Source organism: Humulus lupulus, chromosome 3 (genome assembly GCF_963169125.1).
Source record: "Humulus lupulus chromosome 3, drHumLupu1.1, whole genome shotgun sequence".
NCBI lineage: Eukaryota > Viridiplantae > Streptophyta > Magnoliopsida > Rosales > Cannabaceae > Humulus > Humulus lupulus.
In genome coordinates this window covers 240,427,447-240,499,535 of record NC_084795.1, presented here as the reverse complement: position 1 = coordinate 240,499,535, position 72,089 = coordinate 240,427,447, and the positions used below count along the sequence as shown (strand labels likewise).

At 40.5% G+C, this 72,089-nt stretch overlaps 1 protein-coding gene and 1 non-coding gene across 2 annotated transcripts; one reads left to right on the top strand and one right to left on the bottom strand.

Moving 5' to 3' along the window:
* Positions 1-17,255: 17,255 nt before the first annotated feature.
* On the top strand, positions 17,256-21,377 carry LOC133823517 (amino acid transporter ANT1-like). The gene is made up of 3 exons (XM_062256330.1): positions 17,256-17,865; positions 18,041-18,709; positions 20,526-21,377. Exons 1-3 carry the CDS (start codon positions 17,632-17,634, stop codon positions 20,931-20,933), a joined length of 1,311 nt encoding a protein of 436 aa, XP_062112314.1. The 5' UTR covers positions 17,256-17,631; the 3' UTR covers positions 20,934-21,377.
* A 28,447-nt stretch (positions 21,378-49,824) lies between these two features.
* On the bottom strand, positions 49,825-49,931 carry LOC133827899 (small nucleolar RNA R71). The gene has a single exon (XR_009890548.1). It is a non-coding gene; the product is annotated as a small nucleolar RNA R71 (small nucleolar RNA).
* Between the last annotated feature and the right edge of the window lie 22,158 nt (positions 49,932-72,089).

Below are 72,089 nucleotides of genomic sequence, written 5' to 3'. Positions count from 1 at the left end.
TTGAAGACTTAGGAAACTTTGGAAAATTCTGGTGTTGAGGCTTTGAGTATGAAGCTGGAAACTTGGGAGAACAAGTTGAGGGTGTGGGACATCTAGATTAAGCTTGAAATTCCAACTGTGGTAAGATTCAAGTAAGTGTGGTTACTGAAATCCTTAGTTTGTCTTAGGTATTTTGAGGTTCTGAATTTAGATTTTTGAGTAATAACGGATTGTTAATTTTGGATGGTAATTTAGTAAGATTTTAAGTGTTTTTATGCCTAAGCTATGTGGTTAAGAGTCCTAGTGTAACGACCCAAAAATTGCTAATAAGGCTTAAGGGCCTTGATTAGTGTGCCGGGAGGGCATAATTGGTATTTATGTGAATTAATGATAAAATGCATGATTATGTGGCATGCCTAATTTTATGATTATGTGAAAATGATTAAATGCATGTTTATAAGTATTAAATATGCATGTGGGCCCTGTGTAGCTTTTAAGGGCATATTTGTAATTTTGGCTCGTTGAGGGCATAAATTTAATTATGTGTGATAAATTGTTGAGACCACATTATTATGTGGATATATTTGCAGCATATGACTCGAGACGGTCCTGGCGAGCAGATTGGTGAAATAGTCACGGCAGAGATTTATACCTGGCTTAGGGGAGCCTGGGGGTATTTTCGGGATTTTAGAAAATATATCGGGGATTATTAGACATTAGATGAATAATTGGAAATTAATTGGATGACGAGATTAATTGGTAGTGTTTACCGAGTTTTTCGGAAACGAATACGAACGGAATAATGAAAAGATAAGAACTGTAGAAGTGCAGGAATGTAAATAAACAAACAATGTTTTTACGTGGTTCAGGCGTTAACGAGCCCTAGTCCACGAGTCGATGTTATTATACTTGTAGAGAATTACAGTTAAACAGCTGGTGTACAAGAAACTCACAAACTCACAGTGTTTCTCTCTGGTTCTCTTGAAGAAGATGAAGCTAGAGAGATTTTAGCAGAGTTCTTGCTATGTAATATGTTGGCCGTCCCCTCTATCGTAAAATGAGGGGGTCTTTATAGCTAGGGTTTTTTTATTAGGGTTTTACTCTCTCCCCTTAGTCTTAATTACACCAGCCATAAATAGGGGATACAATTACTGTAGTAGCATGGCTACAAGACTCTACGCAGGTACAATTACATGAAAGTATGGGAAATAGAAAAAGGCAGCCGTCACTTCCAGGCAGTCAGCGGAACAGTAGGCGAAAAGGTACCCTTAGGCGTGCTGGGATGTGTGCGTCCTTGACCTGTCGGGCGTGTCAGGCGGGATCTTGTGTCAGGTGGATATCATTCCAAATATGCCTCCTCCATGACGTGACCGCTTGGTCTTGTTCCGTGCGTGGCACGGAACTGTTTCCGCGAAGGCAACCTGAAGAGCTCCTCCTGGAAGGAGCTTCCCCGAAGGATATCCCTTCGGGAGTCCGGGAGAGTTGACGAGCTTCCATGTCGCGTTTGCTTGAAAGAGTAAGCCGGACACTAAACGGGAGAGGCGAAGCCTTTCTGTCCATCCGCGAGCTCTGGTCACCTTCCATGAAAGACTTTGATAATTCTGCTTCCCCGAGGATATCCATCTAAACGCTATCCGGAAATCTGGATAACAGGTAGATATTAGGAACAATTGAGGAATAAGTGTGAACCGGGGACAAAATGACTAAAATAACCTTTTAAGCACCTTTGAATGGTTGATAGGTTGGAGGGGCAAATAGGTCTTTAAGCTATTGGAGATATACTCAAAATTTCTTAGGAATAAACCAGAAAAAAAAAGAGAGAGAGAGAGAGAGAGATAGAAGCCTCCTGATCTTTCCCTTTTTCTTATACGGTTTACTTTCTCTCTCACTCAACTTGATCATTGAAGCCAAGGAACTAAGGGGTACAAGCTTAGTTTGGGCTGAAGTGCTTCGAAGGAGGAAATTGAAGGAAGGTTGAGTTGAGGCTTGGAGGTTAGAAATTCAACTTAGAAGCTTGGGGATTCAAGCTGGAGATTTGAGTTATTAATTGATGTAAGTTTTGGTCTCTTTATTTGCTGAAGATTGTAGCTTAAATTGGGTAGATTAGACTGAATTGTTTGAAGTTTAGAACATGGAATATTCTTGGATTTGAGTAGAATTAGTCTAGATTTTGGAGTGTTGGATTCTGGTGGAATTAGGATAATTATACTGGCATAATTTTTTAGGATATTAATGTTTAAAGTATGTGAATTTAGTCTTGAATTTGTGGTTGGGTTAGTGTTGAATTGAGGAGAGTTGATAGGGAAAATTTTGTGTAGAATCATGGTGTTCTTGGCTAGGAGAAGGAGGAGGAAAACCCATAATTTTCTGGGTCGAAGGGGGCATGCCGCGACCTAGCCAGGGGGCGTCGCGGCGTGTGTGGCCCTTCTAGCCGAGGATGCTCTCTGACTTGGGGGTGCACGGTGACTTTCTTGGCCAAGTCATAACCCGCATCCCCTTTGACTTGGGAGCTTGCTCTCTGACTTGGGGAAAGTCGCGACTTCCTTAGCCAAGTCGCGACCTGCCTGGGAAGTTTAGTCTTGGAAGTGTTTTAAGAATTGTTAGGGCTCGGGGGTTCGAATCTAGATGCTCGGGACAATTTCTGCTACCCGGTTTAGTTGAAATTGAGGTCCCAGAGGCTAATTTCTGTTCCCTATGTATTTTATTTCTGATTGGAAGTTGGTATGACTAGGTTTATCGCCAAGGCTCGAGGCTAAGGACCGTGCTCGGAACCAGTTCACCTTCTCCGCTTGGAATCAAAGGTAAGAAAACTGCACCCGGTTATGTGGCTATGTTGGGACTAAGAGTTCCCTATACTTGTATGCAATGTTGTATGATGGTATTATGCCATGTGAGCATGAAATAATGGCCTAAGAGTGCCAGAATTAATATTTGCGCACAGGACGTGGCTAGGCCACTGGTAGCTAAGGTGAATTAAATAATCACTGAACTTGGCCTAAGCGAGTCAGAGTCAGTGGGTTAACCGCTAGGCTCAGCCTAAGTGAGCCGGAGATAGTGGGTTAAACAGAGGGTGCGGCCTAAGGGTGTCGACCCTGAATATTGTATGATATGCTTACTATTGTTAATCTGATGATTATGGCATGTTAATACCTGAATGATAGATTATTGATTTGTCAAATTTTTATCACTGATTATGTGAATGCTATGGACTGCTGAATATCTGGTTAATGTTTTATGAATCATTTGGTTAATGATATTGATTATGCTATGTTGTTATGGTTTTCTTGTTGGGCCTCGGCTCACGGGTGCTACATGGTGCAAGTAAGGCAAGGGTAAGATGAATCAACCATGGGTTGGAGAACTCTGGGGCCGAGGTGTACATTGTCAGCTGCTCGGCCACCACGGTCGAGGGATTGTACAGAGACGGAAACCTAAAATGTGTATTTTTCCATTAGAGTGGCCTTGATTATTTATAACTTTTGGAAATTTTGTAAATATGTCCTTTACACCCTGTATTGGGATCCCATGTACAAAACATTCATTTTAATGAAAATGACTTGTTTATGGCCAAAATCTTTTAATCCTAACCTGTTTATGACTTTAGATTCACATTTTTATTTAAATGACTTGATTAGCAAGTCTTGCACTATATTAAACACATAGTGTAACGGTCTTGGTTATCCAAGGCATTACACCTAGACTTGTTTCTGGACTTGGTTTGGATTTGGGAGTATAATTGAGGTTGAATTTTGAGGATTTGGCTGGGGAAAAAAATGTTGGAAAACCCAGGGGATTTTGGGTTCACGAGGGCGCGCCACGACCCAATTCATGGGCGCCGCGACCTGCGTGCCCTAGTGGGGCAAGTCGCGGCCTGCCTCCCCCCCGGATGCAGAGGTTGCACCTCTGACTTGAGGCGCGCCGCGACCCTTATGGTCAGGTCGCCACCCACCTAGGCAGCCCTTACTAGAATTTGTCTTAGGGCTCAGGGAGGCTCGGGAATTAAAACTTAAGCGCTCTGAACAATATCTACTACCCGGTTTAGTAGAAATTGAGGTCTCGGAGGCCAGTATTTGAATCCAAAGTTTTTAAACGGCTTAGGATCTTATGGTTATCCATCATCGCATTGTGACTAGGTTATGCCGCAAGGGCTTAGGACTAGGTATCATGCTCAAGATTGCTGTATATTGGCTACTCGAGACCTGAGGTAAGAAAACTGCACCCATGTGGTTGTCATTGGGACTGAGATTCCCTATAATTGAATATATGCATTCTATGAGTTATATATCAGTAATGTGGGATAAGAAAGTACGGCCTAAGGGTGTCGGGGCTAATAATAAGCGTATTGGACGCAGCTCGGCCTAAACGAGTTGGGGTCAACTAAATAATCAGGGGACTTGGCCTAAGTGAGCCAGGGTCAGCTAAGTAATCAAAGGTCTCTGCCTATGCGAGTCAGGGCCAGCTAAATAAACAGAGGGCTCGGCCTAAGGGTGCTGACACCTAAGAATTCGTATTATAGTTTGAATTATATGTGAAAGTATATGAAAAATCGTTGCCTAGCTCGATACTTATATTCTATTGATTAATTGAATTAATTGGTTTGAAGTTTATTAATCGATCTTGTGTTATATACGTTTGTTGTTTTTAAGTTTTCTTGCTAGGCCTTAGCTCACGGGTACTACGTGGTGCATGTAAGGGAGTTGATAGCTGGACCAGCCATGAGTTGGAGAGCTTCAAGGGCGGTGTGTACATATGTAGCCTGCTTGACCACCACAGTCGGGATAGCTTAGGAGGAATTATGGTTAAACCCTGTTTTTGCTGCTTAGGATGGCTAAATTGTATATGTTTATCTTTTACAAGTATGTAACTAGTTTTTGGGATCCCATGTACAAACTTAATAGTTTAATGAAAAATAGTCATTTTTTTGACCAAATCTTTTATTACTTGACCTTAACTTAGTTTTTAAGTACACATTTAAGTTCAAACGACTTGCTTAGCAAGTCAAGCACTATTTTAAACACACAGTGTAACGGTCTTGGTTATCCAGGGCGTTACAATTTGGATTAGAGCCGTCTAGGTTTAAGGGTTCCTGAAGATTGGCTGGGTGTGTACACTCGCCGCTAAAGATAAGCTTGACTCATGGTTAGGTATCTAATGATATGATTGTGTGGTTGATTATTTAAATTGAACCTATATGCCTTATCTGCGTGTTAGTATAGAGAAAGCATGATGTGTATGAGTATATTTGGTAGTAATGGAATTTGATCATTAATGCATGAGTGCTATAGATTGGTGTTTAGATATGTATATTGTGCGTGTGATTATTGTGATTTTTTGGGCCTACCCGTGGGATGATTCTAGATATGAATATCAGGGCTGAGGGGTTAAGTCGGTGATTACGAGCTGATTCAAAATGTATGTACTCAAGATAGTTATTGGACCTGGTATTGCTAGAATGGGGGTTGTAGATGATAGTTAGGGTTGGGACCCTCCATCTGCCCCTGGAATTCATAGCAGGTGTTTGCTGATATGTGAGTAAGGCTACTAGATCCGGATAAGAGAATTAGATGGTTAAGATAGCGGGTTCCGTTGGGAAAACGCTGCTTCGTATGTCTTGACAATAAGGGCACCAGTGTTGGTTCAACATGAGGATGGAAACATATAAGAGTTATCGTATGAACGACGTTAGCAACATTATCCTCTTGTTTGCAAGGAAGCTTTAGGGTTTGCTCAGGAACTGATCAGTGGGTGGGTGTGATTACCTCCGTCCTTGATGATATGAGAATGGTAGGCCATGATAGAGTAGTTGCACCATGCGTATGTGGTAGGAGGATGCCCTAATGTGGAGGGAAGTAGTACCCCAGACCTGGAATGTTGTCATGATGGGTTGGGAGGAATTCAGACAATGATTTGATAAAAGAGACTGTTGTGATGTAGTTTGAAATGTGAAGACTAATGAGTTTATGAACTCAATTCATAATATGATGAGGATTTGGTGTATGCCAATGAATTTGGTGGGTTGGCTAGATCCGCTTCTAGTATGATGAGGATTGAACTCTGGGATGGCCCAGAGCGTTAGGGTCGCTTCAGTTCATGAGACTTCTATCTATGCTCGGGCAATATGGAGGGCCTTGTTATTAAAGATATAAGAGATGAGATATGAAATGAAAGGGTCGTGGCACAAGAAGCTCAGGCAATGGTATTCCCATTTGCGAGTTTAAGTAAGGGCAGATTCCTAGAAACCAGAAAAGAAAGACCCCTGATAGTTCTACTACTCCTGGTTTTGACAGGAATGGTTATAGTTTACAAGTTAGCCGCCAGGGCGGCGATGAGGCCTGGTAAAGTTATTTAGTATGCGTCAAATGCGAAATACGTCATCGGAGAGGATGTCAAGTAAAGGCATGTTTTCTACATGGAATAGTTACGCACGTTAGGGTGGATTGCCCGAGATTAGAGAAAGGAGGACCGGTCTGCCTCGTTACAATCAGAACTCGAGGATAGTTCCTCAGAGGCGACCGATTGACTAGTTAGTCCTCATTCTTTGTTATATAATAAGATGGAAGAATTCGGTGCTGCGTATCTCCCAGAAAAGATTCAGATATGAAGTACATGCCTCAAGGTTTATATACAATGGGGCTTGATATATTAGTGCCTGTTGGAAAAGAGTTGGTGACTTTCAAGGGAAGAATTGGAATACAAGTGGTAAAAGGTTTATAGTAAAAGTGATTGAGCTCGTCATATGAGAGTTTTGATACGATCCCGAGTAGGAGCTAATTTCTTAAATAAGGGACAACCATGGATTGCAGGAGATGGTAATGATGTCTGGATTTGGAAGGGAAGGACTCGGTTGCATCTACGGGATGCCTAGACATTGGGGTAGATATCACCTGGAATATATCAGTTAGACTAAATGGAAACCGGTTTAGCCAGTAAGGTTTCAGATGGGTGCAAAGAGAATTGTTGGGTACCCTACAGGCTTTGGGTATGGATAGACTCAGTATCAAGGACATCATGAAGAATGGTTTTAGCTTAACAAAAAGAATTAATGGTTCAGTTAAAGAAGTATTTGATTTGAGGATGGATCAGACGGAGCACCGCATCGTGGGACACGTCGACATCATCCGTTAAGGATGAAGGATTCAATTACCCAGTTGCAATTTAGGATAATGTTCTTAGGAATTGATCTTCGATCTGGTTAATACCAGCTGAGGATCAAGGAAATAGACATTCTAGGAATCACTTCTTGCACCAAGTAGGATGTAATGGGTTATTAGTGAAGGTTCTTAATTGACCAATGCTTCAACGACACATGTAAGTTTGATAGGCAAAGAGTACAGGAACGACATGCATGAGTCATATTCAAACTAGCTAGGAATGTGTTGGTCTACTCCCAGTTAGAAGCAGAACGTAAATGACCACTACGTTGATAATACTAAGAATGATGAAGTAGAGTTTCAAGTAAGGCTCCAGAAAGTGTAAGCTTCGATTTCTCCAAAGGTATTCAAGGTCACGTTATAGGAAGTAATGGGATCATGTATGAAGGAATTCAGTCAGAAACCACAAAGAAATACTTGAAGAACTCCTGAGGGGTGAGAAGTACAATGAGACCGGTAAGACACATCAGTTACTACTCGAAGCATCTTCGAAGACGGCTACACCAAAGATTGGGATGACATAAGAACATAAAGTTGGACTGAATGGATGGTTTTGTATCAAATTTTCAAAAGATAGAATAAGGATTGGTTAGCACTGTATGTCGCAGAATTTTACTTATTTAGATAGTAGTAGTAGTTAGTAGTATGTTAATTTTTGTGGATTTTGGTTCAAGCCGGGACTTAGTTGGAAACTCATAGCAACAGTTATGTATTTTATAAGTTTAACCTATAGTTTAGAAATATTAATTATAACATAAGAATTGATTAATATTGCTGGTCCTAGAAATATTGTTCATTATAACCCAAGGTTTAGATAGAATTAATAAGAGTGTGACACTTGTCATAATCATGGTTATTAAGGATTTAAGTATTGTTGATGAATAGTTTAATTAAAAGAAAGATATAGAAGCTCTAGGACCTTCCAGCAGCTGTTAGAATCACGTTTTGACTCAGTCAAAGCTGTTTAATCAATTCAAAATATGTTGAAAAGGTGAAAATACGTGTTTGATATATCAATGTATGCCAATATATCGCAGCTATAGGGGTCGATATATCGCCTACAAGAGGTACGGAAAACACGTCGACTTCGCACGAACGAACGGGGCTCGGGAAAATGGTCTAGGCAATATATCACCCAGGGTAGGCGATATATAGCCCCTAGCACATATTTTTTTGAAAGTTTGTGGTTTAAAATTTAAAAATAGCCTTAACCACTTAGACCTGCCTTTGAATGATTTTGACCAAGTTCTGGGCATCTGTTGAACGAAAATTCAAATCTTTTTCATTTTATATTCATTTATTTATTCAAATTAAAAGAGGTTAGTTTCACTCCTTGAACTCTATAAATAGGACCTAGTACTCAGCCATTTTCTTCATTCTTCAAGCATTGTACAGAGCCTCCAAGTTGCTTAGATTACTATAGAGAGAAACACTTGGGTTTTGGGAAAAAAGCTTTTCCAATCTAAGCTTTTCTAAACACTTGGGAAGTAAGATATAGTGTTATTTTGGTATCGAGGTGTAGATCAAGTCATAGTTCATCCAAGGTATTCCTATCCTTAAGTTCATATCTTTATGTTTCTTTAGTTTTCTTTTATTTTCTTTCAGTTCCTAACTCTTTTTTATGATTCTTGGTTAGGTGTTTAAGTTTCTTGAAACTTAAGGTTTCGGGTAAGTTTCTTCTTTGATGGTTTAGTTCTCTTTTCATCTCTTTTTCTTTAGAAACTTATGGTTTTACTGTTGGTTTTAGGAGTATTCCAAATCTCATTCTTGTCTCCATATCCCGGTTTTTGGTAAGGAAAATAGGTTAGAATAAATGTGTTTATATGTTTATGTTATGATATGTTTTATGCTATGGTATGTATATGTATAAATATGTTTTGTAGTCCTTGGGCATATGACTTGCTGAGATAGCAAGCCCCAAGAATTTATGTTGTGGTGGCTTGGGCATATGACTTGCTTAAATAGCAAGCCCCAAGAATTTTGATCATTTTCATGGTTTAGAGTTATGATTTACCCTACCTCGATTAGTAGACAGGGGACCTAGATGGGTTATCATATACTATAGTGTGATCTAACCTACCTCAATTAGTAGACAGAGGACTTAGATGGTCTTATCACATACCATGTTAATGAGTTAATGGCCATTAATATTGTAGTTCTATACGATATATGTTTTTATAGTCATATGTTTTATAGTATATGTGTATGATATAGTCTTATGTTTATGATTTATGATATATGTTGTTAGTAGATTTTCCTTACTGGGCATTAGGCTCTTTTTTTTTTTTTAGCTTGATGCAAGATAATGAATATGGAAGGCGGGTAGGATTCATGGCAACTTGGCATGCGTGTTGAGCATGAATGGATTGAATAAACTGCGTGGAACGATCGAGGATGACGTTGTTTTTAAGTCTTTTTACGTATTTCCGCACTTAGTTTTTAAACAAATGATTTAATTTTATGTTTTATGTTTTTATGTATTAAACAATGGGTACCCATACCGTATTTTATATTTCATATTTTATTTTGTATGTTGCACATTATTTTGGGTTTTAATAAAGTTATGTTATTTCTTATGTATGTTTCCTAGAATAATAGCTATGTCTAGTAGTTTTTAATGGTCTGAGGTCTTAGAAATAGTCGGGGCATTACAAGCACCCTATGGTATTAGAATCCATAAGTAATGGACGAATGCGGAAGGACAACATGATGGATATTGTCTTGGCTTGAGACATGAAATTAAAAGGTGGTGTATCAAAGACTAAGACGCACCCAGGTATAGACTGAAAGGATGGTTGTTCGTGCTTCATGGTAGATGAAAGAATAAGAACACGAATGTTATACATGGAGCATTATGTTGACGGAATGCTAGATAACCATGGTTAAGATGCAGTGCTGGCACCCACGGAATAGAAGTGAATGTATTAACGCAAAGGATTTGAGTGTTTGGTCATTTGTAGAAGAATAACCTTGAGACCAGGACCTAGTGGAAATTAATGGGTGATTAATATTGGAAACCCTTGATTGCATAAGGGAAAATTAGTATGGAAGTTGACCTCCTATGTTGGAAAGGTTTGTGCCAGTTGGATAAGACACTATGGATTGCAGTAAAGTCAGACAAAGTAACGATCAAGATTGATATAGTATCTGCAGTTGATAGTGGATAGATATTTCTCTATGGACAATGAAATTCAGAAAGAAGATCTTATAGGAATGGTTCAAGATCCTACCATTGTAGTATGAATAAATTAAGATATGAAGAACGGATGAGTGATCCGATGGAACCTGGTGTTAAGGTGGAGATTCTAGATGAATATTGTACTACCTCCTTATGGATATTGTAACCAGGAAGTTTAAATGGATGATAAGATCTAAAATTTGTATATTAGAAGGTAAAAAGGTATAGTAATGGACAGTAAGAGTGGACCACATTAGACAGCAAGTAAGAAGGTTGGACATGAAAGGTTGCGACTCAACAAATTGCGTTTACACACTTTGGTTCGTGTGAACAGGTGACACAATAAGGCATTTGGGCGATAGGAGATTGTATATCTCCATGGAACACCGAAGTTGATAGTGTCGGGTTGAGACCCTTTATTTTCCAAGTTCTGGAAAAGGATGTAGAAAATAAAGAGTATAAGAGTGAAACCTAGAATTATTGATTACCTTCGGATAGACTAGCAATCTGAAGAAGTGACTCAGATTTTGAAGAATTATACCTCGAATGTGCAAGTGTTTGGGGCATTGAGATAAGTACAGTCCCTTGATTGAATCATCACAGTGGATGTGCACGTCAACGGCTAGGGTGACTCGGCATAAGATATAGTAGGGTAGAGAGCAAGAAGTACTTGTTCCAAGTAATGAAATGAAAGATGAAGAATATTGTGGTTCAGTATTTGTTCGGGGAAACCAATGAAGTCATTAGGATTATTAGGGCAGAACTGTCTACCTATCTGAAAGGACATAAGAGTTCGCAAATTTCAAATATGGGAACACGAAGTCCCAGGATGAGAGACATTGTATTTCTCCGAATATGGTAGACAAGGAAAGGATAAGATATTTTGGGAAAGAAAGAGGATTTTTGACTCCCGATTCAATAAGACTTCTAAGATCTTACCAAGGACTAGGCCAGGGGCCTACAAATTAGCCTTACCCTAGTGTGGGTGGTGACTTTTGAATGTTACTGGTGCCAATGTCAAGGAAAGAAATGTATGATATCACCACTGATGAGGCGAGGAGACACAAGGATTTCAGCGGGAGATGTTGTGCAATGAAAAGCTAATGGAATTATGATAAAAAGATAAGGTCTTATGGAATAAGATTATCACTCTTATGGGAGTGTTACTGAAGGATAAAAGGGAAAGGACTGGACTCTATAATTACAGCTAGATTCACGGAATTTGTATCCCAAAGTGTTTGAAAAAATTTAGAGGACGAAATTTCAATAAGGAGGGGATAATTGTAACGTCCCAAAAAAACTAATAGGGTTTAGCGCCTTGATTAGCGTGTCGGGAGGACATAATTGGATATATGTGTGATTAATTGATTAAGTGCGTGACTATGTGGCATGCATGACATATATGAAGCTATGAATATATTTAGATGCATGTTTATGAGTATTAAATATGCATGTGGGCCCATTCTTGATAATAAGGGCATACTTGTAATATTGGCCCATTACGGGCATAAATGTGATTATATGTGAGTAAATGATTGAGACCACATTATTATGTGGATGTATTTGCAGTATACGGCTCGAGGCAATCCTAGTGAGCGGATTAGCGGAATAGTCACAGCAGGAATTAATACCCGGCTCGGGGCGAGCCTAGTGGTATTTTGGGAAGTTAATGTATATTTGGGATTTATTGAGTAATGGGTAAGTATTTGTCGATTAAATGGGGATGTCGGGATTAATTGGGAATTTATTGGACGACTCGAGGAGTTAGCGGGAATTGGAGGAAATGACCATATTGCCCTTATGGGAAAAAGGATAGGTTGTGTTAATTAAGGGTATTTTGGTCTCTTGAGGTTCAGGGTTGACTTAGTCAGCTGGATGGTTTAAGAAAAAACTAGAAACTAAGGAAAGAACTCTCTCAAAGCTCTGAACATTCTCTCTCACAGTTCCCTCTCCTCTTTCTTGAAGACTTAGGCAAGTTTTGAAAATTCTGGTGTTGAGGCTTTGAGTTTGAAGTTGGAAACTTGGGAGAACAAGCTGAGGGTGTGGGACATCTAGATTAAGCTCGAAATTCCCACTGAGGTAAGATTCAAGTAAGTGTGGTTACTGAAATCCTTAGTTTGTCTTAAGTATTTTGAGGTTATGAATTTAGGTTTTTGAGTGATGATGGATTGTTGATTTGGGATGGTAATTCAGTAAGATTTTAAGTGTTTTTATGCCTAACCTATGTGGTTAAGAGTCCTAAACTTGTTTCTGGACTTGGTTTGGGTTTGGGAGTATAATTGAGGTTGAATTTTGAGGATTTGGCTGGAAAAATAATGCTGGAAAACCAGGAGGATTCTAGGTTCACGGGGGCGCACCACAACCCAATTCATGGGCGTCGCGACCCGCGTGCCCTAGATGCCCTGGGAGGGTTCACTGATTGATAGGCGTGCCACGACCCTAGGGGCGGCAAGTCGCAGCCCTCCCCCCCCAAGATGCAGAGGTTGCACCTCTGACTTGAGGCGCGCCGTGACCCTCAGCCCTTACTAAAATTTGTCTTAGGGCTCAGGGAGGCTCGGGAATTAAAACTTAAATGCTCGGAATGATTTCTACTACTCGGTTTAGTAGAAATAGAGGTTCCGGAGGCTAGCATTTGTATCCAAAGTATTTAAATGGTTTAGGATCTTATGGTTATCCATTATCGCATTGTGACTAGGTTATGCCGCAAGGGCTCAAGACTAGGGATCGTGCTCGGGATTGCTGTATGCTGGCTGCTCGGGACCTGAGGTAAGAAAAATGCACCCATGTGGTTGTCATTGGGACTGAGATTCCCTATAACTGAATATATGAGTTCTGTGAGTTATATATCTGTGTATGTGGGATATGAAAGTTCGGCATAAGGGTGTCGAGGCTGATGATAAGCGTACTGGACACAGCTCGGCCTAAGCAAGCCGGGGTCAGCTAAATAATTAGGGGACTCGGCCTAAGCGAGTCGATGTCAACTAAGTAATCAGAGGACTCGACCTAAGCGAGCCGAGGTCAGCTAAATAAACAGAGGGCTCGGCCTAAGGGTGCTGACACCTAAGTATTCGTATTATAGTTTGAATTATATGTGAAAGTATATGTTAATCGTTGCCTAGCTCAATACTTGTATTCTATTGATTAATTGAATTAATTGGTTTGAAGTTTATTAATCTCTCTTGTGTTATATATGTTTGTTGTTTTTAAGTTTTCTTGTTGGGGCTTGGCTCACGGTTGCTACGTAAGGGAGTTGATAGCTGGACTAGCCATGAGTTGGAGAGCTTCAGGAGCAGTGTGTACATATGCTGCTTGCTCGACCGCCACGGTCGAGATAACTTAGGAGGAACTAGGTTAAACCTTGTTTTTGCCGCTTAGGACGGCTAAATTGTGTTTGTTTATCTTTTACAAGTATGTAAACTGAGTTTTGGGATCCTGTGTACAAACTTAATATTTTAATGAAAAATAATCATTTTTTTGACCAAATCTTTTATTACTTGACCTTGAATTAGTTTTTAATTACACATTTAAGTTCAAAACGACTTGCTTAGCAGGTTAAGCACTATTTTAAATACACAGTGTAACAGTCTTGGTTGTCCAGGGCGTTATAAGCTATATGTAGATGGATCGTCGAATGAAAATGGTGTCGAGGCAGGCCTCATTTTAGTATCCCCCAAGGGGCACAGGGTTCACAGTGCCCTGAGATTTGGATTTGATGCCTCAAACAACGAAGCAGAGTATGAAGTGCTCATTGCTGGGTTGGAGTAGCACTTGAGCTCAAGGCCGAGAGCCTCAATATTTTTAGTGACTCGCAACTTGTAGTTAATCAGGTACTTGGGGAATACCAGGCCCGGGGGACAAGAATGGCCACTTACTTAGCGAAGTCCCAAGAAATGCTGCACAACTTCAAAAAATTCACCATTCGACAAGTGCCATGGGAATAGAACTCTAACGCTGATGCCCTGGCCAAGCTTGCAACCACCAAGGATGGTGAACTAATCAATGTGGTCCCCATTGACCACTTAGCTTCTCTGAGCATCACAACCCCTGAGGAAGTGGAAGCAGTCCAGCCCCAAGACGATTGGATGGAGTCGATAGTGAAATATCTTGTCTCCGGGGAATTACCACAGGATAAGAAAGCTTCTCGGAAGCTGCTTTATAAGGCGCCACGATATGTTGTCATGGACAACAAGATGTACAGGCGAGGATATTCGTTGCCCTTGCTCTAATGTGTGTCCAGGCAAGAGGCCAAGCTGATTCTCCAAGAATTGCATGAGGGCTTTTGCGGGGACCATGCCAGGAGGCAGAGCCTCGCCAAGAAGATCTTGAGACGAGGATACTTTTGGCCCACCATTAACGGAGATGCTATGAACTATGTCAAGAAGTGTGACAAGTGCCAATGCTTCGCCAATATACCTCGAGCTCCTCCAAATGAGCTCACCCTGATGACAATCCCTTGGCCCTTTGCTATCTGGGGGATTGACCTTATCGTGTCATTGCCCACGGGAAAAGGAGGAGTGAAGTATGCAATAGTGGCAATCGACTACTTCACGAAGTGGGTCGAGACCAAGCCACTCGCTACAATCACTTCTAAGAAGGCTTTGGATTTCATCATCAAGAATATTGTTTGCTGCTATGAGCTCCCGAGGAAAATAGTCTCCGACAACGGCTTGCAGTTTGACAGCGAGGTGTTCACAGACTTCTATCAGCGGCATGGGGTTGTGAAGAGCTTTTCCTCTGTGGCCCACCCGAGTGAAAAATTATGTCTATTGCAATAATAGCATGTAGCCCATTGAGCTGATATCGAGCACCATTGAGCAAAAAAAAAAAATTCATGAAAATCTTGATTTTGAAGGCTCCATCGAGCACCATCAAACCACTATCGAGCAAGGTCGATTTTTCACAAATTTCATAATTTTAGATCTGAAAAAAAATCACAAAAAAAAAAACCTAAAAATCATGTTCGGATCTGTTCGAAATGCAGTATTTAGTATGATGGTGGTGTTGGTGGTGCCACGATGTGAGCAAGAGTGAACCGAGAGAGGGAGGGAAGAGAGAAGAGAGGAGGGTATTTTTTGTAGAATACCAAAAAGTAGCACTATTTTGAAATCTTTAATATGACTAGCATAAATTTTAATTAGCACCCAAAGTGAAATTTCCCTTTCTAAATTTAATTTTACTAGTTTGTTATTTCACATGACAGATTTTAATTTTAAAAACAAAAAAAAAATGTTTTTAGTTATAATGTGAAATAGCCTTTGTAGTCCTGTTTGTAGTCTTGTCATTGTTTACAGAGAAATTAATGTAACATTATATAAATCATTTCCCCAAAATACTTCTCAAACTCACCACTATCACACACGTGTAGATCAATCGAGTCAATTTACTTTGAATTTTTCCCACAACACATGAAATTGGCATTTAATTATAAAGCTGTCATCTTAACAGCTTCTTAATTACTCAAAAATAGCACTCAACAATAATTCTCGAAAGTATAAATATAATTTTTATATTGAATTTTTCACACTATCAAATTGTACCCTCTAAAATATTTCATGAATTAAAATTTTTCTTTAATTATTGATATTATCATATCGTTCATGCCCCATGTTACCATTTACATAAAACAATTCACATTTTTGTCTTGCAAACTTTGACAACTATCAAATTGTGTCTTCTTTAATTATAAAAATTCAAAAATCTATTTCTCTATTAGTTCTTAAAAAAATTAAAGACAAGTTATTAAAAAAAATTCAATAAAAGACTAAAATTATTTAAAAATCATTTTAAATACATTTAAGTCTGAAAATATTTTTTAAAAGAAAAACTAAATTGTTACAAATGAAAAAAAAAACATACTCTTTTCTTCTTCTTTATTCTTTTTTAATATATTTTTCTAATTACTTTCTATTCTTTAATTTTTGCCCAATATTTAATTAATTAAGTTTTATATACTTCTTTTAAAGTTAGTACATTTTAGATTTATAATACTTTATATATATTTAATTTTTAAAATGATTTTAGGGAGAAAAAAAAAAGAGAATAGAAAGTAATCAAAAAAATTAATAAAAAAAATTAATAAGAAGGGTATATGTTCTTTTTTATAATTGTAACAATTTAGATTTCTTTAAAAATATTTTTAAACTTAATTCTATTTAAAAGGAATTTTAAATAATTTTACCCTTTTATTAAATTTTTTTAATAATTTTTAAGAAAGAATATAAAAATATATTTTAAAATTTTTATAACTAAAGGATGCACAATTGGGTAGTTGTCAAAATTTGGGGTACGAAAATACTAATTTTTTTAATGCAAATCGTAACAGGGGTACAATCTGACTTCAGAAAAAAATTTTAATGTACTGTATATTTTAGGAGAGCAAAAATATTATTATTATTATTATTTAAATAATTCTCCTTTCTAATCTCAAAATGAACCCTATTAATGTCTTAGTTGAAATTCAACCCTGTAACCCAAAGTCTCCAATACTAGATCGAATCCTATGACCACAAACTTTTTACCACCTCTCATCTAATTCATTTTCATTTATTTTGAACCACAAGCTAAATCTAATTTGTATGCAAGGTGGTATTCATCGTTCTATGTTTGTGTAAAGTCTATATTTCATATATTTTATTGAGTAAGATTCATCTGTCGCTAGATTGTTGTTTTTATTTAGAAGATTATTCGTATTACTTATAGATTCTAAGTGGGATATATTATTATTTAGAAAAGTATATTAACTTATATTCTTATTGTTATTAAGTTGAGATATTTTTGCAAGTTTATTCTGCCCCTAAAATTTTTTGTGATGTGATAGATATATTTCAATAAGAGAATTTCTGCCTACTTTACGATCAACGAAATTCTAAATGTAAATGCATAGAGTTTTTCCAACATTGCATTAATTATTTTTTTAAATCTACCAATCCTTTTGCTTTAAAAAGAAAAGAAAAGAAAAACTACCAATCTTTCAATTTAGGAACTTCGGTTAAGGCAAGAAACATATTATTCGTCATTATCATGTGCGATGTGACTCGTTTTCGTCACTATAGTTATCAGATAGCGGCGTAAACCGAATCCCAAGACAACTCATTCACAATTCAACTCGATACTCACCCATTCCCTCACACGACCCTTGTTATAGAGAATCATAAGGACATGTAATTTATGTACTTTTTGTAGTATAGATACATATCGAAAAAGAAGAAGAAGAAACAATTCTGCTCCATTTTAGCTTTGTCGTGGACACAGAGCTTCCGTAACAGAGGGCAAGAGAAAAGGGTTTGAGGAGACGAAGATTCCGCGGAAGCTCGGGAATAAACAATGGAAGATTATGGAGGCAAAACGACATCAATTTCATTGCTGGAGGAGTCGCCAGCTTCGGTTGGAACGGGAGGAAGAGCTTCGACTGTTCAAACGCTAGCCAACATCGTCGTTTCGATTGTGGGCACCGGCGTTTTGGGTCTCCCTTTTGCTTTCCGAATAGCCGGTTGGCTTGCTGGCTCGATTGGTGTCATGGTTGCTGGACTCGCCTCCTACTATTGCATGCTCCTCCTGGTTAGTATTATTATAAATTTATGCTCTTCTGTTTGTTTCCCGAGAAAATTTAATTATTTGGGTATTTTATATTTGTTCGAAATATGAAAGAGAGAATCTTACTTTTTGAATATTCTTAACGAGTAAGTTGATTCCTCTTTCTGTTCGACCTTTTTCCGACTGCCGACTGGTTCAGGTCAAGTGTAGGGAGAAGTTGGCATCGGATGAAGAAGAGGATGGTGATTCAGACACAGATTTCCCAAACACAAAAACGTATGGAGATTTGGGTTACGAAAGCATGGGAACGACAGGTCGTTTTATAGCTGAATCCCTTATTTTCATTGCCCAGTGTGGAGGTTCGGTGGCTTACCTTGTATTCATTGGACAAAACCTTCAATCAGTTTCCAAAGGCCATCTTACTTTCTCTTATTACATACTTTTGTTGGTCCCAATTGAAATTGGATTGTCATGGATTAGGAGTTTGTCTTCTTTAGCACCTTTCAGTATATTTGCTGACGTTTGTAATGTGTTGGCTATGGGGATTGTGGTTAAGGAAGATATACAACAAGCTTTGAAGGGTGAGTTTTCCTTTAAAGATAGAAAAGCCATAACATCTAATATAAGTGGGTTGCCTTTTGCTGCCGGCATGGCAGTTTTTTGCTTTGAGGGATTTGGGATGACGTTGGCATTGGAGGGCTCAATGAGAGACAAAACTACATTCCCAAAATTGCTTGCTCGGGCGTTTGCTGCGATAACCCTTTTGTATGTTTTATTTGGATTCTTTGGTTACATGGCGTATGGTGATGAAACAAAAGACATTGTAACTCTTAACCTTCCTAGAAATTGGTGGGCACTAGCGGTTCAGGTACTGTTTTCCAACTTTAATGCTTTGTGCGTTTTAGTTTCACATTTTGTTTGTAATTGCCATTTTCTTCCTGTTTATTGCTTACCCTTCTCTGTTTTCTGGGCTAGTTACAAGCTTCATCTAAGATCCACAAATGGGTAGCTTCTACTTTGCATTATGGTTTGCTTATTCGCTTTTTGTTTTATTAGGAAGGAGGATTGACTTTTCTTGTCTCATATAGTCATAATAGGTGTTCAATAGATGGGATCAATTGCTTTCATACTATATACCTTATGTGCCAAGCTGTGTCCTTTTGTCCGTCTATTCTCATCTTCATGTAATAATTAATTGCTGTAACTCTTAGGTTTAAATAGTAGTTCTAGATAGATGCACGTACTTTGTTTATAAAGATACTTTATTAGTTTATTTGATTCAATTAGCTGGCTACTGGAAAATCTGTGCCCTCATGTGACAGATCTTTACCTTAAAAAATGGCATATAGACGTACATGTTTGTCTTTTACTTAATGAGCAATGCTAGGTCGTAACCTTCATCAGAGATGCATTAGTACTTGATTTAGCCATTAATTTTTTGGTTTATGGCGTGAAGTCGCTCTTTGATAGTGGACATATATCATATTTTAGTATAATTGAATTTAATAATATTGTATTGTCGTCAATGGTAGTATACTTGTATATAAATATTAATTTTATAAAGTTAGCCTTAAAGAATTAGTTGAGTAATTCAAGCTTGTGTTAGCGCTCATTTTTTTTAGTTCAGTTCCTCTTGGTCATATACTTGGTATAAATAAACAGTGTTTCACGCTGCTCAACATTATAGGAATTTTGGTAGGGACTCCAATTTTCAAGCTGGAGCTGGGTTTGAGGGACTTCTGAGATAAAATACAAAATGGAGTTTTCAAAAGTCGAGTTTGTGAATTAGCCATTTAAAAATATTGATTTTGAGATTTTGCTTAAAGGTACACAATAGTCGTAACTCGTGATTAAGTGTGATATTAATGCAATATGGTTCTTTAGTTAAGCTTCATTAAAAGGCAGAAACAGTATGCTCGCAACTTTTTTTTTTATTGGCGCTGGAAGTGATTATAGGTTGGAATCTATTTTTTTTATTTGTTCATATACATAAATTGCATATCATTTGTACCAAGCTCTTTGTTTTTTTTTTGGTCCTTGTTTCATACTATACTCTACTGGGTAAAGATAGAGCATTATCTGCATTGATGTAATTCTTGAGTTTATTTATTCTAAAACAAGATAGATGCATGTGCCTTCCGTTGTTTATGGAGACAATGGATTAGTTTATTTCATTTAACTAACCAGAGATGCATTAGTAGATGATGTGGCAATAAGTTATTGGTCCATGATGTAATTCACTTTTTTATCCCTCAGTAAAATTGAATCTCATTTTTGTGACAGAGATTTTAAAGCTAACCCAGGGCGGCTAGCTGATCGATCAGGTTGTGGTTTGCTCCAGCATATGTTTTGGGGTTCAGTGGTTTAGGATTACTTTAGTGATTAATCACAAGTTTTATACTTCCTAAAGTTCATAGAACTAGGCAGGGAGGGGGGGGGCTTTGAAACTTGAGCCCATTAAACAGGTTTGAGGGATTTATTGGATATAAAATCACAGTATGATTTTTCAATCATTGAATTTGTGACTTTGCTATGCAACTATGATTTTAAGGTCAAGCTTGACCTTGTGTACACCAACGTTTATCACAGTATTACATGCTTTGTCAGTTACTTTTTTTTAGTGAAGTCTTTAAGCATGATGGTCTTTCCATTTTTCTTGACCTTTTTTCGATATATGGCAACAGATTGGCATGTGTTTGGGGCTTATATTCACATTTCCAATCATGGTCCATCCCATTAACGAGATCATAGAGGGAAGGTTGAAAAATAACAAATGGTTTCAAAAGGCTGACAACAACAACGATAGTTATTCAACTACAAGAATAGGAAAGTTTGGAAAGTATGTGAGCCGTGCAATTTTGGTTATTGGGTTGGCAATGTTGGCCTCATTTGTGCCGGCCTTCAGTGTTTTTGCCTCATTTGTTGGGAGTACAGTATGTGCACTTATTTCATTTGTTTTGCCGTCTATATTTCACCTGAAATTGTTGGGATCTTCTCTAAATTTCTGGCAGAGAGCATTGGATTGGTTTATCTTATCATGTGGGGTGCTTTTTGCTGCATATGGTACTTACAATACCATAGTTGGTGTGTGATTGGTTTCCCGAAAATTTGGTCCAAAACATACCTTATTGAAGTGAAGCTTCTGAAAAAAAATGAGTAAATCACTGGTTTTACATAAAAGGGGCACGCATGGATGATTGCAGCCTACTCAAACTGTCATACAAGCATGTAATTTTTCTTTCATGATGAGTTATGGTAGGGACAGTCACAACAACAGTATTTCAAGATGTCTGGGAATCCAACAGTGGGTTTTTTTTTATATGAAATGCTTTTGTATGAAACTCAAATTCTCACTAACTAGCACAGGGATTTGAAGTTGCAAACTTTGGTATTGCTAGCATCAGATCTCTTGTACCAAATTTCCTCAAGCCCCTCCCCAAAACTCATATTTACTCGATGATCAAGCTCTTGTATTTTTTTTTTTTAAAATACTATTTCACATATTTAATCAGAGCTTGTTCACTTTGGTTGAGAAATGACTAGTCTAAAGGTAATGAAAATACCTTACATAGTTTTCAGTTTGTTTCATCTGTCTTTCAATTTCGCTTCAGTTGCCATGTACCTTTTTACAAAAATGCTTCTTTCATTATTGGTTTTTGAATAGTGGACACCTAGGTTTAGTCACACCATGTCTACCTCTTTTTACATGAAATACCAAATATAAAAAGTGAATATGCAGAAAAGAGATGTGCTTGTTCCATTATTGTCATGCCTATCCATTAAGTAGGAAAATGTTTAGTGCAACTTCAACTTTCACATTTCTTTTTATAAACTAAATTGAAAACTTAGCCCACTTGAGCAAAACTTCTATATGCTAACATAATTTCAAAATAACAAAAGGGTGTTTGATGTAGTAGCCATTAGTATTTGTGATTCTTTCTTCTTTAGAAGGCATATGTATTCACTCTGTTATCAAGCGTGTGAGGAAAGTAGAGAACCCAATAACAGAACAAGAAGTTAGAACACAAAGAAAATGAAGAATGATATTCTCTTTGTATTAACCAAGATCAATAGTACAAAGTATTTATATGTATACAGAGTTATGGAGACAGTTACAAATGTAACAGAAGTTGTTAACAACAACTGAATGTTTAACAAAACTAACTGACTCTATCATCTATATGTCCTAACAGCCCCCCTCAAACTGAGCATGGATAAGGGAACAACTCTGTTTGTCACGAAGGAGAAGGAACCTTGTGCTAGACAAAGCTTTAGTAAAAGTACCGACTACTTGATCTTGAGCTGGAACATGTTTGACAAGCAGTTGTTTATTGAGAACTTTTTCCCTGACAAAGTAGAGATCAAGCTCAATATGCTTAGTTCTAGAGTGAAGCACAGGGTTAGCTCACATGAGAACTATACTTTGGTTATCACACCAAAGAACAGGTATAGCTGAAGAAGAGGCACCAATTTCATGAAGTAGAGACTGTATCCAAGTAATCTCAGCAGAAGCATTTGCTACACTTTGATACTCTGCCTCAGTGCTTGATCGTGAAATTGTTTGTTGCTTCTTTGAAGACCACGAAACTAAGTTGCCCCCAACATAAACACAGAACCCCGAAGTCGACCTCCTATCATCTGGATCCGAGGCCCAATCAGCATCTGAAAATGCTGTTATGTTGAAATCAGTGGCTCTATCAAAATTGATACCATAGTCTAGTGTCCCCTTCAAGTATCTCAACATTTTCTTGACAACCTTCCAATGTGAATCCAAAGGTTTATGCATCTACTGAGAAACTTTGTTGACAGAATAGGAAATTTCAGGCCTAGTAATAGTGATATATTGTAGAGCACCAACAATGCTTCGATAAAAGGTTGGATCAAGAACTAGATCACCTTCAGAAGTAGATAATTTTTGTCCTCCAGTCATAGGAGTAGGAAGAGAATTTGCAAATTCCATCTTGGCAGCATGTAACAAGTCAACAAGTACTTTCTTTGACTGAGATGTAGGCCCGAAATGCTGTGAGAAATCTGAACGCCAAGAAAATAGTCAATCTGTCCAAGATCTTTCAAAGCAAACTTGTCATTAAGTTGAGTTATGAGGTCTGCGATGGCTTCATTGGAGTTGCAAGTGAGAAGTATGTCATCAACATACACTAATAGAAAAGTAGTGTGAGCTGAAATGTGTCTTATGAAAAGAGACTGATTTGATCTTGTTGATTGGAAACCAAAAGACATCAAAGCTTGCCAGAGTTTAGAAAATCAAGCCCAAGGAGCTTACCTTAAGCCGTAGATGGCTTTATGCAGCTTGCATGCCAAAGGAGGGGACTATTTTACTTCAAACCCAGGAGGTTGATGCATAAAAACTTCTTCTTGAAGTTCTCCATTCAAGAAGGCATTGTTGACATCTAACTACCTTAGCATCCAACCTCTAGATAAGGCAACAATTAACACAATGCATATAGTGGTAGGCTTCACAACTGGACTGTAAGTATCAGTAAAATCAAAACCAAATTGCTGCAAGAAGCCTTTCCCAACCAACCTAGCTTTGTGTTTGGCCACTTCACCATTTGCATCTTGTTTCAACTTGAACACCCACTTACAACCAACAGCTCGTTTTCCAGGAGGCAGAGGCACAAGAGTCCAAGTTTTGTTACTTTGTAAGGCCTCAAACTCAGACTGCATAGCCGTTTTCCACTGAGATTCTTGCAATGCTTGCCTCACAGTCACCGGTTCACTTGAGGCAATAAGAAATTTAGGCTTATATACACCAGCCTTAGCTCTAGTGGTCATAGGATGCACATTATGAGGCCCTGCAATGTTAGTAGATGGATCAATGGGAAGGTTGGTAACAACAGTTGGGGATGACATAGTGTTTGAGGGAGACGGATGTGGAGAACTAAAAGACTCGGATTGACCTTGAGTTGAGGTGGAAGCACTATGAGAAGGTGAAACTGACATATTTTGTGGGATGGAAGATGTGGTAACATGAGGATATAAGGTTGAAGAAGGAGAAGGGACCATGGGAATGAGGGAAGACAAAGGAGAACCTGACTCACCATTGACAATAGCAGAATCATTTGTAGAAGTTTTGGCATATGGAAAACAAATTTCATTGAACACAACATCTCTTGAGATGTAGATTCTACTAGTAGAATCGAGGCATTTATAGCCTTTGTGCTTAAGACTATAGCCTAAGAAAGTGCACTCTAAGGCCCGAAACTCCAGCTTATGTTTATTGTAAGGCCTTGTATTTGGAAAGCATTGACACCCAAACACACGTAACATGCTATAATCTGGAGTTTTATTGAAAAGTAACTCAAAAGGAGTAATATTGTTGATAACTGGAGATGGAAGTCTATTGATCAAATAGACAAAAGCTCTCACAGGTTCATCCCAAAATGAAAGGGGCATACAAGCATGAGCAAGAAGAGTTAAGGCTGTCTCCATTATGTGTCTATGTTTCCTCTCCGCAACACCATTTTGTTGGTGTGTGGTTGGACAAGATAGTCTATGTTGAATGCCATTGGCCAGAAAATAAGACTAAAAGGGTCAGAATTCCCCTCCCCAATCAGATTGGACAGCCTTGATACTACACTCAAACTCTTTTTCCACTTGGTTTTTGAAATTGATAAATGTGTTTAGAGCCTCAAACTTTGTATGTACCAAGAAAACCCAAGTGTAACGGGTGTAAGCATCAATAAAGTGCACATAGTATCTATAACCACTTCTAGACAAACAAGGTGAGGGACCCCAAAAGATCTGTATGAATAAGTTGCAGAGGTTTAGTATAGACAATAGTAGATCTAGAGAATGGAAACTAATGTATTTTGCCTTTGCGACAGGCAGTGCAAGAATCGTGTAAAGTTTTATTAGAAACTGTCAGATTACATTTGGAAAGAACATTGGTTACAACTTTAGCAGATGGGTGGCCCAACCTGCTGTGCCAAAGAGAAAAAGAACTACAACATGACAAATTACTACAAGAAACAGACGAAACAAAGACGGAACAAGCCTGTTTTGGGAGTGGAGACGGGCGAGAATAGTTATGAAAAAACTTCATGGAGGAAGGATCAATGACATAGAGGCCATCACTAAGGGTTCCTTGCATTAGAATCTCCTTGGACCCCTGATCCTTAACAAGACAATAATGAGGATAAAATTAAAAAAAAATCATTATTATCTAGAGTAAACTGAGAGACACTGATGAGATTTTTTTGTTATGTGAGGAACATGGAGAACACGATTTAGAGTGAGAACTTTAGAGGACTGAGGGGTTTGAAAGAGAGACATACCAATGTTCTGAATGGGTATACCTGCTCCATCTCCCATATGCACCTTTTGAGAACCACTGTAAGCTTCTTTTTGCGTGAAGTTAGATGAGGTGATAGTACAATGGCTCGTGGCTCCAGAATCTGGGTACCACGAGGGGTCTGAAACAGTATCCGAAGTGGCTAAGGAAACAAATTTCCTATCAATAAAGGCAGCTCCTACTCCTGGAAAGTTTGGGTTGAACTGTTGGTAACATCGAGAGGCGATATGACTAGGTCTAGAGCATAGCTGGCATACAAGTCTTCCAATGTTGAGGGGTTGTGTAGCTGGTCTATTTCCATGGTGAGATATAGGGTTGGGACCATTATGAGGGGGAAGTGCCCTTTTTAGACCTGAGTAGGGATTCCACATGTTATTCCCATGCCCATTTCCAGAAAAAGAGGCTTGATTATTAGATCTTGGGTCCCGATTCTGCTGAGGCAATGGGGCAGAGGTCACGCGCGATCTATTTGAGCGAAAGGAAGCAAGATTGGCATATTCGAGCTCCATTCGATGGTACTCAATGTGGTGTTCTTGGGAGAGCAGCAACGATTCAATTTCTGCCAAGGTGTATGGTTGATTGCAGGAGTTGATGGAAATGATGAAAATATCATACTCTGGTGGAAGACCTTTGAAGATGGCAGAAATGTGTTCTTTGGCAGTAAGAACGTGACCAACCGAGCCCAGTTTGTCCACCATTGATTTGATGCGCAAAAGGTAATTGTGTTACTGTTAGTGATCCTTTCTTTATTTGTTGTAATTTAGTAGTAAAATGATCAATCTTTGCAGGGGTTTGGGTGGTGAAATATACCTCTAGTGTAGACCACACTTATGTCGAGGTAGTTGTAACGCCTAAATCTCCAAGGACCGTTACGGTGTGCATTTTGAATAGTGATAAACTCGCTAACCGAGTCATTTGGCCATAATCGTGTAACTAAGTATGATTAACGATTTAAGGTTAAAATTTTTTGTTAAGAAAGAACGTTTCACTAAAACATTTACCATATACATTGGGATCCCAAAAATATAATTTAAAGGTTAATTACAACAAAATATTTACAACCAGCCGACCTAAGCGGCAAAATAGGGTTTAACCCTAGTTGCTCTTTAAACCCTCGACCGTGGCGGTCGAACAGCCGCATATGTACACATCATCACCTAAGCTCTCCAACTCAAGGATGATTCAGCTTTCTTTTGCCTTTACCTGCACCACCAAGCACCTGTGAGCCGAAGCCCAACAAGAAAACTCAATATGCTCATGAACAAGTAATATGTAATGACCCAACTATTTCTAAGACCTTGGACCATTGAAAACTACTAGACATGGCTACTATTATTTTGATACAAACATAGGAAATAACATAACTTTATTGAAAACCCAAAATAAATATTGTATCAATAACATAAAAGTATAAAATAAAATGTGATATGGTATGTGATCCCATTGTTTATAAAACATAAAACATAAACTTTAATTCAATTGTTTAAGTACTATTTGCGGAATTACAAAAGAAACATAATTCAAAAGACTAAATGACGTCATCCTCGATCGATACGCATTCCATCATCCTCAACACACAAGCCAAGCTGCCAAGAATCCTTCTGCCTTCCATAATCATTTTCCTGCATCACACTAAAAATAAAGGAGTGAGCCTAATGCCTAGTAAGGAAAAATCTACTAACAACATATAACATAAATCATAAGCATAAGACTATATCATGAACCTACACTATAAAACATATGACTATAAAAAAAAACATATATCATATAGGACTACAATGGCCATCATACTTCTTGGGGCTTATTAGCTAAGCAAGTCATATGCCCATAAATTCTTGGGGCTTGCTAGCTAAGCAAGTCATATGCCCATAAATTCTTGGGGCTTGCTAGCTAAACAAGTCATATGCCCAAGGACTACAAGACATATTATACATATACATATCATAACATAAATATATTATATAAGCACATAAAATCTATCATATTTTCCTTACCAAAAACCAGGAGATTTGGGAACAAGAACGGGATTAGAACACTCCTATAAACCAATAGTAAAAATGGTGAGAATCTAAAGAAAAAGAGATGAAAAGAACACTAAACCATCCAAGAAGAAACTTACCAAGAAGAACCTTATGTTTTAAGAACTTAAATACCTAATCAAGAATCATAAACAAGAGTTAGGTTTTGAATAAAAGAAAACTATAGAATCATGAAGAACTAAACTTAGGAATAAGAATACCTTGAATGATCTTATGGATTGATCTAAACCTCAATATCGAAATCACATTAAATCTCATTTCCCACGTGTTTAGAAAAGCTTTGAATAATAAAGCTTTTATCCCAAACCCAAGTGGCTCTCTCTACAGTAACACTAGCACCTTGGAAGCTCTGATCAAATGCTTGAAGAATGAAGAAAATGGCTGAGTACTAGGTCCTATTTATATAGTTTTCAAGGAGTGAAACTAACCTCTTTTAATTTGAATAAATAAATGATTATAAAATGAAAAAGATTTGAATTTTTTTTCAACTGACGCCCAGTGTAACGCCCTACTACCTTAGAGTCGTTACTAAGTGAGTTTAAAACATGCAATTACTCGCTAATCGAGGTTTTTAAAGAAAAAGTGTAATTAAGCCTTAATCAGAGTAAAAACTTTAGAAATAACTCTATACCATTGAAAATCATAAAAGTTTAACACTTGGGATCCCAAAATACTGTTTAGAAATATTTACAACATATAAATATAACCAAGTCAGCTAAACGACAAAATCTAGGTTTTATTACAATCATCTCCCAAAATCCATTGGCCGTGGCAGCCAGGCAAGCCAAACATGTACACGCCGCTTCATGCCTACTACACTTATGGTTGGTTGGCCTTCTCCTTGCCCTTACCTGCACCACAGAGCATCCGTGAGCCGAAGCCCGGCAAGAAAACCCACAAACAAATAACATATGCAAAACATACACCAGACATATAATCAGGCCATCAATAGGCTAAGCACATACGGCCAAGCCATCCCAGGCGCTTAACCAGGCCCTTGGTTCGCAGTCTACACCGTGAGGATATCCCAGGTATCCTTTAGGGTCCTGCCCTGGCAGCTCGCACTCCACATGCCCAACACTGCTCCCGGCCCTTTGCCGTTCTCGGCCTTGCACTCAACGTGCCCAATGCCGTTCCCGGCCCTTTGCCATTCCCGGCCCCTGCCGACCTCGGCCTACACCGTTCTCGGCTCTTGCCGATCACTTACACAATAGCATTCATAGCATAATAAACAAATACTGAACACTAACAAATTCAATCAAAGGGCTACGCCCTACAATTCAAACATATTGGGGCTCAGCCCTGCATACAAGCTCTATGGGAACAAGGGTTCTCTTACCTGAGTCCCGAGCTTCCCGAGCACCGCTATCCCGAGCACAGTCCCTTAACTTGAGCCTCGCCGAAACACTAGTCATAACACATTAACAATATCCATCCATTAAGTTCTAATCCATTAAATAACTTTGAGCCATAACTCCAACCTCTGGGACCTTGAATTCTATCAATCCGAGTGATAAAATCTATCCCGAGCCTTAACCACTGAGTTCCCAAGCCTAAACACTCTTAAAAACTCAAACTGGCACTAAGAGTCGTGGCCCTACCCACAAGCGCCGCGGCTAGCCTCGAAACAGAGGCTAGCACCCTTGTCTGTAACACACATGGGCCGCGGCGCGCCTCAAGCTTCTCGGCCTCCCATGGCCACGCGCGCACATGGGCCACGGCATGCCCCTCCTAGGGTCGCGACCCTCACCTCCAAACCCAGAATTCTTCACCTTTTTCCCGCGTTTTCTTCAGACCAATTCATCCTATAATCAAGCTAACAGTTCCAGATAATCAACACAAAGTTTCTAGCCCAGTTTCAACATCAAAACCCACCAAAACCTGCTCCAAACCCAACTAAAACACCTAAGAACATATCAAATTCCACTCACATGCATATCCTAAGAACATAGCTGAAATTCAAGCATAATTCCCATAGTTAGAGCTTACCCTTGCTGAGTTTTGATTCTGAGTTGATTCCCCCAATTCCCAACCTCAATTCCTCAAGCTCCAAACCCTGGTTTTCTGGTTAGAGTCTCCCCAAGCCCAGCTTCAATTCTTAGTTCTTGACTAATGGCCTCCCAAAGCTTATTTCCCTTGAGTCTTTCTTAGAGAGTAAAGAGAGAGTATGGTAGAGTCTATAGTCGGTTTGTCCAAGTTTCCCAACAGTTCGCTTACTTTGTTTTATTTAACTTAATCTATGTGGTTACCTCAAGGCTCGGGGTACCAAAACGTCCCCGAGGGCAAAATGGTAAATTTCCCCAGTATTCCCTCCTAGACATTCTAACCTCAAATATATCTCCAAATATTTATTTCCATACCCCGATAACCCCATACAATAGCTAATGCCCAAATTACCCCTCGACTTGCCCTGAGTCGGATTCTCAACCCCGTTGTGACTTTTCGGCTAACCACTCCCCAGGACTGTCTCGGGCCGTGCTACACAGATAAATCACATACATATCACATTTATCACAGATATATCCCTACTATCCAAACGGGGCCCACATGCAGATTTAACTCATCTAACACATGCATCTTTATCAAATGTTCACATAAATTCACATATTAGCATATTAATTCATTTATTGCCCTCCAGGCACGCTAATCAAGGCCCTAAGCCCTATTAGAAAATTCGATTCGTTACACCCAGAACTCAGGTCTAAGTGTAATTTTCAAAATTAAAAACCAAACTTTCAAAAGAAAACATCTTGGAGCCGATATATTGCCCCCCCCCCCCCCCCCATAGGCGATATATCACCTCCCCCTATATTCCCGAGCCCCGTTCGATTGTTCGTCCAAAGTCGACGTGTTTTCCGTATCTTCCGTAGGCGATAGATCAACCCCTATGCTGTGATATATCGGCATACCTTGATATATCAAACAAGTATTTGCATTTTTTCAGCATAATTTGAATTGGATAAACAGCTTTGACTGAGTCATAATACGATCCTAACAGCTGCTGGAAGGTTCTAGAGCTTCTAGATCTTTCTTTTTTTAAAACTATTCATCAAAAATACTTAATTCCTTAATAATCATGATTATGACAAGTGTCATGCTCTTATTGGCTCTATCGAATCCTTAGGTTATAATAAATATATATCTATGACCAACAATTTTAATCAAACCTTATGTTATAATTAATATTCTTAAACTATAAGTTAAACTTATAAAATCCATAACTGTTGCTATGAGTGTCCAACTAAGTCGCGACTTGAACTAAAATCCACAGAATCTAACATACTACAAACTAATACTAACTACTACTACTATCTAGCTAGCTATGTAAATATTATGGGACACTACAATTCTCCCCTACTTAAAAGAATTTCGTCCCCGATTTTTACTTACCAAACAGTTCTGGATACCGGGCTAACATGTCTTCCTCCAACTCCCACGTTGCCTCCCGTTCAGAATTATTACTCCATAGGATCTTGACTATCAGAATACTCTTAGACTATAATTCCTTCATCCCTCTATCTAGGATGCTAACCGGTCGTTCCTCATAACTCAAGTCTCTCTGGAGTGCTATCGTATCATACTTGAGGACGTGAGATGGGTCTGACACATATATTCGCAGCATCGAGATGTGAAATACATTGTGGCTATCTGCTAGAGCTGGCGGTAGGGCTAATCTATATGCAACTGTTCCCACCTTGTCCAATATCTAAAAATGACCTATAAACTAGGGACTAAGCTTACCTTTCTTCCCAAACCGCTTCACACCTTTCATAGGGGATATCTTTAGGAAGACTTGCTCTCCGACTTTGAATTCCACATCACCCCGCTTGGCATCCCCATAACTTTTCTGTCAGCTTTGAGTAGCAAGCATACGCTTTCTAATCAGCACTACTGCATCCTGAGCTTCTCTAACAACTTCAGGTCCAAGAAGTTGCCTTTCTCCTACCTCGTCCCAATGCAATGGTGATCGACACCTCCTTCCATAAAGCATATCATAGGGTGCCATCCCGATTGTTGACTGGTATCTATTTTTGTAGGAGAATTCTATCAGTGGCAAATACTTACTCCATGATCCTCAAAAATCAAGTACACAAGCGCACAACATATCCTCTAAAATCTGTATGGTACGCTCTGACTAACCATCGGTCTGAGGATGAAATGTCGTACTAAGACTTAACTTGGCACCCATAGCTTGCTGCAAGCTTCCCCAAAATCTCGATGTAAACACCAATCCTCTATCGGATACTATGGTCTTAGGAATTTCGTGCAGTCTTACTAATTCTCGGACATAAACGTCTGCGTACTGATATGCTGTGTAAGTAGTCTTGACAGGCAGGAAGTGAGCTAACTTTGTTATTCTATCTACTACTACCCAAGCTGAGTCATGCTGCTTATTTGTTTGTGGTCGTCCTGTCACGAAATCCATGGCTATGTCTTCCCACTTCCATTATGGAATACTAAGTGGTTGCAATAAGCCTGCAAGCTGCTGATGTTTTGCTTTCACTTGTTGGCATACTAAGCATTTAGACACATACTCCGCTACATCCTTCTTCATTCTTGGCCACCAATATAATGCCTTAAGGTCGTGAGTCATCTTAGTCGACCCTGAGTGAACTGAGTATGGGGTATTGTGCGCTTCTTCTAAAATCTTCATCTTAATCCCTTGATCATTCGGCACGCATACCCGATCCGTATAACTCAAAAACCCCTGTCCTGAGATCGAGAAATATGTGGCCTTGCCTTATTTAACTGCATCCATATGTGCTACTAATGTGTCATCATGCCCTTGTCCGATCCGTATATCTTCTAACAGACTTGATTGGATGGAAAAGTTAGCCAGTTTACCTATGACTACTTCTATTCCAGCATTGATCAGCTCTTGTTGTAGCGGTTTTTCTATTTAAGCTAATGCTACTAGACTTCCATAACACTTCCTACTTAGCGCATCAGCAACTACGTTTGCCTTTCCTGTGTGGTATAGGATTTCGCAGTCATAATCCTTCACTAATTCTAACCACCTGTGCTACCTTATGTTGAGCTCCTTTTGAGTGAAGAAATACTTTAAGCTTTTGTGATCCGTATAAATCTCACACCGTTCTCCATAAAGATAATGGCACCAGATTTTCAATGCAAAGACCACCACTACCAACTCCATATTGTGCGTTGGATAGCGTTGCTCGTATTCTTCAGCTGCCTTGAGGCGTAGGCTATCACTTTTTCATTTTGCATCAGCACACAACCCAAACCTTGCTTTGACGCATCACAGTAGACTACAAACTTGTCATTGGGTGTCGGTACACAAAGTACTGGTGCTGAGCATAGTTTATCCTTAAGCAACTGGAGACTTTCGTCACACTTATCTGTCCAGTTGAACCTTTGCTGTTTCCGGGTCAGGTTCGTAAGTGGAGTGGCTATCTTAGAAAAGCCTTCTACAAACCTCTGATAATAACCTGCTAGCCCCAGAAAACTTCATACCTCTGACGCGTTCTTAGGTCTTAGCCAATCCTTCATAGCCTCTACCTTAGTTGGGTCTACTGCAACTCCATCCTTGGATACTATGTGGCTGAGGAACGCTACCTGTGAAAGCCAAAATTCACACTTCTTAAACTTGGCGTATAGTTGATGCTCTTTCAGTCGCAACATGGTCAATCTTAAATGGTCCTCGTGTTCGACTTCGTCCTTTGAGTACACCAAAATATCGTCGATGAACACTACGACGAATTTGTCCGAGTAATCCTTGAAGACCCTATCCATTAAATCCATAAATGCGGCTGGAGCATTGGTAAGACCAAAAGACATAACTAACAACTCGTAATGTCCATAACGAGTTCTAAAAGTTGTCTTGGGAATATCCTCTTCCCATACCTTAAGCTGGTGAAACCCGGACCGTAGATCAATCTTCGAAAATACGGTCGTTCCTCGCAGTTGATCAAACAAGTCGTCAATCCAGGGTAGCGGGTATTTATTCTTAATTGTTACCTGATTCAGCTCGCGGTAATCTATACACATCCGCATGCTTCCGTCCTTCTTCTTCATAAACAGAATCGGTGCTCCCCATGGCGAATGGCTCGATCTAATGAAACCCAAGTCCAAGAGTTCTTGTAGCTGCGTCTTTAAATCCTTGAGTTCGGTAGGTGCCATCCAGTATGGTGCCTTTGAGATAGGCTCAGTGCCCGGTACTAGTTCGATTGTGAAGTCAATTTCCTGAGTCAGCAGCAGCCCTGGTAAGTCGTCAGGAAATACCTCTGGAAATTCCTTTATGATGCGGATGTCTCCAACCTTTAGTGGTGTTTCCTTTACCACATCCGTGACGCTGGCTAAGAATGCGTGACATCCTTTTTCTATCAGCCTCTGAGCTTTGAGGGACGAAATAAGCGGCGTATCCATCCCTGAAACCTTTCCCATAAAGCATAGTCTCTGGCCGTCAGGAGTCTTGAACGTAACTTTCTTGCGTCTACAGTCGATGGTTGCGCCATGCATTGCTAGCCAATCCATGCCCAGTATCACGTTGAAGTCTTTAATCTCTAATTCTATCAGGTCTCCTTCTAGTTCTACGTCCTCAATTTTGATCGGTACGCCTTGTACTATCCGTGATGATAGGACTATTTCACCCGAAGGCAATTCTGTCACAAACCTACTTCTAAATCTTTCACAAGGTTTGTCTAATCTCTCTATCATTCCTAGCGAGATATACGAGTGAGTGGCTCCTGAATAAAATAATATTGAATATATATTATTGAGGATAGGAATCTGACTTGTGGCCACTTTATTACTAGCTTCAGCTTCTCCCTGGGTCAAGGAAAAGACTCTCGCAGGAACCATCTTGTTGTCCTTTTTCTCTTCTGGCTTGAGCTAAGGACATTATCTCTTCCGGTGACCTTCCTGACCACAATTGTAGCATCCCTTGGTGTTTGCATGACACTCACTGCGGGTATTCTACATAACCCTACCTACTACCTCCATTGTTCGTCCGTGCTCTTTTATCATTGTCGGATTGCTTATTATCAGGATGCCTTCTCTTCTGACCATTATTGTTGCTAGGCTGATGGTTGTTGTGGTGGTTGTTCCAACCATTCTGAGGTTGATTCTACTGCTTAGGCTCAGGCTTACTGGCCTCCTCCTTACTAGCATTTTCCTAAAACATCGGCATATGTAGTAGTTCCAGGTTTTTCTAGCTTAACCCCTAGCTCAATCTTTGGTCTGAGTCCTCTAACGAACTTGGTAACCCTCAAAAAGTCAGTTGGAACCAGCTCTGGTGCAAACTTGGCTAGTCGGTCGAACTTTCGAGCATAATCTGCTACCGTCAAGTTGCCCTGCTTCAGACTAGTGAACTCCTCGACCCTTGTAGCGATGACTGCCGAGTTGTAGTACTTCTTGTGGAACAGCTCCACAAATCTTGTTCATGTCATGGCGGCAACATCGTGAGTCTGCTGTACTAGGTCCCATCATATTCTAGCATCCTTCTTTAGCAGAGACGAAATGCAGGATATGCGATCCGCGTTGCCGAGATTCATGTGCGCTAGGATCGGATCTACATTTCTGAGCCATTCTTCCGCCTCGAAGGGGTTGGTTGTCCCTTCAAAGTTTGGAGTGTGTTTCTTATGAAACCACTCGTAGATTGGCTCCATGCACTGAGCTGGGTAGGGCGCATAGTTCGCCATTGGCCATCCCCCATAAGGACCTATTCGTTGGGGTGCCATTTGTTGAGGCTGCAGTTGAGGCTGAGTCTGAGGCTGCGGCTAGGCCTATTGTTGCTATTGCTGTAGCAATTCCTCCACTTGTTGTCGTAGCCTGACAATTTCTGCGGTATTGTCAACCGGCAGCGGCCATGCATTTTTGTTAGCAGCAGTATTGGTAGCACGTGTTCGACTTTTACGAACTAGAGGGGCTTCAATAGTCTCGTGAGCGATACTGGAGGCATTGACATTCATGCGGGCAGACCTTCTAAGTGACATCTTCAACAGAGTTCTAACAGTCGAGAAAAACATGTTAGAACTTACCCTAATAGGCTCTAAAATAAAACTTAGGCTAAGCAAACATAACTCATACCTACTAATTATGATTTCTTATGAAGAATTATATAAGCCTTCTTTATAATTAGGGTGTGTTTCTATATTTAGAAAAATAAGCCATCTTTATTATTTTCTAAGTGTGTGTCTAATCATCCTATATGACTTAATTCTCGGGCTCGAAACTCGTCGTTGTTCCAAAGTTAACCATATTGAGGGAGGGTTGGGATCAATAAAATCGTTCCCACTACTATGGCCCCCTAACTCTCAATATAGAACCTGGTCCATTGATTTGTATCCACCCTCACCGAACTTGCCCATTATTTATTAAATTTATTATTTATTATGATTGTAACAGAAAATCAAACTCATACATGTCATTCAAAAATAACAATAATATTCATTTGGAAAAAAGTTTTCACTAAGTACAATCATAAATGGAAAATAAATAAATAAATAAAGAACTAAAAAAATAAATAAACTAATCTAAAAATTAGGATTTTCTACATCTGACCCTTCATCTAACATATCATCATCTATTTCATCATAATCATCATTATCTTGAGCCTCAAAATTTCCTCGAGGAAGATTCGTAAAGATTCTATGTTTTTGCTCATTAGTGAACTGGAATTCCATCTTAGAGGTGAACCTAAGTATGAGAAAATAATATCTCATAGCTACTGGTAATTCATCTTCCTCATCTATAGTCTCCCATATTTATTCTAAAGTTGCAATTACAGAAGGATAATGTTTAAAAACCCTAATTACTAAAACATATTGCTCCATAGCTCTCATGATGATTTGCTTAGTAGTTTGGAGGTGAACTATCTCCTTCTGGAATGAGAGTAATCTCCGAGTGATTCTTTCTAACACTCCTACTGTATTCCTTGGCTCTCTAATTCTTTTTAAGGCCTTAATGGCACGGATATCCTCACAGGTCAAGACTCCATCCATTCTTAACTGAAAACATAAGGGCTAAAACGTTAGCTAATAACATAAACACTTACATTGGCGGTTAGATTCGGAGCTTGAGCGTGTGTATCAATGAGAACTTCATGCAAATGAACCATTTTCTCTGATACCAACTGTAATGACCCAACTATTTCTAAGAACTTGGACCATTAAAAACTACTAGACATAGCTACTATTATTTTGATACAAACATAGGAAATAACATAACTTTATTGAAAACCCAAAATAAATATTGTATCAATAACATAAAAGTATAAAATAAAATGTGATATGATATGGGATCCCATTGTTTATAAAACATAAAACATAAACTTTAATTCAATTGTTTAAATACTATTTGCGGAATTACAAAAGAAACATAATTCAACATACTAAATGACGTCATCCTCGATCGACACGCAGTCCATTCATTCCATTCATCCTCAACACATAAGCCAAGCTGCCAAGAATCCTTCTGCCTTCCATAATCATTTTCCTGTATCACACTAAAAATAAAGGAGTGAGTCTAATGCCCAGCAAGGAAAAATCTACTAACAACATATAACATAAATCATAAGCATAAGACTATATCATGAATGTAAACTATAAAAAAAACATATATCATATAGCACTACAATGGCCATAATATTTCTTGGGGCTTGTTAGCTAAGCAAGTCATATGCCCATAAATTTTTGGGGCTTGCTAGCTAAGCAAGTTATATGCCCATAAATTCTTGGGGCTTGCTAGTTAAACAAGTCATATGCCCAAGGAACACAAGACATATTATACATATACATATCATAACATCAACATATCATATAAGCACATAAAATCTATCCTATTTTCCTTACCAAAAGCTGGATATTTGGGAACAAAAATGAAATTAGAACACTCCTATAAACCAACAATAAAAATGGTGAGAATCTAAAGAAAAAGAGATGAGAAGAACACTAAACCATCCAAGAAGAAACTTACCAAGAAGAACCTTAAGTTTTAAGAACTTAAATACCTAATCAAGAATCATAAACAAGAGTTAGGTTTTGAATAAAAGAAAACTATAGAATCATGAAGAACTGAACTTAGGAATAAGAATACCTTGAATGATCTTATGGATTGATCTAAACCTCAATACTGAAATCACACTAAATCTCACTTCCCAAGTGTTTAGAAAAGCTTATAATAATAAAGCTTTTATCCCAAACCCAAGTGTATCTCTCTACAGTAACACTAGCACCTTGGAGGCTCTGATCAAATGCTTGAAGAATGAAGAAAATGGCTGAGTACTAGGTCCTATTTATAGAGTTCAAGGAGTGAAACTAACCCTTTTTAATTTGAATAAATAAATGATTATAAAATGAAAAAGATTTGAATTTTCGTTCAACTGACGCCCAGAACTTAGTCAAAATCATTCAAAGGCAGGTCTAAGTGGTTAAGGGTAATTTTCAAAATTAAAAAAAAAAACTTTTAAAAAAAACATCTTGGAGCCGATATATCGCCTCCCCTATATTCCCGAGCCCCGTTCGTTCGATCGTTCATCCAAAGTCGACCTGTTTTCCGTATCTTCCATAGGCGATATATCGGCCCCTATGATGCGATATATCGGCATACGTTGATATATCAAACACGTATTTTCACTTTTTCTGCATAATTTGAATTGGATAAACAACTTTGACTGAGTCATAATAAGATCCTAACAGCTGTTGGAAGGTTCTAGAGCTTCTAGATCTTTCTTTTATTAAAACTATTCATCAAAAATACTTAATTCCTTAATAATCATGATTATGACAAGTGTCATGCTCTTATTGGCTCTATCTAATCCTTAGGTTATAATAAATATATATCTACGACCAGCAATATTAATCAAACCTTATGTTATAATTAATATTCTTTGTTGACGCGGTTCTTCGGCAACTGATAATTATATGAATAAGGAGATGGATTAGTGCTAAATGATGAACCGTAATATATGAATGATCTCAAAGGAATATTATAACTCGAATACTTTTTTAGGTGGTTCGAAGGTTAAAATCCTTCTAGTCCACCAGTCACTATTATTGATATATCTCTGATATTCCTTACAGGGTGTTTCTTTACAAATTAGAGGCCAACCCTTTGCAACACCCAGGGTCTCCATATTTATAGGGAGAGGACACTTGGGTGTTGGCAAAGGAGGTCATCCCGTGACCTTCTTACCCATCATGTCACTTCTGTGACAGTCATGATTAATTCCTAAAACCTGACAATGAAGTGTGGTATAATCAATATGTAAGGGGGATAATGGGCAGCATGGCCCAAACCAGTCGTGGGGTGCCTGAACACGCACGTTTATGCTGCGTGTCCGAGAATTCAGGAATGGAGTAGACACGTGATGTCTGATATGCGCACGTTTACATTGCGTGGTTGACTTTATAAAGGGTCGGAGGTGTCAGCTCCAGATCGTACCCCGAGCTTGATGTAGTCTCAGCTCGTGGTGTCCACGCTGTTGACTCGATGCCTTTGAGTATTCTTACTAAACCATTGGCTACCTCAAGCTAAAGAAGTGGAGATTTGTAACAGCAGTTCCGGGTAGGTGGCTTCCACGTGGCTGATAGGATTATGCCCTTTTCTAGCTCGCTAATAACCCGTGGATATTTAGGGTGTACATTTTCCCCCCATGCCCCTGCTCGTGGCATATGACGTCACGTAACCACGGGGACGAGAACATCTTCAGCTCGACCAGGGGAGCTCGGGCAATTGTGGCGAATCGATGTCACTTGTCACACTTTTTTACGTAGGAGATCGAGTCCGTTGACAAAGTGGGCCAATAATACCCTTGCCTTAGTATCTTCAGGGCCAAGCTTTGCCCCCAGTGTGATCTCCGCAAAGACCCTCGTGCACTTCCTGCAAAATGGTCTTCGCCTCGCTTGGCAGAACACACCGTAGGAGAGGTAAAGAGTGTCCACGCCGGTATAATATCCCATCTATCACTATATACCTTGGAGCCTGGTAAAGTGCCCTCCTTGCGTCATTTCGCTCCTCGGGTAACTTTCATGCTGTGAGATACTTGAGGATGGGAGTCATCCAAGTCGGTCTGGCGTCAATCATCTCGACCTCTGCCCCAACCTCCTCTATACTTGTTCTTTCCAAGAACTCTACCGGCACCAGTCCCAAAGTCTCCGCCTCCCCAGAGGTAGCGAGCTTTTCTAGGGCGTCTGTGTTGGCATTCTGCTCCCGAGGTATCTGTTCGATTGAGCTGCGCTCAAATGCGGATAGCTCGTTCTTTACCTTGGCCAGGTAAGCAGCCATCTTAGTTCCCCGTGCTTGGTATTCCCCTAACACTTGGTTTACCATGAGCTGGGAATCGCTGTAACACTGGACGGAGCTGGCCTTCAGCTCCTGGGCCACCCTTAGCCCAGCCAGTAAAGCTTCGTATTCAGCCTCGTTGTTGGACGCTTTGAATCAAAATCGTAACTTCGAGTGGAATCGATGTCCTTCTGGGGATATCAATATGATTCCAGCCCCGGATCCGTTCTCATTAGACGAGCCATCTATGAAGACCTTCCATGAGGCCTGGGCTAAGGAGGCCTGGACTGACTCTTCTATAGGATCTTCTCGGGACCCTGTGCACTCTGCCACAAAATTAGCCAGGGCTTGGCTTTTTATTGCAGTTCATGGTATGTACAATATCTCAAATTGGCTGAGTTCGATAGCCCACTTCAACAGACGTCCCGGTGCTTCAGGTTTTTGCAAAACCTGCCTTAAAGGCTGATCGGTTATGACGTGTATTGAGTGGGACTGGAAATACGGCCTGAGCTTTCGGGAGGCCGTAATGAGGCAGAAAGCCATCTTTTCCATCAACGGATACCAGGATTCAGCTCTGAGAAGCCTCTTGCTGATGTAATAGACAGGCTTTTGAGATCGGTCTTCTTCTCGGACTAATACGGCGCTAGCTGCATCCTCCGTGACAGCTAGGTAAAGGAAAATAGGCTCTCCTGCCGTTGGTTTGGACAATACGGGCAGCTCGGCTAAATGTGCTTTCAGGTCGAGGAAGGCACGTTTGCATTCCTCGGTCCACTCAAATTTTTTATTTCCCCGGAGCAGGTTGTAGAATGGCAGACATTTATCGGTAGATATAGAAATAAACCGATTGAGGGCCGCCACCCTTCCTGTCAGACTTTGAGTGTCTTTTCGCGACCGGGGTGAGGGCATCTCGAGTAGCGACCTGATCTTATCAGGGTTTGCTTCTATTCCCCTGGTATTGACAATGACCCCCAGGAATTTTCCTGACGCGACCCCGAAAGTACATTTTTGGGGGTTCAACCTCATGCCGTATTCTCTCAATATCTTAAAGCATTCCTCCAGATCGGAGACATGGTTATCAGCAGTTTTCGACTTGACCAGCATGTCGTCAACATACACTTCCATATTCTTCTCGATCTGGTTGGTAAACATCCTATTTACCAACCTCTGGCATGTAGCTCTGGCGTTCTTCAGCCCGAAGGGCATGACCTTGTAACAATAAACGTTAGTTGGGGTCATGAAGCTAGTGTGTTCCCGGTCTGCTGGATTCATGGCGATCTAATTATAGCCCGAGTATGCATCCATAAAAGACATGAGCTCGTGCCCCGCCGTGGCATCTACCAATTGGTCGATCCTTGGCAAGGGGAAGCATTCTTTGGGGCAGGCTTTGTTCAGATCAGAGAAGTCGATGCAAGTCCGCCATTTCCCGTTGGGCTTCGAGACCAACACAGGATTGGCGACCTAGATCGGGAACTTTTCCTCGCGGATAAAGCCGCACTTTAAGAGCTGGGCTACTTCCTCCTCTAGGGCCTCAGCTCGGGTTGTTCCTAGGCGCCTTTGTTTCTGGGATTTTGCAGGCACGCTTTTATCCAAGTGGAGGGTGTGCATGATGACGCTCGGACTGATCCCTACCATGTCTCCATGAGACCAGGTGAACACATCTAGATTCTCTTGCAGAAACTTAATCAGCTCCGCCTTCCTCTCGCTACATAGATTTTTCCCGAGCTTTACCACCTTCGAGGGGTCTTGTGGGTCGATGTTTACCTCCTCGAGCTCTTCGATGGCCTGGAGCTCGAATCTATCCTCGCCTACTCTGGGGTCGATATCATTATTTAAGATGATATTCTCCCCTTTGGCGTTATGAGGTTTTTGAATCTCAGGACTAGGCACAAGTTCCTGAAATTCCTCATTCCCGCCCTGGATGGTCATCGTCTGTTGCCCGGGTTTTGATTTTCCCTTCATAGAAATGCTATAGCATTCCCTGGCAGCGAGCTGATCACCTCGGACCGTGCATATCCTTGAGGAAGAGGGGAATTTTAGTGCGAGGTGGCAGATGGAGGTTATGGCTTCAAACACTATCAATGTAGGTCGGCCCAAAATAGCATTGTACGTGGTGGGATAATCGATGACCACAAACTCGAGGAGTTTTGAGACAGTCCGGGGTCCCTCTCCCAAGGTGATCACCAGCTCGATTGTTCCTATTGCTGCCGACCCTTCCCCAGAGAATCCATATAGCATCATGGAGGTGGCTTTCAACTCGGTGAGAGATAAACCCATCTTGTCCAGCATAGACCGGAACAACAGGTTTACCAAGCTCCCATTATCGACCAGTATCCTTCTAACTCTCTAGTTAGCGAGCTGGGCGGCTACGACCAGAGGGTCATTATGAGGGAACTGGACGTGACTGGCATCTTCCTCAGTGAATATGATTGGTTGTCTCTCCAATCATTGCTATATGGGTAGATGCTGCTCAGAGACGAACTCCACTCCATTATGAGCCTTAAGTTCATTGACATATCTCTTCTGGGCACCTCTGCTCGTGCCAGCCAGATGAGGGCCTCCGGAGATCGTGGAGATCTCTCCTCCTATAATAGGAGGAGGGATGTCCTGATCTACCCGAGACCCGGGCTGACTTATCGGAGCTTCCAGAGCTGGTTGGCCAGCGGGAACTCTATTCCGCGCATACTGAGCCAAGGGTCCATCTCTGATGAGAGTCTTGATCTCATCCTTCAGGTGCCTACAATCATCAGTGTTGTGGCCAATGTCGTTGTGGAACCGACAAAACTTGGAGGGGTCTCGCTTACCTTTTTGGCGCTTCAACGGTTCCGGCTTCTTCCAGGGGAGGTGAGCAGAGTTTGCTAGGAAAATGTTCTCCCTAGTGTGTGTGAGCTCGGTATAAGTCGCGTAGACTGGCTTAAACTTTTCCAAGGACTTGTTCTTCTTCGGGCCGTGCTGGCCGCCCTCACTGCTTCCTTTTCTCTTGCCTCCACCAAACTGGTTATTCTGTGTAACGGTTTGTGTCGCTGTCACGACATCCGTTCCCACTCCAGTGGGCTGTTCAGGGGCCTGGCTGGTTCTCGCGACCAATGCTCGCGCCTCCTCCAGGTTTATCCATCCCTGGGTCCTATTCAGGAATTCATTCACGGTGTTGACACCTTTTCTCTATATCTCTTCCCAGAGTCCGCCTCCAACAAGGATCCCAGTCGTCAAGGCCATAAGCTTGGAACTATCATCTGCGTCCCTGGCTCGAGCCGCAACGTTTGCAAATCTGCTCAGGTAAGCTTTCAAAGGTTCCTCGGGCTGTTGTCTTATGTTCGGCAGGGTGTCGGCTTTGACGCAGGCAGCCTGAGAAGCTCGAAATGCCCTCTTGAAGTCGGCAGAAAAGGTTTTCCATGAGCTGATGGACTGCTTTTTACTCTGCTTGAACCATTGCCTGGCCGACCTAGTCAAGGTGGAAGGAAATATTAAACATCTCAGCTCGGGACCGATGTTGTGGGCCATCATTAGGGTGTTGAACATACCCAGATGATCTGACGGGTCCCCGTCCCCATTGAACTTGGACAAGTGAGGCATACGGAAACCAGGTGGATACGCCGTAGCTGCTATGCTGGGGCAAAGAGCTCAAGTTCGTCCCCCGAGTCGTACTCATCTTTTTCTTTTTCCGATAAGAGCTTCCTCATCAGCTCCTCCATCTGAGCCAGTCGCTCTAGGGTTTGGTCCTTGCTTCCTTGGTTGTTCTGGGGCTGTTCAACAGCTCCAGTTCCATTGTACGCGTTAGGCGGGTTATAGTCCCTCCTATCTTGAGATAGGTTATGTGGGACATTCCCATTGTCACGTACTTCAGATAGGCCCTCCCCTTGGCGAGCATGACTGCCGTTTCCAGCTGGGTCTCCTCTCTGAGAGTTGAGACGATCTCGGAGGTCGCCCCTCGGGGTGGGCTGAGAGCTTTGAGCCGAGCTCAAACGATGGCGCAGATCTTCTCTAGACCTGCCACTTTGATTACTCCCGGTCCGGTAACTTCCATTCAAGAAGCTCGGGGCCCGCCGTTGAGGGTGAGGATTCGGGATTTCCCTGGGCGCCGGCTGCGATGGGAAGGTCCGATGGAAGGAGGATTTCTCCTGCTGCTCCCATGAGCCAGAATGTCTCGGACTGGGCGGGGAGGAGATGGGTATCTTATTGGTGACAGAGGATGCCTGACTGGTGACGCGATCCTAGTCCCGTCAGGGCGGATTAAGCTAGGTCTCGGTCGCTCCGCTCTACCATCCCCCGCGTCCTACGCTCGGCGGTCTGAGCGTGGTGCAGGACGGCTGGCCAGGGCAGGCTGTCGTCGCAAGCTCTTCCCGGATCTTCTTCGCGAGCTGCCATGAGCCCTCCTGGGTGCACTCGAGGGTGGAACTGAACTGGGAGTTGAGGTCCGGACCGATCGGCTGAACTACTGATCGGCCCTAGGGAGTTCCTCAAATATAGTTTCTTGGTTGTGCGACGTGGAAGTAGAATTCGATGTCAAGGTTCTGGCCGACCGATCAGGCCTGGACCGGTTACCCCGGCGGGACTTATGAGTACCACCTTGCCTCTTTCCGACGTTAGCATCGGTTGTAAGAGGGGGTAATCGGGCCAAAACCTCTTCGATATGCTTGTTTGCTTTCGCCAGCTGACTCCTCAACTGTGCATTCTCCATTTCTACCGCCGTGTAGAAATCCAGGTTCGGATTGGGCGGCCGGGGAGCTGAACTTCCAATGTAGTCTTGGCCCATTGGATGCTTCCCTGGTCACTGCTGAACCTCAGGGTTTTGCTCGTCGGATATGGTGGCATGGTGGGCCTTCTGCCCATCACGTTGATCTGCCTCGTTACCATGTCTCGAGCGAGTAACTACCATGGTCGGGTTTTTGCGATAGCACCAATCTAACAACTCTCAATGAAAGCACCAAACTGTTGACGCGGTTCTTCGACAACAGATAATTATATGAATAAGGAGATGGATTAGTGCTAAATGATGAACCGTAATATATGAATGATCTCAAAGGAAGATTATAACTCGAATACTTTTTAAGGTGGTTCGAAGGTTAAAATCCTTCTAGTCCACCAGTCACTATTATTGATATATCTCTGATATTCCTTACAGGGTGTTTCTTTACAAATTAGAGGCCAACCCTTTGCAACACCCAGGGTCTCCATATTTATAGGGAGAGGACACCTGGGTGTTGGCAAAGGAGGTCATCCCATGACCTTGTTACCCATCATGTCACTTCTGTGACATTCATGATTAATTCCTAAAACCTGACAATGAAGTGTGGTCTAATCAATAAGTAAGGGGGATAATGGGCCGCATGGCCCAAACCAGTCGTGGGGTGCCTGAACACGCACGTTTATGCTGTGTGTCCGAGAATTCAGGAATGGAGTAGACACGTGATGTCTGATATGCGCACGTTTACATTGCGTGGTTGACTTTATAAAGGGTCGGAGGTGTCAGCTCCAGAACGTACCCCGAGCTTGATGTAGTCTCAGCTCGTGGTGTCCACGCTGTTGACTCGGTGCCTTTGAGTATTCTTACTAAACCATTGGCTACCTCGAGCTAAAGAAGTGGAGATTTGTAACAGCAGTTCCGGGTAGGTGGCTTCCACGTGGCTGATAGGATTATGCCCTTTTCTAACTCGCTAATAACCCGTGGATATTTAAGGCGTACATTCTGTGGATGCCAAAAATCCACCAAATAAAAACTCTTTAGTCCCTGGTTGGAACATAGGGATAAAGGTCACTTATTCATGCTATTGGGCTCGAGCCTGTCGGCCTTGTTGAATACAGGAGATCATCTCATGAGAAACAACACATTATGAGCCACAAGGTTTGGCCCTGCTAAGCTAAGGGGCCACAATGAATACTGCAAGAGGATAGGTGCACAAGGCCCTCACATAGTGAGGTCCGACGTGCCCACGCAAGGCTGACATGCTCATGGGTCAAGATGCACTCATACACGTGAACTCTGCCAAAGACGCCCGGGACATACACCTATGGATGCTCAATATTCCACGCTTATAAAAGACCCAAAGAACGCACTTAGACCCCCATACGCCTACACTCTCATTGGGTCCTCGGGCCATCAGGCACACACACCTCCTAGCGAGGCCATCAGGCACACGCCTCCTAGCGAGGCCATTAGGCACACGCTCCTAGCGAGGCCATCAGGCACACGCTCCTAGCGAGGCCATCAGGCACACGCCCCTAGCGAGGCCATCAGGCACACGCCCCCAGTGAGGCCATCAGGCACACGCCCCCAGCGAGGCCATCAGGCACGCACGCCTCCTAGCGAGGCCATCAGGCACACGCCCCCAGTGAGGCCATCAGGCATACGCCCCCAGCGAGGCCATCAGGCACGCACGCCTCCTAGCGAGGCCATCAGGCACACGCCTCCTAGCGAGGCCATCAGGCACACGCCCCCAGCGAGGCCATCAGGCACGCACGCCTCCTAGCGAGGCCATCAGGCACACGCCCCCAGCGAGGCCATTAGGCACGCACGCCTCCTAGCGAGGCCATCAGGCATGCACGCCTCCTAGCGAGGCCATCAGGCACACGCCCCCAGCGAGGCCATCAGGCACGCACGCCTCCTAGCGAGGCCATCAGGCACACGCCCTCAGCGAGGCCATCAAGCATGCACGCCTCCTAGCGAGGCCATCAGGCACACGCCCCCAGCGAGCCCATCAGGCATGCACGCCTCCTAGCGAGGCCATCAGGCACACGCCCCCAGCGAGGCCATCAAGGACATGCCCCCAGCGAGGCCCGTGGGCCACCATGTTCTCGGGAGGCCGTTGCACCATCGTGTCACTAGTCTGGATCCATGCCGCAAGGAGACAAGTATAGCTAGGCCCTCGCCACTAGGAGCCTTGCAAGGCACGGCCAGTGCATGGGTCATTACCGCCTCGCATCTATGCCTTGCAAATGAGGGTCACATGGCATTGATCTCATGAGGTACGGAGTCCACTGTTGTCCTCACCAGCCACTCCTCTGACACCCGTACCAGGCAGGTAGTGGAGGCATGACCAGGTACAGAAGGTGAGGTGCTCCCATGATCTCTGACCTTGTACCAGAGCTGGCACCACTACCCCTGGAACCACTCTCCTGTTAGTGTACTTGTGTACCATCTGGTCCCCTGGACCACCATGTACCCAGGGCCATTAGAGCCTACTATAAAATGAACCCCACTTCCACAGAGAAGGGGGTTGGAAAATTCATTGTATGCAGAGGCTATTAAGCAATATACATTTTTCACTCCATTTTTCATCTGTGTTTATCCTTTCATAAGTTAATTCTAAGTTCTCATCTAAACATCGCCGCATTTACCTTTGAGTTTTCCGACCTAATTTCGTTGACGAGATTTCATCGTCAACACATTCTTAAACTATATGTTAAACTTATAAAATCCATAATTGTTGCTATGAGTGTCCAACTAAGTCCCGGCTTGAACCAAAAACCACAAAATTCAACATTCTACAAACTAATACTAACTACTATTACTGTCTTGCTAGCTAAGTAAATATTCTGAGACACTACATAATAACATGTTACTAATTGGCATGCCTAGCAGTAATAACCCTACTCATGCATGCAAGCAGGTACAAACAAATGTTTGTGAAGTCCTGAGCTCTGAGTAGATGACTAATAAGTCTCTCACTCTGAGGTAGATGACTAATAAGTCTCTCTGAAGTAGATGACTAATAAGTCATTCTTTAAATAGACAACTGATAAGTCTATCTAGATTAGATGACTAATAAGTCTATCTCGGTCAAATGACTGATAAGTCTGTCTCGGTCAAATGACTGATAAGTCTATGTCTGAGGTCCCATACCCTCCTAGCCATGTGACATGCAGGTCACCTTAGCCTTTTTGGCTCTGGATCTAAATTACTAGCCTTTAGACTAGACAAGCGCTTTTAGTTTTCATCGAACTTAAGGTCGGTCAAGCATTTCATGCTTCTGATGATAATGCTTATGTCGATTAGATCTAATCTTTTCGGCTTGCGTTAAACACGCTAATATAGTTCTTGACTCATAAGCCAATACCATACGACCAGTGCTCAGTACTACTGTCGATCTTGACTGATAAGTCATAGCTTCACCATCAATACTGACACCATTTTCATTCTCTGACTAATAAGTCAGTACTTCCTCACTGAGGTAATGCAAACAGACATATATCATATGTCAAATTTTCATATATAAGGCATTTAGCATGCTTAATCAATAATCAGAAGCATAATTATAATCATGCACAAATACAGAGACTCAAGCTCTGATCAATCTCATATTCAACATTCATGGTGATGAGTCTAGTTTTTATGATGTCTTGGTGATGTTTTTAGTAGTCTTTTATTTTGTTTTTCCTTGTTTTAGTGCGGGTTTACGCTTTGTTTGGTTGTTTTTGTGAATATCAGGAAGAATTGAGCATGTGGAAGGAAATGCCAAAGAAAGGGAAGAAATAATCGAGTTTTTCATCATATTTTGATCAAGAATGGTTCTCAATACCATTTGGAAGTGTTGGTGAAATTTTGGGATGAAAACTTGAAGAATTGAAGAATTCCTTAAGAGCCACGGCATGATCAATGTAGGGCCGCGGCTAGGGGGAGAAACAGAAGCATGGTTTTTGAGGACATCTTCGGGCCGCGGCATGGCTAGGTAGAGCCGCGGCATGGATGGGCATTCTGCCCAGAAGACAATGATGCGGGCCGCGGCATGGTTTCAGAGAGCCGCGGCATTGAAAGGATAGTCTGCCCAGAAATTTTGACACGGGCCGCGGCATAGTGTATGTAGAGCCGCGGCCCGCCTGTCTAAAATCTAAAAATCCTAGGTTTTAAAGGACGAAAAAGAAGAGAGAAGGGGAACAGACGAAGGGAGGAGTTCTGGTGTTGAAGGCTCAAGCTTAGAGTATTTTTACATGTCTTTCTTCTTGATGTTATCTTTAAATTCTGTTGTGATTAGCACTATGACTATGAACTAATTTTCTGTTTAGGATGTTCAATTGAATCACTTGAATTTCTATTATGACCTAATGCAATTTTAATTTCCTCTTCTTCAATCTTCTTCAATTCCTTATAACCTGTTCTTATAGATTGATTATTGATTGGCCATCTTTAGTCATATATATATGTTTTTTAAGTCAAAATCTGAGAAGTGAGATTTAATTATGCTGTGGTTATATTGGACATAATTCTAATTTAGAACGAAAGTATCTGAATTAATTGTGTAGCTGTTATTAAGTTGTGGAATTTAATGCTACCTTTGTGGTTCAATTTACCATAGAAATATAGGAAATTGTCACCTAGGTTGAGTTTATAATTCATAGTATGATTATAGACTGTTGTTTCAACTTGTTAATTGAATTAGGTAAAAATAAGAAGAATTCATACTTGGCATTAGGGAATAATAGGAAGGATAGTTGATGAGATTGAATATCCTAATTGTTTCTCAGTGATTGAGTTAAGAGTTTTTACTATTAGTTATTATGCTATTTAATTGTCGATTATTATTTCTGCACTTTATCGGTTCTTTTGCTGTATTTTACAAAAATCAAGAAGTTTTAATTCATCAAATAGAACAAGAGATTAATTGACTGGTAATTGATAATTCAGTCCTTGAGGACGATACTTGGTTTTACCATTTTATTACAAGTTCGCGACTGTGTGCACTTGCATAGCAAAATTATCGCAACAAGTTTTTGGCGCCGTTGCCGGGGACTGAAAATTATCAATATCAGTCTAATTAATTTTTATTCTAATTTGATTTTAATTTCTCTCGTTTCTAATCTGTTTAGTTGCTTAATTTGTCTATCTCAGGTGAATTTTGGTATATGCGTGGCAGAAAAGGAAAAGCCACACTTGTTCCTCTGAATCCCGAGATCGAAAAGTCTTGCAATCAAATCAGAAAGAATAAGAGAGAGACCCAGAATTCTGTGAAGATGGCACAGAATGATGGGGATGGCAGGAATGGTCTAAATCCAGGAGTTGTCCAAGGGGTTCAGGCTCAGACCAACGCTGAGAGGAGTCTGAGAGATTATGTGCTACCCACTCTGACGGGAGTAGAAAATAGTATATGCCCACCAACTGTAGAGGCCAACAACTTCGAAATAAAGCCTGCTATTTTACAAATGGTGCAGTCCTCTGTGCAATTCAATGGGTTGCCCTCTGAAGATCCTCACACCCATTTGTCCAACTTTCTGGAGTTGTGTGGAACCTTCAAATATAATGGGGTGAGTGATGACGCAATCAAGCTTAGGCTCTTCCCATTTTCTCTAAGGGACAGAGCTAAAAGTTGGCTGAATTCTTTGCAGCCAAACTCCATTGTCACTTGGCAAGATCTAGCTCAGAAGTTTTTGTCCAAATTCTTCCCTCCGTCCAAAGCTGCTAAATTAAGGGGAGAGATAAATAACTTTTGCCAGAATGACGGAGAGTCATTATATGAGGCGTGGGAACGGTTTAAGGAACTCCTTAGAAGATGTCCTCATCATGGCATTGAACAGTGGATGCTAGTACAGAACTTCTACAATGGTTTATGTCCGACAACCAGAACCATTATAGATGCTGCAGCGGGTGGCACTTTTATGAGCAAGAGCGCAACTGGCGCTTATGAGCTGCTGGAGGACATGGCTACAAACAACCATCAGTGGTCTGAGGAAAGATCATCAGGAGTCAGAAAGGTAGCTGGGGTGCATGAGCTAGATGCAATCACTGCCTTAACAGCGCAAGTAGCCTCTTTGACCAAGCAGTTGCAACAGAGTAGTGTGTCTGCTAATGCGGTTCAGATGGCAGTGAGATGTGAAATGTGTGGTGGTGCTCATTCTGTCGATCAGTGCCCTATCTGTATGAATAACACACCCATGGATCATGCTCAAGTTCAGGCGGTGGGAAATTTTCAGAGGCCACTCAATAATCCATTCTCCAACAACTACAATCCTGGGTGGCGAAATCATCCCAATTTTTCGTGGAAGAATAATCAAGGCCAACAACCTCAGTTTCAGGGTCAATTTCAGAATAACATGCCTCAGCCACCTATGAATCAAGCTTCGTCATCAATGCAGCCTAGGCCTCAACAATCAATGCCTCAACCTGAGAGACCTAATGAACTGCAAGCTGCCCTGTTGACTCTTACTAACACTCAGACTCAATTTATGACTGAGACAAGATCCTCCATTCGAAACCTTGAGACACAGGTTGGGCAGTTGGCAAATAAGCTCAATAACAGACCCCAGGGAAACTTGCCAAGTAATACTGAAGTCAACCCCAAGGAGCAAGTTCAAGCAATCACTTTGCGGAGTGGGAAGCAAACAGAGCAGCCTAGACCTCCACAGGAAGTGGTTCAGAAAAAAGAGATGGGTGCACAGTCTGATTCAGAAAGGGTTACTGAAGACCATCAGAAGTCAGAACAGAGTCCCCCAGTTGTCATTGAGCAGCCAGTTAGAGTTCCATACCCTCAGAGGCTTAGAAAGACTACCCTTGATAAACAGTTTTCTAAGTTTCTTGAGGTGTTTAAAAAGCTGCACATAAACATTCCTTTTGCGGAGGCCTTGGAGCAGATGCCCAGTTATGTTAAGTTTATGAAGGAGATTCTGTCAAAGAAAAGGAGAATGGAGGACTATGAGACTGTAGCACTCACTGAAGAGTGCAGCGCTATTTTACAAAGGAAGTTACCCCAAAAGCTGAGAGATCCGGGGAGTTTCACCATACCTTGCACCATTGGTAAGTTTGAATGTAAGCACGCCTTATGTGATCTGGGGGCAAGTATCAATTTGATGCCCTTATCTGTGTTTAAAAGACTTGGTTTGGGGGAGGCAAAACCAACAACTGTCACTTTACAGCTCGCAGACCGATCGTTAACACATCCACGAGGTATTATTGAGGATGTTCTTGTGAAAGTGGATAAGTTCATATTTCCCGCTGACTTTATTGTTCTGGACATGGAGGAGGACACAGATGTTCCTATTATTCTTGGTAGACCATTTTTAGCCACAGGCCAAGCTCTTATTGATGTTCAAAAAGGAGAGCTTAAGCTGAGAGTTCAAGGAGATGAGGTGGTCTTTAATGTCTTCAAGTCTATGAAGTATCCGGTGGCTAGTGACAGTTGCTTTAGTGTGGATATGATAGAAAAGGCAGTCTCCAAGAGAAGGATGAGCAGTGATGCCTTAGAGGCAGTATTATTGGGTGATGAGGGCGATGATGATGAGGACGCTGAGATCAGAGAATGTGTAAACTAGATCAACTCTTTCTTACCATATTGGAAAAAGTTCCAAGAATTAGCGGATGCGACTGATAAACCGCTAACCTCCATTCAGCAGCCACCACCGTTGGACTTAAAGGTCCTCCCAGATCACCTGCAATATGCTTATTTGGGAGAGAATGAAACTTTACCGGTCATTGTGTCAGCTGACCTGTCAAAGGTAGAATTGGAGAAACTGTTGAGGGTTCTAAGGGAGCATAAATTGGCCATTGGGTGGACATTGGCAGATATTAGAGGAATAAGCCCAACGACAGTGATGCATAAAATTTTATTGGAGGAGAATAGCAAGCCATCCATAGAGGCCCAGAGAAGACTCAATCCAGCCATGAAGGATGTAGTATTGGATCAGATTCTTAAATGGTTGGATGTTGGGGTGATCTACCCAATTTCTGATAGTGCATGGGTGAGCCCTGTGCAAGTGGTACCTAAGAAGGGTGGAATGACTGTGGTGAAAAATGAGAACAATGAACTCATTCCAACAAGGACTGTAACGGGGTGGCGGATTTGTATAGACTACCGCAAGCTCAATAAGGCAACAAGGAAGGATCATTTTCCTTTGCCTTTTCTTGATCAGATGCTTGACAGATTGGCAGGCCACAGCTACTACTGTTTCTTGGATGGGTATTCTGGGTATCATCAGATCGCTATTGCACCAGAGGATCAAGAGAAAACAACCTTCACATGTCCTTATGGCACATTTGCTTTCAGGAGAATGCCGTTTGGACTATGCAATGCCCCTGCAACATTTCAACGGTGCATGATGGCCATATTTTCAGACATGGTAGACCGGTGTATTGAGATTTTCATGGATGACTTCTCTGTTTTTGGCTCATCATTCGACCTCTGTTTGGGTAATTTAAAGAACGTGCTGCGTCGTTGTGAGATGGCTAATCTGGTGTTGAATTGGGAGAAATGCCATTTTATGGTGAAAGAGGGGATTGTCCTTGGCCATAAAATTTCAAGTGAGGGAATTGAGGTAGATAGAGCGAAAATTTCTACCATTGAAAGGCTGCCTCCACCAGTTTCAGTCAAAGGAGTTAGAAGTTTTCTTGGTCACGCTGGGTTCTATCGAAGATTCATCAAAGATTTCTCGAAGGTGTCTAAGCCTCTCTCGAATCTGCTTATGAATGGAGTTGTCTTTGATTTTAATGACGAATGTTTGAGGGCGTTCAATTTCTTGAAAGAAAAGCTTATTTCTGCTCCAATTGTGATAGCTCCGAGATGGGAATTGCCTTTTGAGTTGATGTGTGATGCCAGTGATTACGCAGTGGGGGCAGTTCTGGGACAGCGGATTGATAAGGTATTCAGGTCTATTTACTATGCTAGTCGGACTCTAAATGATGCTCAGCTTAATTATGCCACTACAGAAAAAGAGTTGCTAGCTATTGTGTTTGCTTGCGATAAATTCAGACCATATCTGATTGGTAACAAGGTGATTGTCTACACTGATCACTCTGCCATTAAATACTTGATGTCAAAGAAAGATGCCAAGCCCCGCTTGATTAGATGGATTCTGTTGCTTCAAGAATTTGACATGGAGATTCGTGACAAGAAGGGCAGCGAGAATGTGGTAGCTGATCATCTCTCTAGACTTGAGGTGGAGGAGACTGAAAATAAGAAAGCAGTGCAAATCAATGATCATTTTCCTGATGAGCAGTTGTTTGGGGTAAGTGAGACTTTAGCTGTCCCGTGGTTTGCAGACATAGTGAACTTTTTGGTTGCAAAAATTGTGCCTTCTGAAATGTCAAAGCAGCAATTAAAGAAATTCTTTTCTGAGGTGAAACACTACTATTGGGAGGAACCTATTCTCTATAGGCACTGTGTTGATCAGATTATCAGAAGGTGCGTTCCTGAAGAAGAGACGCAGTCCATTCTTAATCACTGTCATACTCAACAATGCGGAGGGCATTTTGGTGCATCAAGAACGGCGGCTAAGGTATTACAAAGTGGTTTCTATTGGCCTTCATTATTCAAGGATGCAAATGTGTTTGTCAAGGCCTGTGATAGATGTCAGAGAACTGGAAATATCTCGAGGAGAAACGAAATGCCTCTACAAGGGATTCTTGAGGTGGAAATGTTTGACGTATGGGGCATCGATTTCATGGGGCCTTTTCCACCGTCTTACAACAATGAATATATTCTCTTGGCAGTGGACTATGTATCCAAATGGGTGGAGGCTACAGCAACTAGAGCCAATGACGGTAAAATTGTGCTTAATTTTCTGCATAAACATATTTTTACTAGATTTGGCACTCCCCGAGCTCTGATTAGTGATGAAGGGAAACACTTTGTGAATAAGCAACTGGATGCACTGCTGGCTCGTTATGGAGTTTATCACCGAAAAGCTTTGCCTTATCATCCTCAATCAAATGGGGAAGCTGAAGTTTCGAACAGAGAAATCAAGAGCATCCTTGAGAAGACCGTTGACAGTTCGAGGAAGAATTGGTCGAAAAAGTTAGATGATGCGATTTGGGCATACAGAACTGCATTCAAAACACCAATAGGCATGTCTCCTTATAGGTTGGTGTTTGGTAAAGCATGTCATCTACCAGTCGAATTGGAGCATAGGGCATTTTGGGCTATGAAAAAGTTAAATTATGATTGGAGTGCCACTAGTGAAAGAAGACTGTTGCAACTGAATGAACTTGACGAGTTCAGAAATGAGGCTTATGAGAATGCCAAGATTTATAAAGAAAGAACAAAGGCTTGGCATGACAAGAACTTAATCAGAAGGGAGTTCCAACCAGGGCAGCAGGTACTTCTGTTCAATTCAAGACTTCGACTGTTTCCTGGCAAATTGAAGTCAAGATGGTCCGGACCATTCACTGTAGTTCAAGTTTTTCCTTATGGTTCTGTAGAAGTTCGGGGCAACTCAGGTGATTCATTTAAAGTCAATGGTCAGAGATTGAAACCCTACTTGGGTGGTAGTTTTGATCAAGCGAAGTCTATCCTCCTTCTGAAGCCTCTCTGAAGAGGGTTCCGCGTCCGGCTAAATGACGTTAACGACAGCGCTTGTAGGAGGCACCCTATATTTTACTTGTTATTTTTTTACTTTTGTATTTGTAAACAATGGATATTTGGTTTATTTTTGTACTTTTAGAATCGTGAAAAACGTGAAAAATGAAAAAAAATTTAAAAAATCAAAAAAATCAAAAAAATTAAAAATTCCTTAAGGGCCGCGGCATTGCCCTATGATGCCGCGGCATTGGGGGGTTCCAGAGGCTCACGGATTTGGCATAAATGAGGAGGGCCGCGGCATAGATGAGGAGAGCCGCGGCATTGATCCCAAGTTTTCCCAGAATCACAAGGCGGGCCGCGGCATATGTCTGAGAGGGCCGCGGCATTCCAGTGTGGAAATTTGATGCGGGCCGCGGCATAGTCAAGGTAATGCCGCGGCCCTAGTCCAAAAATTGGGATAAAAAGCCCTAAATCAGCCATTATCCCATTCATTCACTCTCACAATCTTACTCACACTCAAAACTTCTTTTCTCTCTAATTTTGTTTGAGACTTCCATCAGTCAAGGAGACCACAAGAAGGATTTTTGTGCCATTCAAGTAAGTGTATCTTCTCTAATCTAATACTTTTTATTAGAGATTAGATTGCATTGTGGTGTTGTGGATTGTTCTTTGTTGTTCTTGTGAGAAGATTAAGGGTTTTGCCAATTTTTGATTGTGGGAATTATTGTTAAAGGCTATTGATTGTGGGAATTAGTGTTTGGGGTGTTGATTGTGGTAATTAGTAAGTTTGGGGGGGAGTGACACCAAAAAGGAAAGTATACTCAAGTTCTTGAGAGCATATTTGGGGGTTTAGTTGGTTCTTTTTGAAAGATATTATGGGTCCTAAGCGAAATCCCCCTAGAGGTACCTCCTCCAAGAAAGCATCCTCATCACGCACTCAACCACCACCAACACCACCTGCCCCAGCTGAGTATGACACGAATATTTTTGTGAGTAAGGATGCTGCCGATTTGTTTAAAAAGATTTATAAAAGATCGGTGGTAAGGGAAAGGGGGTTTGACTTTGATGAGGCCCCTGCTGTACAGCACCCTGGTTATGAACTTATAAAAGCTGAAATAGTGCGTCGAAGATGGAATTTGTTTTGTGACTCGAACCATGTGGATTCAGCCAACTGCTCTATTATATATGAATTTTTCGCCAATTTCTCCTATCAAGATGCAGAGCAGAATAATTTTGTCAGAGGCAAATTGGTGCCTACATCAGCCTATGCATTCAACCAATTACTGGGTCTTCCCTCTTTTTCTGCACAAGAGGATGAATACTGGCAGTTGGCCCATTTCGAGGAGCCAGACTATGATGTGGTGGCTGAGGTCTTAAGTATGGAAGGGGCACGTTTACTGCCGACGTCTCACCTGTCTTCTGTTGATCGAGAGCATTGTTTGTTAGTGTACGCTATCATGACTCAAAAGAAGGTCGATGTGGGCCGCATTATTCGATATAGCATACGCAACATCAGTCGATTCAACACTACCGCTGGTGTCGCCCATGGTACCTTCCTTTCGACTTTATGTAGCACTTATGAGGTACCAACCTTTTCCAGCGATCTAGTCCGGAGGCCAATGGGGGCCATCAATCAGACCTTGTTTACGGCCTTTCCTCCAGCCTGTCTTACGCAGCCTGACTCTACTCAGCCAAATAAGCGCAGCCGGGCTGATGAAACAGGGGGCCCTGATCGCGCTGAGGAGGAGGAAGTAGAAGAAGCGAGTCCCAGCAACCCACATGAAAATTTGGCAATTGGAGGACCGATTGACGAGCACACGCAGAGTACGCATGCTCGATTGGATTACATTATTCAACAAAATCAATATTTAATCCAATCGCAGCAGGCGCAAAATCAGCACTATAATGACTTTATGGTGCAACAAAATGAATATGGCCGGGCTCATATTGAGGAGTTGAATACTTTGGTCACGAGGTGGACTATGAGTTCAGCCGATGAGAATTATTTCACTCCACCGCCACAGTACACTCCATATCAGTGGCCACCTCCACCACCTCCACCGCCATACTGATGTGGCGTCAGGTAAGTTCTCTTCCTTTGTTCTTTTTCTTTATCACATTGGGGACAATGTGCGTCTTAAGTTTGGGGGGGAGCTTATTTTGTTTTATTTTTGTTTTCTGCGTTGTTTAGTTTAGTTTAGTTTTCTGTAGTGTAAAAGTTAAACCATCATTCTTGTCTGTACTTGCTTTGTCTTTGCTCGTGAAAAGGAAATTGAATTCAACTGTGTGCTTGGTTCAATTGTTTTAGAGTTGAATTTAAAAAGTTCTGTGGGAAATTTTTAATATGTTTTGAAAAGATAACATTTTGGATTGTATTATATGTGTTTGACTAGGGTTGGTGGAATGACAATTTGAATCTAATAGAACTTGCATTATTTGGCTTTTGAGGCGAAATTCTTGATGACATGTGTTTAGAAAAGTGATTTAGGCAATTTTTTTTTTGGATCGATTGTGCCTTTCAAGCCGACCTTGAGTTAATTATCCTTAGTTACCCTTTTGAGCCTTGAATTTGGTTTTTGTTCTTGATCATACTATTTGAGCCTAAATTTCTTAACTTCTTTATTTTTGTTTTCCTTTCCTTTTGTTATCATAAGCATATAATCTGTGGGAAAGAAGAAGGAAAAATAGTAAGAGGTTGTTATGATTGGAATACAGTATGATTGTACAAAAAGAAGAGAGAGAGAAGTCTTTGAGAAAAAAAAAGAAAAAAAAAAAAAAAGAATAATATCACTTTGTCACACTCCTTGATCATATTTATATATAGAAAATAATAAGTTTGGGGGAGTGTGATTTGAAAAAAAAAAAAAAAAAAAGAAGTGATAAGTCTAGAAAAAGAAAAGAAGAAAATAATGAAAAGTGTTGTCATCTCTCTCTCTAATTGTATAAAAGGGTGATTTTGGGTGTGGTAAAGAAAAATTTGGTTGGTTTTAAGGTTTTATGCTTATGGTAACGATTGAGCTTAAATGAGAATTTCATCTACCCTTACCTAAGCCTAACACTATAACCTGTGAAAGTCCTGTTGATTTCAAAACATGTGTTGTTGACATTAGTGGAGAAGGTCGAGTAATGCAAGCATATTGTAGATTTGGTTTGTGGAATTATCTGGAATGAGTTGAGCATATATGATAGAATGCAAGTGTTGTAGTCATTTTCATGATATATTATTGATTTTCCTAATTGAACTGTATAAGTTGGACTTTGAGGCAATTGAGCAGAAATTCTGGTTATAAATATTGCAATTGAGATTTCATGAGTGTTGGCAAAGCAGTGTAGATGGTAATGATGGTTTAACTTGTTCGTTTTTGTGTTTGTTTCTTTTTGTTAGTTTAACTTGGTCTTTACTCGAGGGCGAGTAAAGGTTAAGTTTGGGGGAGTTTGATGAGTCTAGTTTTTATGATGTCTTGGTGATGTTTTTAGTAGTCTTTTATTTTGTTTTTCCTTGTTTTAGTGCGGGTTTACGCTTTGTTTGGTTGTTTTTGTGAATATCAGGAAGAATTGAGCATGTGGAAGGAAATGCCAAAGAAAGGGAAGAAATAATCGAGTTTTTCATCATATTTTGATCAAGAATGGTTCTCAATACCATTTGGAAGTGTTGGTGAAATTTTGGGATGAAAACTTGAAGAATTGAAGAATTCCTTAAGAGCCACGGCATGATCAATGTAGGGCCGCGGCTAGGGGGAGAAACAGAAGCATGGTTTTTGAGGACATCTTCGGGCCGCGGCATGGCTAGGTAGAGCCGCGGCATGGATGGGCATTCTGCCCAGAAGACAATGATGCGGGCCGCGGCATGGTTTCAGAGAGCCGCGGCATTGAAAGGATAGTCTGCCCAGAAATTTTGACACGGGCCGCGGCATAGTGTATGTAGAGCCGCGGCCCGCCTGTCTAAAATCTAAAAATCCTAGGTTTTAAAGGACGAAAAAGAAGAGAGAAGGGGAACGGACGAAGGGAGGAGTTCTGGTGTTGAAGGCTCAAGCTTAGAGTATTTTTACATGTCTTTCTTCTTGATGTTATCTTTAAATTCTGTTGTGATTAGCACTATGACTATGAACTAATTTTCTGTTTAGGATGTTCAATTGAATCACTTGAATTTCTATTATGACCTAATGCAATTTTAATTTCCTCTTCTTCAATCTTCTTCAATTCCTTATAACCTGTTCTTATAGATTGATTATTGATTGGCCATCTTTAGTCATATATATATATGTTTTTTAAGTCAAAATCTGAGAAGTGAGATTTAATTATGCTGTGGTTATATTGGACATAATTCTAATTTAGAACGAAAGTATCTGAATTAATTGTGTAGCTGTTATTAAGTTGTGGAATTTAATGCTACCTTTGTGGTTCAATTTACCATAGAAATATAGGAAATTGTCACCTAGGTTGAGTTTATAATTCATAGTATGATTATAGACTGTTGTTTCAACTTGTTAATTGAATTAGGTAAAAATAAGAAGAATTCATACTTGGCATTAGGGAATAATAGGAAGGATAGTTGATGAGATTGAATATCCTAATTGTTTCTCAGTGATTGAATTAAGAGTTTTTACTATTAGTTATTATGCTATTTAATTGTCGATTATTATTTCTGCACTTTATCGGTTCTTTTGCTGTATTTTACAAAAATCAAGAAGTTTTAATTCATCAAATAGAACAAGAGATTAATTGACTGGTAATTGATAATTCAGTCCTTGAGGACGATACTTGGTTTTACCATTTTATTACAAGTTCGCGACTGTGTGCACTTGCATAGCAAAATTATCGCAACACATGGCATGCCCTAATCTCATGTATCTTATGAATCACATGCATCACATACTGGATGTAGTTTTCTTACCTTTAGTCCAAGCACAGGTTACCAATAAATGAGCCACAAGCACGATCCTAATTCCAAGCTCCTAGTGATAACCTAGTCACAACCATAATATAAAACATCATCAAAATGAGTAAATAAATACTTCCAGACTCAAACCTAGCCTCTGGGACGTCGAATCCTTCTCAACTGGGTAGTAGAATCGATCCCAGGCCCTTAGAGTTAAGTTCCCATGAATAAAAACCAAATCTAGGCAAAACTGCCCTCTAGCGCCGCAGCCCCACACCAGACCTGCGCCTCGGCCCGCCTCCAAACAGTAGCCAAACCCATCTCTGCCTGTGCCTAGCGCTGCGGCCCTAACTGCCCATCAGCAACCTTCACCTTCTTCTTCAAGCCTGGGCCGTGGTGCCCAAGAACAAGGCCGTGGCCCGACCACGAACCTAGAAAAAAACCTCATTTTCGCCATTTAAAAACCTTCCGAAAACCTATCCAAACATCTCCAAATCCCAAAATCAAAGTTCCCAAACATCCCCATGATCCAAAATCAACAAAACCCAAGCCTCAATCAAATCAAGAACTCATCAAATCACAAAATCCAATCCACGCTTAAAAAATTTAAAAACTTAGAACTTAAAACTTGAATTACCCCTGATTATGTCGTTTCCCAACTAAATCCTCTGGCTAATAAGCTTTTAATCTTCCATAGAATCGCTATTCGTCGATCCTCGCTTGAATCTGAGTCCTAGAACTCAAGTTTCCTTCGAAAATGTGATCGGGAGATGAAAATGGAACTTTTAAGGAGAGAGAACGTTCTTTTTATTTCTTAACAGGTTACTTTAAGCTTAAGTAGCCTCAAGCAAATCCTAATGCTCGGGGTCCCGAAAATGCCCCCGGGGGTAAAATAGTAAAAAATCCTAGAATTTTCCCCTGATCTTACTAACTCCCAATTATCATCAAATATTTATTCCCATTATCCAATAACACAGTAATGTGCTAAATACCCCTTGACTCACTCCGAGTCAAGTATAAATCCCGTTGTGACTTTCCCACTAGCTTAGCCCCTAGGATCGTCTCATGCCGAGTAACCCTAGCATAACCAAATAATAATGAAGCACCACACACATGCCACATATATGCCAAATATGCCCAAAATGGCCAAAATATGAAAATCACCCAATTAATAAGAAATGGGTTCACATGCATATTTTATACACCTAAATATGCATATAATCATTTAATTGCATAATAAATCAATTATGACTCTCCCGACCTCCTAATCAAGGTCCTAAACCTTATTAGGAAATTTGGGCAAATTACAACTATCCCCTCCTTACAGAATTTTTGTCCCCGAAATTTTATCTGAACAGCCAGGAATATAAATTTCGCACAACTGATTCCAGTTCCCAGGTTGTTCCCTCGACCTCACTGTTTTTGTAACATACCTTATGTAACGCCCTGGTTACCCTAGAACAGTTACGGTGAACCGAAAATTTAACTCGCTACCCGAGTCCTTTGGTTAAAAACATACTGCTAAGTGTTATTAACAGGCTAAGATGGAAAACCAATCAAAAGGAAAGGATATATTTTATTTAGAACATAAAACTATTCATGGGCCCATCAAAAACATTTACCAGTTATTTACAACTCAAAATGGTCATTACTGTTTCAAATTTACAAACCCGCCGACCTAAGCGGCAAAAATAGGGTAAACCCCCTAGTTCCTCTGAGAACTCCTTGGCCCTGGTGGTCAAGCGGCCGCATATGTACACAATACCACCTAAGCTCTCCACTCAAGGCTGGGTGAGCTTTTCTTTTCCTTTACCTGCACCACATAGCACCCATGAGCCAAAGCCCAGCAAGAAAACACAATATAACATGGATATAATATCAACAATGCTCATAATAATCATTCAGGACTTTCAGTCCAAAACAGATGAGTGACAGTTGAAAAGTCACTAAGGTGGGTTCCGTTCCCTCTAGCCATGTGACGTTAGGGTCACCGGGGCTTTACAAATAAGTGAGCCTTTCACTAGTTTAACCAGGATAGGTGCATGATGACTAATCACCAACATAACCTTCCTCATGACCATAGAATCATAACCATGGGATTCCGCTCCCTAGCCATGTGACAAGCAGTCACATAGGCCTTAGGCCTTGGCTCTGAGTAACTAGTCTTAGACTAGCCAAGCGCTTATAAGTTTCATCGACCTTAGGGTCGGTCCAGCATTAATGTCCCTGGAGGCATTCAACGCTGATATCGATTAGATATAATCTTTAATCGGCCCTGTGTTTAGGGCGCTTATGTCGTTTCTAACTCTCAGGTCAGTAATATGCGACCAGTGCCGTCCCTAACTAATTAGTGCCATACACAAGTAAGCAAGCTCTGCTAAGAATTTAATGTGCAATCAATGTCCACATTTATCAACCAACATGCCTCAACAACAATCATGCATGTCATATACACAGGGTGCAGTTTTCTTACCTCTGATTCGAGCGAGAATGAATAAAAGAACGACCCCTGAGAACGATATGACTTTTATCCCTTTAGCGGTCACCTAGTCATAACCAAATATGGGACACCATCAATAACATGAATAACAAAGGTTCCCAAACCAAGATCTAGCCTCCAGGATATCAATCCCCACTAATCCGGGTAGTAGGAACAATCCCAAGGCCTAAAACCAAGTTCCCGAAGCCAAAACACTCAAACGGGCTCAAAACCACTCAAGAGCTGCGGCCCTAGCACCTTAAGCCGTGGCCCCCAGCCAAACTAGGAGCAAGGGCCGCGGCACCCCATACCCAGGGTCGCGGCGCCCAGCAAGGCCAAAATGTTCCACCTGCTTCTTCGAGCTAGGGCCGCGGCCCCCAACCTAGAACCAGCCATAAACTCGTTTTCCATCATCCCAAACCCTCCAATAATATATCTAAACACTTCCAAATCCAAAAATCAAAGTTCCCAAACTTCCCAATGATCCAAAACCATCAAATCCTGAGGCTCAAACGAACCAAAAACTCAACGATTCACAAAATCCAATTCGAAGCTTAGAAACGCTAAAAACTTAAAACTTAAAACTTAGATTGCCTTTGATTGGGTTGTTTCTCAATCCTTCGGTCAAGAAGCTTCTAATATTTCATAGGATCACTATGCCTCGATCCTCGCTTGATTTCGACTCCTAGAACTCAAGATTTCTTTGAGAATACCTCGAACGATAAAATGAACTAACGAGAAGAGAAAAAGGGTTTTCTAACGTACGATTCTATCTGACAAGCTACTTCAAGCTTAAGTAACCTAAAATAAAACCTAGTGCTCGGGGTCCCGAAAATACTCCCGGGGGTATTATAGTCAAAACTTCCAGAATTTCCTCCTGATCTCAATAACTCCCAATTTATCATCAAATAACATTCTCATTATTCAATATCCCAATAAAAGACTCTCGTTATGACAAAACCGCTAATTTATAATATAAGACCGCCTCATGCCGAATAGCTTGAATATATCTCCATAATAATGGAATCTCATTCATAACTCACAATATGCACCAAAATACGCAAATATGCCCTCAACGGGCCAAATTACCAAAACACCCTAACAATCAAATGTGGACCCACATGCACGCATGTAACATCACATTCTAATATAATTCACATAAATATGCATATTATCAGCTAATGGCCTAATTAAACAGTTATGGCCCTCCCGGCCTACTGATCCAGCCATTAAATTGTATTAGGGATTTTGGGGCATTACACCTTAACTCAAGGTATAGATTTGTTCCCCAAAACCTTATTCTTTCTGTTAAAATCTGAACTAGCTATTCCTCACATGATAACTTAGCCTCAATCTCCAGATTCTTACAACTCAACACATGAGTTTCCTTTAACCCATGTTCTCAACATGGAAATACATAATACACTGTATACTACTGACAGTGCCAAAGACGTGGCCAATCCAAAGGCAACCTGACAGATCCTATCCAGGATTCAAATAGTCTTAATAATCTAGGGCTCAACTTGCTCTTACCTCTTCACCCATTTCCATGGTGATACCTTTAGGGAGATAGAATTTTCTATTTGGAACTCCATGTTCCTGCATCTTAAATAAATATAACTTTTCCATTTACTTTGAGAAGTCAGCATCCAGGCTCTAACCTTTTCAATAACCTCAATGATCCCCTGAACTAGATATAATATCTCATTCATCTCATAAGATGTCCTTCCAATAATAATTGGATAACTCTCTCTCTAATTTACCATCAGTTTGAGAGTAATAAACTGTGTTAAATTCCAACTATATATTCATCACCTTTTGCAACCCTTCCAAAACTTGTAAGTAATAATAGAGTCTTCATCTGATAAGATGAACCTTGAATTTCCATGAAGGCATACTACCTCTCTCACACAAAGATTTGAATATTGATCAACTGTGTTACTTGCCTTATAAAAGTGGGCTCACTTTAAATACTGGTCCATAATGACCCAATTCCAATCACTCTGGCCCACTATCTTGGGCAGCCCCACCGCGAAACCTATCACGATGTTTCCTTATTTCCACTATAGAATACTCAAAGGCTACAATAGTCTTACTGGTTTCTGATACTCTGTCTTAACTTGCTAACAGGTTAAGAACTTTTTCATGTATTCCATTATGTCCCTCTCCATCACAGGCCACCACAATAAAGCTTTCATATCCTGTTATATTTCCATGATGCCTGGATGAAGAGAATAAGAGGGTAATATGAGATTCATCCAGAATCTCCCATTTAATCCCAGTGTCTATCGAATTCCAAATCCGATCCTTATACCACAATAAACCCATATCTGACACTGCATAATCCTTAGCTAATCCAGCTAAGACATTACCCTCAATTCTTCCCATCTATGGTTCACTTAACTATTCTCCTTGATCCTTTCTAAAATAATAATCTCAAGTATAAAGCTGGCCAACTGGCCCACCAGAAACTCTACTCTAGTCCTGGTCAGATCCTTTAACTAACATGATGCATAGGCAATTTCTTTTTCCCTGTCATTGAGGTGTCATAACAACCTACAACTGATTCTGATTTGTAAGAATACTCAAAACTCTTCCACAAAACACATATAATATCATGCCCGTCCAAGGAAACTCCTTCTCTCTAAGGCGTTCCTTGACCTTGGAAAACCTCCGCAGAGAATATACCATAATACCATTGATCAAGACGATTACAAATCCAATTCAAATAATCCTTGAATACTCTGTTCATCTAATCCATCAAAACAACTTGGCATTAACCAAATCCTCAAAATATACTCAGCACTCCCAGTGCCCTTATCTAATATAACAACAAACTTATGCATATTCTTCTCCCTGATCTCTAGCTGGTACTAACCAGATCAAAGATCCACCTTGGAGAATACCATCTTACTCAATAGTTGAGCCATTTAGGTCTTACAACTATACAGTGCCCTAGACCTGGTTCCATTTCTGACACCAATCCAATCACCATTTATCTTTTTATGTAAAGGTAATCTTGACAAATTCCCTGGAAATCCATCCAGAACTCACAAACTACTCCATTCTGTCATGATCCCTTTGGCACAACCTAAGTGGTATCCACCACACTAGCTAGGAGTTCTATGCATCCCCCTGCAATAGATCTCTAGCTTTAAATACAAATGTCATAAGCATACAAAATCCATGCACAGTGCAAACTACCACAAGGGTTTCCCACTCTCAAACCCAAGAGTTACAATCATTTCCTTGCAATCTAGCATTGCCTCACACTTGGTTAACCAATCTATATCTAGGATTATACTGAAGTTAGTCATAACCAACTTTATCAAAACAACTGATGAATCACTTCCACCATAACCTAACTCATCACAACATAATCATGCAATCTGCATATTAAATTGATGCTTCCCTAGATGCAACAAACAAAGAACAACATGGCACCAAACTAGTCAGCATAATACAAAAATCAAAACTAGAAAGCTGACCTGCCATCCCTGAGGAACCAGCCTCAGTCTCAAACTCTGACTGCCTCGAAATGAACACTCGAGCTGGAGTCGAGCTGTCCATCCCTGTTTTCTCATCTGCTCCTTGTCTTGGGCAATCCCTCATGAAATGCCCAACCATTCCATATAAGTAACATGCCTTTGCTCGGCATTCTCCAAGATTATGTCTCTTACACTGAGCGCATATTGGATAAGTCATCCAGCTCTTTTTCTTGCTCGCTCCAATAAATGGAGGTATCACTGCCTGAGCTCCATGCTTTCTGGCACTCTTCTTCTCATTTCATGTGCTCTCAATAGCAAGAGCCTTCCCTGCCACCTGAACATAGGTAGAAATTTCATGCACTGGGGCAACTCTAATGCCCCGAGCTATTTTGGGGTTCAATCCCTGGATAAACCTTTCCTTCTGAGCTACATCTGTGGGCACCATGTCGAAAGAAAACTTGGCCAACCCATCAAATATGTTAACATACTCGGTTACTGTTGCATTGCCCTGAACCAGGTTCATAAACTCATTCATCTTAGCTGTTTGGGCCGCATCACATTTACACTTGTCATTGAACAACTGCCTAAATTATTTCCAATCCATCACAGATGTATCTCGTGTTTGGGATATTACTTCCCACCACGTCAGGGCATCATCCCGCAATACATATGTAGCACAGATCACCCTATCGTGATCTACCAGCCCCATACAATTAAGAATGGAACTGATCATGCCCATCCATTGCTCAGCTCTGAATGGATCTAGGCCTCCCTCAAAGACTGGAGGGTTATACTCCTAGAATCTTCCACAAAGAAATTCCCATCTACTCTCAACCCTAGGCTGAGCCAAAACTGGTGCCACTCCTGGCATAACAAAGGAATAGGTGTTCCTCGACTGATTATGTTGTTGCTTCAAACACCTAATATCTTCCTCTTGCCTCTGCAATCTTAATTGCACATCTATAAACATTTGCTGAAAATTCGAAGAGGGAGATGAAGAACTCAAACCCTGGCTGAAACTCTCACCCTCGGTATAACCACCATCAGGCCTCATTATCTGCCTTGGATATATACCTGCTGATTGAATCTGCAGTCAATAACTTGACCCATTAAATATGATGAGCATATCAAGAGCTTTCCCCACGGGAACAATCTTACCACACTACAATCACAAACCACTATAGTGCTACAAACATGCCCATGGCATTTTTTCATCAATTCATACCCCTGCTCTTCCAACATACATACCATGCTTCCAACTCCAGCATGAAAATATCACATTCATATAATCACAAAGCAGGTAATCATATAATCACATTAATAGTCAAGAGCCAGGCTCTATTAGAATATCATGCTCCCTCATACAATGTGTAGGTAAAGCATTTACATTCTATTTAAGCAGTTAAATACATAACTACAGAAATAGTTACCATTCCCTGAGTGAAGCTATCTTCAGTGACGAGTGTACATGCCCAGCTTGTCTTCAGAAACCCTTAACCTTGGCTCGCTCTACTACCAAGTTGTAACGCCCTAATCTCCAGGGACCGTTACAGTGTGCATTTTGAACAATGATAAACTCGCTAACCAAGACATTTGGCCATAATCGTGTAACTAAGTATGATTAACGATTTAGGGTTAAAATTTTTGGTTAAGATACAACGTTTCACTATAACGTTTACCATATACATTGGGATCCCAAAAATATAATTTAAAGGTTAATTACAACAAAATATTTACAACCAGCTAACCTAAGTGGCAAAATAGGGTTTAACCCTAGTTCCTCTTTAAACCCTCGGCCGTGGCGGTCGAGCAGCCGCATATGTACACATCATCACCTAAGCTCTCCAACTCAAGGATGGTCCAGCTTTCTTTTGCCTTTACCTGCACCACAAAGCACCTGTGAGTCAAAGCCCAGCAAGAAAACTCAATATGCTCATGAACAAGTAATAACATCTTACTAAGTCATAATAGGCATGCCTAGCAGTAATAACCCTACTCATGCATGCAAGCAGGTACAAATAAATGTTTGTGAAGTCCTAAGCTCTGAGTAGATGACTAATAAGTCTCTCACTCTGAGGTAGATGACTAATAAGTCTCTCTGAAGTAGATGACTAATAAGTCATTCTTTAAATAGACAAATTATAAGTTTGTCTCGGTCAGATGATTGATAAATCTATCTCTGAGGTCCCATACCCTCCTAGCCATGTGACATGCAGGTCACCTTAGCCTTTATGGCTCTGTCTCTAAATAACTAGCCTTTAGACTAGACAAGCGCTTTTAGTTTTCATCGAACTTAAGTTCGGTCAAGCATTTCATGCTTCTGATGATAATTCTTATGTCAATTAGATCTAATCGTGGCTTGAGTTAAACACGCTAATACCGTTTTTGACTCATAAGCCAATACCATACGACCAGTGCTCAGTACTACTGTCGATCTTGACTGATAATTCATAGCTTCACCATCAATATTGACACCATTTTCATTCCCTGACTAATAAGTCAGTGCTTCCACACTGAGGTAATGCAAACAGACATATATCATATGTCAAATATTCATATATATAAGGCATTTAGCATGCTTAATCAATAATCAGAAGCATAATTATGATCATGCACAAATACAGAGACTCAAGCTCTGCTCAATCTCATATTCAACATTCATGCCATGCCCTAATCTCATGTATCTTATGCATCACATGCATCACATACTGGGTGCAGTTTTCTTACCTTTAGTCCAAGCACAGGTTACCAATAAACGAGCCACAAGCACGATCCTAATTCCAAACCCCTAGTGATAACCTAGTCACAACCATAATATAAAACCTCATCAAAATGAGTAAATAAATACCTCCAGACTCAAACCTAGCCTTCAGACGTCGAATCTTACTCAACTGGGTAGTAGAATCGATCCCAGGCCCTTAGAGTTAAGTTCCCATGACTAAAAACCAAATCTAGGCAAAACTGCCCTGTAGCGCCGCAGCCCCACACCAGACCAGCGTCGCGACCTGCCTCAAAATAGAGGTCGAACCCATCTCTGCCTGTGCCTAGGGCTGCGGCGCGCCACCTTGCGTAGCGGCCCTAACTGCCCATCAGCAACCTTCACCTTCTTTGTCAAGCCAGAGCCGCAGCCTGACCACGAACCCAGCCAAGAACCTTGATTTCTCCATTTAAAAACCTTCCAAAAACCTATCCAAACATCTCCAAATCCCAAAATCAATGTTCCCAAACATCCCTATGATCCAAAATCAACAAAACCCAAGCCTTAATCAAATAAAAAACTCATCAAATCATAAAATTCAATCCAAGCTTAAAAACTTAGAACTTAAAACTTGAATTACCTCCGATTATGTCATTTCCCAACTAAATCCTTCAACTAATGAGCTTTTAATCTTCCCTAGAATCGCTATGCCTCGATCCTCGCTTGAATCCGAGTCCTAGAACTCAAGTTTCCTTCGAAAATGTGATCGAGAGACGAAAATGGAACTTTTAAGGAGAGAAAATGTTCTAAATGTTATTTTTATTTCTTAACAGGTTACTTCAAGCTTAAGTAGCCTCAAGCAAATCCTAATGCTCGGGGTCTCGAAAATGCCTCCGGGGGTAAAATAGTCAAAACTCCCAGAATTTCCCCCTGATCTCACTAACTCCCAATTATCATCAAATATTTATTCCCATTACCCAATAACCCAATATTGTGCTAAATACCCCTTGACTCACTTCGAGTCAAGTATAAATCCCGTTGTGACTTTCCCACTAGCTTATCTCCTAGGATCGTCTCGTGCTGAGTAACCCTAGCATAACCAAATAATAATGAAGCACCACACACATGCCACATATATGCCAAATATGCCCAAAATGGTCAAAATATGAAAATCACTCAATTAATCAGAAATGGGTTTACATGCATATTTAATACACCTAAACATGCATATAATCATTTAATTGCATAATAAATCAATTATGTCTCTCCCAGCCTCCTAATCAAGGTCCTAAACCTTATTAGGAAATTTTGGTCATTACAGTAGTGGCTCCAACAATTCGTGTAAGGATGCTTTCAGTCATGGAGGAGAGCAACCATGAATAAAGGAGCTGGTCTTGTTTAAGCCAGTGTTTGTGAAAAGGATTGACCACACCATTCTGAGCATCAAGATCTGTGAGGAACTTCTTAGGTTGTGGGAGATCGACTTCAATGTAATCAGCAAGATCATGTCCAAGAATCGCAGACCAAACTTGTGGTTTCCATAGTAAGAAGTTGTTGTTGTCAAGTTTTATAGAGATTTGATGAGAAAAAACAACTGGTGAAGGGGACTTGAGTGCTGAGTTGTGGACAATCGAAGAGGACACATCTTGAGGTTTAGAAGAAATAACAGGCGAGGTGGTAGTCGCCATTGTGAAACAAAGAAAAATGAAGAACTAGAAGAATTGCTAACAACGGATCATGAGGATCGACACTTCTCTGATACCATGTGAGGAAAGTGTTACAGTGAAAGAGAACCCAATAACAGAACAAGAAGTTAGAACACAAAGAAAATGAAGAATGATATTCTCTCTGTATTAACCAAGATCAATAGTACAAAGTATTTATATGTATACAGAGTTATGGAGACTGTTACAAATGTAACAGAAGTTGTTAACAACAACTTAATGTTTAACAAAACTAACTGACTATATCATCTATATGTCCTAACAAAGCGTATATTGTATACATTTTATATACTTCCTTGGGAATTGAATTGTTTTAAAAAATCTTTCATAAGGCGCCATATACTCGATACTTCCTTTGAGAGAAAAATTTTAACTACGGTGGCCAAATTGTTACAATTTGGTGGTTGATGAACTTCTAATATTGGCAATTAAGCCTTTCAACTTCTTTCTGCCCCCATATTTTGCCAGTGCTTTCCTTTAATGAAGCACTTTTGTTTGCAAAACAAAAAAAAAAAAAAAACAACAAAATGAGAGAGCACATGTTAGTGTCTAGAAGTGTTTTTAGTGCTTAAAAAAATTCCACAAATATGTCCAAAAACCCTTAAAATAGCATTCAATATGTTTTTGTTTTCTTCCCCTAGAACATAGGGTGTATTCCTTTTGTCTTAATACTTAATTAAGTTTTAAGTATTCCCCTAGAGCATAGGGCGTCATTTTTTCCTAGAAAAAAAAATGATGGACAGTTTGTTACGAACTAACATAGGTTACATTTGGTAAAAAAAAATTATTTTCAATTTTCTTAATCACAAAATAAAAATTATTTTTTTAATTTTTATTTTTTGGTTTATAAAAATAATAATGTGTTTGGTAAAATTTTTTATTTTTTATTTTTAAAAATAAAAAACAGAAAACTTGTTTGGTAACTCATGTTTTGTTTTTTAAAAGGAAAAGATGAACATCATCACTTGAGGTTGAAAAAAAAACGAAAACTATTGAAAAAAAATTTAAAAGCTCAAAATTTTGTTTTCAAAATTTAATACATTTCAATTAAAAATTTTAAAAGTAAAAGTTGAACTACCGAACAATATTTTACTTTATTTTCAGATTTTTAATTATTTAATAAGAAAAATACTTATAAAATAGTTACCGAACATGATCATAGCTCTTACCAATTAGTGGGTAGTCTAAAAAAAAATAGTGTTCAACAAGACCAATTAGAAAAGACCATATGTATTGTAGCAAAATTCTTAATTTATAAATAATTGAAAGTTGAATAACCAAATTGTAACAACTTGATAATCCACAACCCTAATAAAATATAATACAATGATAAATTAAATAATCATGCATTCTATAAATATATATATATATATTTATACACATAGCTATAGCCTATAGACTTCTTAAGTGGATTTCAACTCAAATAAGACTACCTTTTAGTTGTCTATTTGATGGCTTTGCGCGTGCTGCCAAGCATATTAACTTATTTTTGATATTATCGTGATCAAGAAAAAGAGCATGAGATGAGAGTATGTGGGTGACAATGTGTAAAGGAAATCTAAAAAGCAATAACGAAAATTGTCGATTCTAAAATCTAAAATTTGGAAAGTTGAAAGTGATGTTGGACACAAGTTCTTGCACAATCATCCTTGTGCTAACAACACACCATAGGCAGGTATGTATGAGATAGCTAAGCAATACTTTTTTTCATATTTTTGTTGTATGAAAAAAAATATATATATATATATTCTATTTTTGAGTTGACAAATTTCATCATATCCGCTCGTGTACATTTTGACTATGATATGCTCTAAAGAGTTTATTATCGAGCGGTCCCTACCATATATAAACTCTTGATTCTATAATAGTTAGTATTACAATGTTCATGAACTTATTTATGATTTTTCTTCGTTGAGAAAGAATTCACAATTGTATCCCTTAAAATTTTCAATTAAACCAAATGGCATATTTATTTGTAGAAATATTTATCTTTTTCTAACCATCACTTCAAAATAATGATGATGATGATGATGAGAAGCTCCTAGAGTTTTGTAACTGAAGAAAAGAAAAGTAGATAAGAAAATGAAAATACAACGCATGGAGCACTAACATTGGACATGGACAATAGTATTTGAGAACCCCCCCCCCCCCCCCCCCCCACACACACACAC

What these genes read in the sequence shown, in the direction of transcription:
- LOC133823517 (XM_062256330.1), top strand. Translation starts at nt 17,632, where the DNA reads ATGGAAGATTATGGAGGCAAAACGACATCAATTTCATTGCTGGAGGAG. An exon ending in ACTATTGCATGCTCCTCCTG is followed by an intron (nt 17,866 to 18,040) that starts GTTAGTATTATT and finishes CGACTGGTTCAG; the next exon opens with GTCAAGTGTAGGGAGAAGTT. An exon ending in GGTGGGCACTAGCGGTTCAG is followed by an intron (nt 18,710 to 20,525) that starts GTACTGTTTTCC and finishes ATATGGCAACAG; the next exon opens with ATTGGCATGTGTTTGGGGCT.